The sequence below is a fragment of the Thamnophis sirtalis genome, unplaced genomic scaffold, assembly GCF_051295495.1.
Source record: "Thamnophis sirtalis isolate CommonGarterSnake01/CBP01778 unplaced genomic scaffold, rThaSir2_p1.2 scaffold_4, whole genome shotgun sequence".
In the NCBI taxonomy this organism is placed as follows: Eukaryota; Metazoa; Chordata; class Lepidosauria; order Squamata; family Natricidae; genus Thamnophis; species Thamnophis sirtalis.
This window is the reverse complement of record NW_028261384.1, coordinates 128,650,517-128,711,464: the sequence shown is the minus strand read 5'-3', so window position 1 is coordinate 128,711,464 and position 60,948 is coordinate 128,650,517. Positions and strand designations below refer to the sequence as shown.

General features: G+C 39.1%; 2 protein-coding genes across 2 annotated transcripts; one reads left to right on the top strand and one right to left on the bottom strand.

Annotated features, from left to right (window-relative positions):
• Window positions 1–24,086: 24,086 nt before the first annotated feature.
• LOC148046518 (vomeronasal type-2 receptor 26-like) lies at window positions 24,087–42,449 on the bottom strand. The gene is made up of 6 exons (XM_087714804.1): window positions 42,184–42,449; window positions 32,191–32,482; window positions 31,025–31,885; window positions 30,385–30,612; window positions 25,844–25,970; window positions 24,087–24,982 (listed from the first exon to the last, which is right to left on the bottom strand). Exons 1-6 carry the CDS (start codon window positions 42,447–42,449, stop codon window positions 24,087–24,089), a joined length of 2,670 nt encoding a protein of 889 aa, XP_087570930.1.
• Window positions 42,450–55,605: 13,156 nt separating this feature from the next.
• On the top strand, window positions 55,606–59,662 carry LOC148046517 (vomeronasal type-2 receptor 26-like). Its single transcript, XM_087714157.1, has 2 exons — window positions 55,606–55,720; window positions 58,761–59,662. The coding sequence occupies exon 2, from the start codon at window positions 58,763–58,765 to the stop codon at window positions 59,660–59,662; it is 900 nt and encodes a 299-aa protein (XP_087570283.1). The 5' UTR covers window positions 55,606–55,720; window positions 58,761–58,762.
• The last annotated feature ends 1,286 nt before the right edge of the window (window positions 59,663–60,948 follow it).

Sequence of the window (60,948 nt, the reverse complement as noted above, 5' to 3'; positions counted from 1 at the left end):
TGCATTGTTGGTGAGCCTGTTCCAATACTTCATAAATACTATCAATCAGGAGATGTCATTGTTGCTGGTATTTTGTCTCAAATCTATATATTTTCAAACACAATGCACTTTCACAAAAAGCCTTCTACTGACCTTTTCTATGATACTGAGTAAGATGCTCATGTATCTAAAACTAATTGTTGAGAAGACGGGTTTCATTTGTGCTGGTTCTATATTGTACTAAACCTGTTCTGTGAAGACGGAAATTGTTTAAAAATATGTTGGATGTAAAAGTCAATTCAGCAATACATTGAGAATAAATAGTTCCATTCAATCTCATTCATGTAGTTGAATTCATAATTCTGGTATATCAGGATTCCCGTATTCATTAAAATAATGGAAGTATTCATGACTAAATATTTTTTTAACTTAATGAAATGTCTGTATATGTGTGAAGATACCAATCTTCCCAAATATTTTAAAATATCTTTCCTCTGATCATTTACTGTATACTCAGATATAAAGTTGCTCTGATTTCACTGTTTCCAAAATGAACACCAACAGATTGAATTTACCATCAATAATTTCCTGGAAATTTAATTATTCATACTAATATACTGCCTATCTATCTATCTATCTATCTATCTATCTATCTATCTATCTATCTATCTATCTATCTATCTATCTATCTATTATCTATCTATCTATCATCTATCATCTGTCTGTGTCTGTCTGTTTGTCTGTCTGTTTTTCTCTCACTCTCTCATCTATATATATCTATCTATCTATCTATCTATCTATCTATCTATCTATCTATCTATCTATCTATCTATCTATCTATCTATCATATAATAACTGTGATCCCACAGTGGTTAAAATCCTTCCAAGTTTACCATCCTTCCAAGGTTAGTAAAATAAGGGCCCGGATTTTATTTCAGTGCTATCTCTTAATTTCAAGAGAATTTTTGTACTCAATCAGATAGGTGCAACTATCACCATGTTCTTAGAAAATAAAAACGTCCAATGGAGTTTTGGGAAATAACCAATGGACTTTTCTATTCATGATTTTGTTTTATCTATAGATTCTCAGCTAGGGATGCCTTCCCTACAATTATTTATTTAAAACCAACAACTTCTGAATTCCCTATAGCTCTCAAATGTGTTGCAAGAACTGCAACCTTAGAAAAGCAATACAACAAAATAAAAAGATATGAGAAGACACTAGGTGATGTTCTAAACTTGAGTTAGAATTCTGAATTTTGACATTTGTGTTTACATAGGGACCTATTTCTGAATTAATGAAATACAGTCCTGAGTGGGATGAATTGGCTTAACGAAAGAGCTGCTTCATTCATGATTGTGGTATTTGGAGCATTAATTATAGTGCTTTTACCCAATGTGTTGTGCATGATTCCTAACATGAAATGCAGCAAGAGTGAGCCTCTGCCTTTTCTTCACCAGCACTATGAACCTGGAGACTTCGTTATTGTTGGCATTTTGTCTACGATCTTCATATTCTATTCAGTGATGGACTTCAGTGAAGCACCGTCGAGTAATCTTTTTGATGAAATCCTGTAATTTTATTTGAAACGCAGAGATATTTGTTCATTTGTAGTGTTATTTCACTTTTCTCATAGGCAATGAATATTTTACATAATGAGATTAAAAAATTATGTATAATGTGTCTTTATTGAGCTGTAATTTTCAACACATTAACATTTTGTGGATCCAAGGAAGAATTTGGGTGAATAATATAGTTAATAAATTGCCATATATTTTATGCAACGCCAACTAAAGTTCAACACATTTTGGGCTAATTTTCATAGGGCTTTTAAAAAGACTGGCACCTTTATCAAATATCTTATTTCCATATTTTTACTGTAATAATGGTAAGGATTAAATAAAAAAAGGAAAGGGATTAAATTTTAAAAAAATGTATTCATGGTAGTGAGCAGAAAAATGAAGAGGAAAAATATATATTTTTTTAAAATTGCAAAAAACACTGTGCAGGTATTTGCTTCAGCATAATAGATTTCAAGTATTTCAGACTCCAAAGTCATTTTATCTTGAAAATTGTATTACAAAATAATATATTGGAGAGGGACAGAAATCATTCTTTTAACCAATGTATTTATAATATATTTAGAGAACCGGGCTTGTAAAAGCTGGTGAGAAATATCCAACTGAAGTACATATTTTATGTACTTTAAAATATGTTGTCATAAACTCTACTAAATGTCATACTTTGAACAATGTGAAAGAATATATAATCTTCCTTTCAGAGTGATGACACCAATCTATCAGCAATTCCTAGCTTTGCAATTTGCAGTCAAGGAGATCAATGAAAATCCCCACATTTTGCCCAATGATACCCTGGGCTTCCATATTTATAACAGTTATTTCACTGCAACATGGACTTACTGTGCTTCATTAGAAATGTTCTCTACCAAGGAGAGATTCATCCCTAACTACTGGTGTGATATGAAGAAACGACCAATAGCTGTCATTGGAGGACCCTCATCTTCAGTTGGAGCCCACATGAACACCCTCCTGTCTCTTTACAAGATGCCACAGGTACAGTGCCTACATGGAAAAGAGGCACTTTTGAAGCTTCTTATGTCTTCCTTCTAGTGGTGGGTGCTTCTCATGGAATGAAGGTAGGGTGAGAGATTTAGGGAGTAAATGGACCCACTGGATCTCACAAAGTCTTTAGCTGTTTATTTCACTTGACTTAATTAGCTATATATTATTTAGAAATAGCACTTAGACTTATATACTGCTTCATAGTGCTTTACAGCCCTCTCTAAGCGGTTTACAGAGTCAGCATATTGCACCCAACAATCTGGGTCCTTATTTTATCAACCTCAGAAGGATGGAAGGCTGAGTCAACCTTGAGCCTGGTGAGATTTGATCTGCCAAACTGCTGGAAGCCGGTGATCAGCAGAAATAGCATGCAGTACTGCACTCTAACTACTGCGCCACTGCAGCTCATTTTAGTGGATATATTTAGTATGTGTCCAGCTTAATGTCAAGGCTGCTTCACTTAATAACCAAGAAAGAAACCACTCAATTCCATTTTGCAGAATTAAGAGTACTTTTACTGATTATAAGTAATTAGAAGCTAAGCAAAGCTGGATCTGAGCAAAAGTGCGTGAAGCAGTTGATATCAATACATGACCCATTCCCCTCCCCTCGGTAACCCCAGTCCATAGTCCAATCCCATATCTCCACAGCTGTCAGGTGGGAGACATCTTCAAAAATCATCATCAGGTTGGTATGCCGGACAGTTGGCCTTGGCGGTAAACTCCCCTCCTTGTGAGAACAACTCCCAATTAACAATCCTCCTGTACAGATTATTCTCCCCCCACCAAATACCATGCCCTCCCTCCCCGTTTCAATGGCAGCCAAAAAGCAAGCAGCAAAACAGAGGCTGACAGTAGGTTTCTTTGATATGCAACCTTTTTTTTAGGGTTAGAGCTGCTTTAGCTTCTGATAGTCTGCCTTAATTGATGTTCCTTTATTTTCACCTCTGATTAAATTTCAATGTTTTTTATTGTTGTTATTGTTGCTATTTTAATTTAAAAGAGAACACTTGCTATTTAAGAAGGAAGGAAAAGAAAAGGAAAGATGAAAGGAGAAGAAGAATGTGCTTTTTAAATTGAATTGTAGAGAAAGAAACCAGATAAAATTCAGAAGATATTCATTATGCCCACTAGATAGCATCATCTTAGACCATAAATATGTTAGTGGTGAATAGAACAGAACAAGCTGTGAGTAGAACCAATTGGGCCAGTTTATTACTTCTGAAGGTAATTTTATTTTCCAGAGTATATCACATTTGATACTACAGGGTGCACTGAAGGTTCTGCTTTATGCATAGAATACAGATATAGCTGTTCTATGAAATGCAAGGATGGAAAGATTATCATTTGATCAATTGCACCAAAACAATCCTATTTATGCAGGAACTGACCGATTATTATTTCAACAAATAATGAAATTTTAGATACCTTCTGCTCATTTCTTACACTGAAAAATAGATAATTCATAGCATCTAGGCTACTTTCTTTAATATATAATAATAACAATAACAGTACAATAACAAGAATAATAATATATAATAATAACACAATAGAATGTTCTTTCTGTGCCAACTCAGAAAGCTCAAATTGCCCAAAGAGCTGCTGATACAGTTCTACAGAGGAATTATTGAGCCTGTCATCTGCATCTCTATAGCTGTCTGGTTTGGCTCTGCAACCAAACAAGTCAGACACAGAATTTAGAGAATAATTAGAACTGCAGAAAAAACAATTGCTACCAACCTGCCTTCCATTGAGGACCTGTATATTGCACGAGTCAAAAAGAGGGCTGTGAAAATAACTACCGACCCCTCACATAAATTGTTTCAACTTCTACTCTCAAAATGATGCTATAGGGCACTGCGCACCAGAACAACTAGACACAAGGACAATTTTTTTTTCCTGAATTTCATCACTCTGCTAAACAACTAAATTCCACAACACTGTTAAATGATTTACTAAGACTGTATTACTATTATTCTTCTCATCCTTCCTAGTACCTATCTCTTCCCACCTATGATATGACCATGTTGCTTGTATCTTTACAATTTATATAGTTTTATTTGTTTCCTAGTATGATTTGATTGCTTATTAGTAACCTATGACTATCACTAAGTGTTGTATCTTATGATTCTAGAGGAATGTATTCTACTTTATCTTTCTTTATATACACTGAGAGCATATGCACCCCCCAAAAAAATCCTTGTTTGTCCAATTACACTTGGCCAATAAAGAATTCTATTCTATTCTAAATATTTTCTAAATCCACATGAAAACTATGGCTAGAAGGCATTTTGAAATCACAATTAATTCTTCATTTTTGATTCCTGGGCTTTTGTTTTCTGTAATTTTTTTTATATACAATTGAAAACTGTCCCCTTCCCATCCCACTTTTCCATCTATTTCTTCAGTTCATCTATGGATCAACTCCAGAGATAAATGAAAAAACACAGATTGTTTCATACCAACAGATGTTCCCAAATGTGCACCACCAATACAATGGAATTCTCCAATTGATGCTCCACTTCCAGTGGACTTGGATAGGGATGGTCTGTACAAATTGTGAGAATGGAGAAAAGTTTGTACAAAATATGGTTCCCATGTTTTCCATGAGTGGCATTTGTTTTGCTTTTATTGAAACTTTGCCAGCAATTACTTATTCTAATAATATTCTCTCTTCTGTGGAAGCTGGGATGGAAACTTTCAACGTTATTATAAGAAGCTCTGCTAATGTAGTGTTAATCCATGGCGAAGCTGAAGATATGATTATTTTGAGGATAATCCCCACCATATCCCAAGTAGAAGATGTACCATTATTGGAAAAAGTTAAAGTGTGGGTGCTGACAGCTCAGATGCATTTCACATCACTTCCCTTCCAAAGGAATGATGGCATAGATTTCCTCCACGGTGCTCTCTCCTTTGCAGTTCACTCAGGGGAGGTTTTGGGATTCCAGGAATTTCTTCAGATGAGAAAGCCTAACATGAAAAAGGAAGATGCCATTATCAAGCTCTTCTGGGAAAATGCATTTGAATGTTCCTTCTCCAATTCCATGAATGGGGAGGAAGTTGTAGGCATCTGTACTGGTGAAGAAAAACTGGGAAATCTTCCTTCAACTGTATTTGAGATGGACATGACTAGCCACAGCTACAGTGTCTACAATGCAGTCTTTGCAGTGGCACATGCTCTGCATGATATTCAAACATCCATATTCAGATACCAAGCAGGAGATCATGAAGCAAAACTAAACCTTCTGAAACAACATCTATGGAAGGTAAATTTCTAACCAATAAACTGTAAATGACAGAGGGTTGACCATATTTGCAGGTAAACTATTAAAACCTAGATTGGGGAGGGTCACAATTTTCCTAAATTTTTAAATTAAAATAATAAAAATTAAATTACAGTATTTTTAGAGTATAAGATGCACTGAAATATAAGATGCACCAAGATTTTGAAGAGGTAAATTTTTGCACTCTGCAAAAATGGGGCATGCAAAGAGTTTGAGAGGCCTGCACAGTGTTCCTGGGGGCTGGGGGGACAAAAATGAGGAAAAAAAACAGCCCATTTCTCATGAAAATGGGCCCTTTTTGCCAAAAAAGAGACATGCATAGGCTTTAGGAGGCTTGTAGAGTGCTCCTGGGGCTGGGGGGCAAGAACAAGTAAAAAATGGCCTGTTTTTTTGCTTGGTTTTGCTCTCCCCATCCCCCAGGACCACTTTGCAGGCCTCTGCACATCCATTTTTGTGAAGGTAGCAGGGTTTCGGGAGGCCAAAAATGCTGTATTCAGTGTATAAGACACATCCAGATTTTCACCCTCTTTTGGGAGGAAAAAAGATGCACCTTGTATTCCAAAAAATACAATAGATAAACACACCACACTGCCATCATGTGAGATGTGTTGTACTTCCCATTAATAATATGCCAAAGTTCCAAATTTTTGAAATTAAATCCTTTTTAAAAAAAGAGTGAAGAAAATGAGTACCACTTAATGGTAGAATGAAATCGAAATCTGTATTTATCCATAGCTTGACTCAAAAAAGGGATTGGGCAGGAATTCCTAGGAAAAGCCAGTTTGGTCTAGTGATTAAAGGACAAGGCTAGAAAGCAGGAGACAGTGAATTCTAGTCTTAGAAATGAAAGACAGATGGGTGACTTTAGGTCAGTCACACACTCTCAGTCCAACTCATCTCACTGGGCTGTTGTTGGTAAAAGAGGAGGAGGAAGGAGTATGTCCTTCTACCTTGACTTATTTATAAAAATGATGAAGATGGGATTAAAAAAAAACATAGGTGTTGTATACTGATTGGGAACTTGAAAAATCTCTCTATAAAACTAAAATACCACTTATGCATCATCATGAAATCTCCAGAACCGTAAAGCCTACAAACTTGAAATTTGGCACGTACATTCCTCTTGGTCTCTAGGTCCTTGCTAAGAAAGGATTTTCTGAAATGACCATCAGATCATTAGTATTTCTTACATTATTATTAACACATTCTGATGCTAAGGAGTTAGACGTTCTAGTACTCCTCCTCACCTGAAAAGAACTCTGTTCCAACTGCCACTTTGGCATGAGCGTGGCCAGCATGTGACTCATCTGACCTGTGAGCTGGGAGTGTAGACATTCTACTACCCCTCCCCACCTGAAAAATGCTCAGATGCTAAAAAGTTAGACTGAGGGAGAGAAGGAGATAGGAGAGGATCAATGGGTCCAGCTGAGGGAGAGAAGGGGCATAGGAGAGGAGAGGTTTCTATGGGGCAAGCCTGAGGGAGAGAAGGGGAGAGGAAAGGCCTCTGTGTGGTAAGCCTGAGGGAGAGAAGGAGATAGGAGATGATCAATGGGGCCATCCTGGAGGAGAGAAGGGGGAGAGGAGAGAATTCTGTGGGGCAAGCCTGAGGGAGAGAAGGGGACAGGAGAGGCCAATCATAACTACTCATTAATTTTCAAGCTGTAAGTGTCAGTTTAGCAAGACCAATCACATAGTTTAGTAGCAGAGCACAGGTACCCAGCTAGTAGCTTATAGATTAATAGCAATAGCATTTGGGCATATATACTGCCACATAGCACTTGACAACACTGTCTGGTTTACAATGTAGAGACATTATTTGCATATTGCCCCAATGATCTGGGTCCTCATTTTACTGACCTTGGAAGGATGGAAGGTTGAGTCAACCTTGGGCTCTGTCAGGATCAAATTCAAGACTATGGGCAGAGTTTGCCTGCAATACTGCACTCTAACCATTGCACCTCCAGGGCTCTTGTAATTTATTTATTTGATTGATCATTTACCATTGTTGCCTTTATCATTACTGTAACTGATAACTCATAAACCTTGCTGCTGGTCTTCTTTTTCTTTCCACTTTATCTAACATTAAAAACTCGTCTATGGAACTATGTCTTCAAGTAATGTATAATAATTTGTATATTATCCTCCACAAAAAGAAACAGCAATATTTTCATGAATTGAAGCTGAACTTATCTTCAAGGAATTGCCAACTTTATTTTTTTAAAGTTAAGATATTTAAAGCTTCAGTGTTAAATGTAATTGCTAATTCTTCTTCTTACCAACATATGGTTTTGAAACTAATCATTTTAATATTTTCCTGAAATAAAATGGAAATCAGGAGCTTCTTATTCAGTGTTCACTCAATCATTCTTCATGGATGCAGATCTTTTATTAATTTGTGCTGCTTGTTATATATTTTATTCTGTTTGGAACAGTGGTGGGATTCACTTATCTTCCCTACCGGTTTGCAAATGGGAGTGCACGCACCACATCTGTGCATGCACACCGCATTTGCACATGAGCATGTGCAGTGCTTGGGCATGCATGGTGCTCACACATTACATCAGGGTGGGTGGGCAGAGCTTCCCATAGCCGCCGCTACCGCTTTGCTCAAACCGGAGCGAACCGGCTGAATACAACCTCTGCTTTAGAAATGATAATTGTCCTAAAGAAGACAAAGAGGATGTAACACTATTCTTAATGTACTGGAATGTTTACTGTACTCTTTTCAATTTTTCTTCTTTTTAAAAAAATAGTTCAATCAGTTTGTAAGGAAGGTATCTTTCAATAACAGTGCTGGGGAAAAGGTTTCCTTCAACCCAAATGGAGAGTTAGAGGCTGGATTTGATCTTATGAACTGGATCATATTTCCAAACCAATCTTTTCTGAGAGTCAAAATTGGAGGGATCAATGGTTATCAAAAAATAATGTTTTCTTCTCTTGAAGAATCTGTTGTGTGGCCTAGGAGATTTAATCAGGTATGTATGGTGCAATTACATTTTAGGTTACTTTCCATAGTTATTCCATTGTTAGAAATACTTACAAATCCAACATCCCACCCTCCCATTACATTCAGAAATAATGTAGAAATAAAAATAAATAAATAGAAATAAATAGCCCTCCATGGCTTTTTTTCTACTCCCATACATTGTCCAGGCCATGAGTTATTGTGTGTATGGAGACACATGAATATATAAAAAAAACATGGTGGTATCAGGTATAGAATTTAGGGACTTGCTGCCAGAGTTCCGACGGATGCCCTAATGAACTCATGAGCCTAAAGCCAAGTTTCAAAAGAAATCCAGGAGCAACTTGTCAGCATGTACCCGAGGGAAGTCAGCTCTGCCCCACATAATTTACAGCCCAACTATGACCATTCGCCCCCTCCTCCCAAGGTATGTCATAAATCACATTCTGAGATGGAACACTTTCTCAGGCTGTAGAAAACATGCCTTTCTGGCAGGCTCTAGTAACTTGGCATACAGCTTTGGGAAAGGTATGCATGGAATGTGCTTCAGGTCATGGCTGCTGAGCTGCTCTGTAGTTCTCCCCTCTTCTGCTTATGGCAGCTTGAGAGCAGGCCAGGAATGCTTTACAAGTTGGCAGGTGGCATATGTGAACTTGATAAAAATATAGTTTGGGATTCCATAAGTCACATACATAATTTGTATGTGTTATCCAAAAGACCATAGAATAAAGATCATTAAAAGGTTTAGAATTAATTTTTATTCTGAATAGACAGTTTAACAGATAAAATAATTTCATTAATATTACACAAAGCCTTAAGAGATAATAAAAAACTCACTAGGAATTCAACAATATCCATTTATATCTGCTTTCCTCGTTCATTTTATATATGGACACTCTGACCTATTCAAATAACTTACTGAACTGGAATATCATAGTCAACCTTCTAAAGATGATCCTGCCACTTCTACAAAAGGTTGTGTTCTGTTCCAAAGAAAAGGAAAATTGGATAAAAAGACACACAAAAATATCTTCCCAATTTATTATGATATGTCAGGGGAACTTGTGTTTTCCGTAGTGGTTCCCAATGTATAGAACATCATACCCCATGATGTTTTGGGACATTTGAAATGAGATCTTTCACAATGATTTATACTTCCTGCCTAGTGATTTTAATCTTACTTTACTTCAGTTTTTAGTTTATTATCCATGCTTTGTGGTATCACATGATTTCATACTTAGCAGATATTTTCATTGCAAACCACCAGGAGCTACTCTTGGCAGTATGAAATGTTATAGATTCAAAAGATGGAGTGCAACACTAAAGATCACTCTTTATTAGAAGTCATGATCGTTGGGTTCCAGTTCATAGGAGAGCAAAAGAACGGGAAAGACTTTGATGAGAGTTGTGACTTGGGGAGCAGGAAGCTTTGGGTTCTGTTTTGCTGGAAGTTATTTAGGGTCACAGAGGGTGGGTCAAATTATTTTTACTTTATTGGAGTAGGAATGTTTTTTTTTTACTAAGGAGAAACAGCACTTAGACTTATATACTAGACTTATATACCGCTTTATAGTGCTTTAAAGTCAGTGGTGGGTTTCAAATTTTTTAAGAACCTCTTCTGTAGGTGTGGCCTGCTTTGTGGAAGTGGCTTGCTGGCCATGTGACCGGGTGGGAGTGGCTTGCCAGCCATGTGTGTGGCCAACTTGTAAAATGTGGTGAAACTCACTTAACAACGCTCTTGCTTAGCAACCAAAATGTTGGCTCAGGAACTCTGGCATTTGAAACACGCAAGTCTTAAAGCTGTCAAGTTACAAGACCCTTGCACCCCTAACCCTTTAGAAAAAACCCAGAGGTGTTCAAACTTGACAGCTTTAAGACTTGTGGACTTCAACTCCCAGAATTCCTCCTCTTGCTCTTCATCTTGATGATGTGCAGATGGGCAGGGGAGGGAGCTGGAACCGGTTCTAAATGGCACTGTAAATTTGTGGAACCTCTTCTATAGAAGAGGTTAGAACTGGCAGGAATCCACCCGTTTACAGCCCTCTCTAAGCAGTTTACAGAGTCAGCATATTGCCGCCAACAATCTCCTCATTTTACCCACCTCGGAAGAATGGAAGGCTGAGTCAACCTTGAGCCTCATGATATTTGAACTGCCAAATTACAGGCAGCTGGCAGTCAGCAGAAGTAGCCTGAAGTACTGCACTCTAACCACTGGGCCACCGTGGCTAATAAATCAGTGTTTGGGAATGGTCTCTCCATGCTAAAGAGTGATGGGAGATTTAGTGCATGCTCTTAATCTAAAACTGGAAGGTCTGTGAATTTTCCCCCAAATACACTGTTGCAATTTCCTTAGTGAGTCTGCTGCCAAGGGCTTGCAAAGCCCGAGTGCTCATTATCTTTTGTTGGTTTAGTTCTAATGAGTGATAATTTATTTTCTCCTGGCCTGACCAGATTAAGGGAACTTAGTTTTAGCACATAAATATCTGATTGAATTATGTAAATAAGGAAGGGTGGTTAGGCCTGAACCTGATCTTGTTGCTGAGGCCCTGGAAGAGACCCTCGATTTCTGGTTTGCCACAAGAAAGTGTCACAAGCAATATGCAAAAAAATAATAGAGGTACAGTCTTGTCCAATGAGCAGCATTATCTCCTTTCTTAATGAACAGGTCCAGCCACTTTCTCTATGTAATAACAAGTGCCGCTCAGGTTACAGTAAGAAAAGGATAGAATCAAAGCCATTTTGCTGCTATGATTGTCTTCAATGTCCTGATGGAAAGATTGCCAGCCAGGAAGGTAAGGGAGGTTGCATGGAGAGCAGAAAGATTTACTGACATCAATACTGCAAGGCGTGCCTTTTTTATTATCCTATTAACTATTATTAAAATAGTTGATGATCATGATGCTGTAATTCATCACAGAATATTGCAGTATTATTTTTTATTTAAAAAAAAAAACAGAAATAGAATCCCTGTTGGATTTTCTGAGTTTCCTTTGCTTGCTGCAGATGTTTCATTACCAATCTAGATAGCATCATCAATGCATGGGGAAGTTGTAAACCAAACACTTTAGTCTAGAAACAATCAGCAAACTTCACCTCCCATGGAGTGATAATGTTAGTCAGCCTGGTATGTTAGTCAGCCTGTGTGCAGGAACAGAACAAAGCTCAAAGAACCACAAGTACCCAACCACGTAAACAGTTGGAATAGTGAACTGGACTTAAACATAATTAAAAGCTCTGGATAGGAAGACCAGAAAAATAGTAGCAATGAATTAGGCTCTTTACCCATGGATGTTAACTGACTCTACTTACCAGGAAAGTTACATAGGTGACTATGTAATATATGTATGTACCAGTAATAATAGGAGTCTTGGGTGCACCACTTAAACACCATTGACAAAATCTTTGGTCAATTGCCAAAGCAATTTTACCCAAAATAGCTTATATCGTGTGACAATACCTCTAACATCAACAAGTTCATAGGAAATACCAATAGAGGGACAAAAATCCCAAATGCAATCAAAATATGTGGCTATTTTATTGTTAGTAATGACATTATCTGTAGTTATTTTATTTATGGTATAACTGGATATAACAATTTTGTTTTCTCAACTGTTTTAGAAATATATAAAATTGGGTATGCAAATTAAAATGAAAGCAGAGATCACATTGGACTTCTTGATCGCTTTCCAAATTCCTAAATGGTAAAATCACGCTTAATGTTGTGATTATTACTTTATGAGTTTAGACCAATTAATTGAGATAACGTTTGGAGTTCATTTACTGTCAAACATACTGCATCTGGTAGCACCATTAGAAAGGGACTATATGCATATGGTCTCAATGTGTCGTAACAGTTTTTAATCTGCCTTTGAAAATAAAAAAAAACAGTTCTGTAAAATAGTGCATATTTAACTGAAGTAGTAATAACTTTAGATTCTTTCTCCATGATCCCCAGCTGTCAATTAGTATTTTTGTACATGTGATTTTCAGAAATACAAGTGAGACGTCAAGCTAGAAAGTCATGTAAAAACAGAATATTTACGGATTACAAAATAAAATTCCAGTTACAAATTCCAATTGCAAATACTGCACAGGTACAGTATAGGTGGTATCTTGCCAAATAGTAGTAACTGTGAGAGGGATCTTGGAGTCCTAGTGGACAACCATTTAAATATGAGCCAGCCATGTGCAGCAACAGCCAAAAAAAGACAACACAGTTCTAGGCTGCACAAAGAGAAGGATAGAATCAAGATCACGTGAAGTTTTAATACCACTTTATAATGCCTTGGTAAGGCCACACTTGGAATACTGCATTCAGTTTTGGTCGCCACAATGTAGAAAAGATGTGGAGACTCTAGAAAGAGTGCAGAGAAGAGCAACAAAGATGATTAGGGGACTGGAGGCAAAAACATATGAAGAACGGTTGCAGGAACTGGGTATGTCTAGTTTAATAGAAAGAAGGACTAGGGGAGACATGATAGCAGTGTTCCAATATTTCAGGGGTTGTCACAAAGAAGAGGGAGTCAAACTATTCTCCAAAGCACCTGAGGGCAGAACAAGAAGCAATGAGTGGAAACTAATCAAGAGAGAAGCAACTTAGAACTAAGGAGAAATTTCCTGACAATTAATCAGTGGAACAACTTGCCTCCAGAAGTTGTGAATGCTCCAACACTGGATGTTTTTAAGAAGATGTTGAATAACCATTTGTCTGAAGCGGTGTAGGGTTTCTTGCCTAAGCAGGGGGTTGAACTAGAAGACCCCTTTCAACTCTGTTATTCTATTCAATTCTAATGTACACAAGCCACAGGTACATACTGACTGCTTTTTAATATACAAGAAGTAAATTGAATAATTTTGTTTGTTTTGCTTTGTTTTTCAAAGAAAATTTTGAGAGTTTCCTAGGAATTGCATTTATTTGAAGTGCAATGTATGTCCTGACTTATTAGTCATTTCTGGTGATGGACCTTTATGCGAACGATAGAAAGTTATTTGGTTCCCAAATTCTAACCAATTATCAGATGACAGTTACGGTATGTTCACATCTGATTAGTGAAAAGAATTTCAGAACTACTCTATATTTAAACAAATCATTTCTTTTCTAGATACGGATGTCTGTTTTCATTGCTCAGAAGATCAGTACCCAAACAATAACCAAGATTTGTGTCTCCCAAAAGCGTTAACATTCTTGATGTATGAAGAACTTTTGGGGACCACTTTAGCCAGCTCTGCTATTTTCTGTTTTTTCATTACAGCTGTAATCTTCTGGATTTTTATTAAACACCAGGATACTCCTCTTGTTAAAGCCAATAACCGGAACTTGACCTATGTTCTCCTGATAGCTCTCTTGTTATCTTTTCTTTGTGCTTTGTTATTTATTGGCCAACCATCCACGGTAACATGTGTCCTTCATCAAACTGCTTTTGGAGTTGTCTTCTCAGTGGTCATCTCTTGTGTTTTAGCCAAAACTGTCATTGTGGTTCTGGCTTTTATGGCCACCAAGCCTGGGACCAAGATCACCAAGTGGGTAGGGAAAAAACTTGCCATGTATGTAGCATTTGGTTGCTCCTCCGTTCAAGAAATTATATGCACTGTGTGGCTGATAACATCCCCTCCATTCCCTGATGCTAACATGGGTTCAATGGCAGAAGAAATAGTCCTGGAATGCAATGAAGGATCCAACTACATGTTCTACTGTGTCTTGGGCTACATGGGCTTCTTTGCGTTTATTAGCTTCCTAGTGGCTTTCCTAGCAAGGAAATTGCCTGATGCTTTCAATGAAGCCAAGATGATCACTTTCAGCATGTTGGTCTTCTGCAGTGTCTGGTTGTCCTTTGTTCCAACATACCTGAGCACAAAAGGGAAATATATGGTTGTTGTGGAGATTTTCTCTATCATAGCTTCCAGTGTTGGAATACTGATTTGCATCTTTTTCCCCAAATGCTTTATCATTATCTGGAGATCTGATCTAAACAAGAAACAAAAGCTAAGCATAAAAAAATCCACATAAGAATGTAAAGCTGGATGATCCAAAATCCCTCTGCATTAGTAAACAGAGTCTTAGCCATGCATTTGATATGTTTGTGTGTGTCAGTGTGTCTATATCTGTTATGAAAGTATAGGAGTCACAGCTCTTGGTGCTCCTACCACCACTGGGACCATTTTGCCTTTGCCTTTTCACATGCTCTCTCATTCCTCTTTCAGGCTCTGATACTTCTCCAGCTTCTCATATTCCTTCTTCCTGATGTTATGTCTTTGTGCCATCACATCTATCACTTCCTCTGTCTTCTCCTCTTTATCTTTTCCCATGATATCCAGTTGATTAATCAACTAAAACCTGCCTTTCTATTTGTTTCTGGAAGTCCAAAAGATCTTAGCCCTATTATTCTCTACAACCTTCTCTGGAATCTCCTTTATGAGGTTATGAGGTCCTTGGGAGGGAATAGTTCATACATTGTATAGATGTTTCTTTAAGGTTATTAAGGTTATTCTATCATTAAGGTTATGTTGCTCCCCTCTGCATATTATATATGCTACTGTATTTTGGACTGTCTCTGAAGTGTTTGCAGTCTGTACCTTGAGTCCTATCTAGTGCAAAGGATCCTGCTTCTATTGAGCTGGTGTTCAGGGCCTACTCTTGTGCTGCTATGATGAATGCCTCATTGATGTCTTTTAGTCCAGATCTTTCCAGCCAATGGTAGGATTTCCTAGTGTCAATTATCTGTATAAGTTGGAAATCTATGTTTTATATAGGCTCTTCTCCAGGGAGTCTTTCCTTCTCTTTAGGTGGCCAAAGTATTTAAGATTCATCTTTAGGATCTGGCCTTCTAAAGAGCAGCCAGGGTTTATCTCCTCTAGACAGTTTGATCATTTTGTAGTCCAAGGGACTCTCAGGGTTCTTCTCCTGCACCTTAGTTCAAAGGCTTCAATTCTTTGGCGCTCAGATTTTCTTATGGTCCAACTTTCACTGCCATACATTGCAACTGGAAAAACCATAGCCTACAGAAGTGATTTATTGGCTTACAAAATTAAAGTAATAAGTTCACAAAAGAACCTTCAGTGACCAGAAAACATTGGTTCAACTCAGCTACAAAAACAACAGTACCCATCTGTTGTTGCCCAGCAGGAGCTGTTGGACCTGCCACCAGACTCCGACAGCGAGGGGCCCTATGAGTCGGTTCTGGAGAATGTGGAGGACCCTGGACAGGGTTCTGACTCCGAGCAGGGTACAGAGAGGCTGATTGGCCACTAGGAGGCGCCTGAGCCTTGGACCAGTGGGGAGGAGACAAGGGAGTGTGATTGTGACATCATGCATTGGAGCAGTGGGGAGGAGACAAGGGAGTTGTTCCTGGATGCCCAGCAATGGAGAGCTAATAGGCATAAGGAACAGTTACGCAGGTACAGGAGATAATTGCCCTCGGCTGGTGGTAATTAGGCTCCTCTCAAGACTATAAAAGGAATGATTGTGCACACACCCTTTACAGGAGCCAACGTATTCACTAGAGCTGGAGAACTCTCGTGTCTAGCTTGGCAGGCTGGATTGCTGCCAAGATTAGTCTGTGCTGGATTGCTGCCAACGTCTTGCCTGTGCTGGATTGCTGCCAACGCCTGGACTGTGCTGGATTGCTGCCAAGGTCCTGTCTGTGTGTTAATAAATCCTTGAAGCATCTTTGTCTCCCCAATCTTAGAATCTACCCTAAAGCATATCATCATCAGGATGAAATGTCAGAGTATGCACAGCTTTAATACGTGAGACAACCCAGGAGACAAACCAGAAGTTTGGGAACAGACTTCCGCTTTGCTCAGAGGGTCTTTTGACTGCTCTGAAGGCTTCAGGGAAGCCGCCTGAAGGTCCCTAAAGCCTTTGGAGCGCTTAAAGTGGAAGTGACTTCTGCTTTGCTCGGAGGGTCATTTTGACTGCTCCAGAGGCTTCAAGGAAGCCTCCTGAAAGTCCCTGAAGTTGAAGGTTCCTGTAGCTAAAGGTTCCTGAAGCCTTCGGAGCACTTAACATGACCCTCTGAGCAAACTGGAAGTGACTTCCGCTTTGCTCGGAGAGTAATTTTGACTGCTCTAGAGGCTTCAGGGAAGCCTTCTGAACATCCTCGAAGCCTCCAGAGGGCTTCCAAGGGGGCGGGGAGGCTGTTTTCACTTTCCCCAGGCTCCTATAAAGCCTCTGGAGCCTGGGGAAGGTGAAAAAAGCATGCAAAAAATGGGGGGAGCGCCTGTAGTGTGCGCATGCACACTGGAGAGGGGGATCATGTATTGCATTATGGGTGCAGCATGCCTGCACATGACCCCCCCCCTGTGCTCCCTCCACTTATGGCATGTCACCTCAAGGCTCGACTACTGTAACGCGCTCTACATGGGGCTGCCCCTGAAGAGTGTTCGGAGACTACAATTGGTCCAGAATGCAGCCGCATGAGTGATACTGGGTGTACCTAGGTACACCCATGTTACACCTATCCTCTGTGAGCTGCACTGGCTTCCCATCAGTCTCCGGACACGCTTCAAGGTGTTGGTTATTACCTATAAAGCCCTACATGGCCTAGGACCTGGATATCTCCGTGACCGCCTCCTGAACATACCTCCCAGCATCCAATAAGATCGCACAGGGCGGGCCTTCTCCGGGTACGGTCAGCCACACAATGCCCTCTGGTGGCTCCTCCGGGGAGAGCCTTCTCTGTTGCTGCCCCGGCCCTTTGGAACGATCTACCCCCTGAAATCCGGACCCTCCCCACTCTCCTGGCCTTCCGTAAGTCCGTTAAGATCTGACTGTTCCAGCAGGCCTGGGGCTGTTGAGCTTGATTGAACTTCAGCCTCATTATAACTGAGTGCATGTTGCGTTTTCTGTTTTTAAGTTGTACTGTTCTGTGTTTTAAACTTTTTAAATATTTTTTAAATTGCTTTTATGTAAGCCACCCGGAGTCCTCCGGGATTGGGCAGCATACAAATCTATTAAAATTACAAATTAAAATTACAAATTACAAAATTACATGTGAGCCAAAAAAGGTTCGCCATTGCTGCTATAGGCTCAGTCACTCCAGATCTTCCAATCCTCTTTCTTTGAAAGTAACATTCATTTTCAAATATTACATTTTGCATTTTTCATATCTTGATAAACATACTAATAAACTAATTATAGAAGGCTATAAGATTTACAGATCTGATTTTTTATTTTAGTTGTATAGATTATTGTCTGTACAATTTTCAGCTCAAACACAATTATTTCTACAACTCTCTAAAGAATATTATTGATATTGGCACATTGAACCAAGACTAATATCTCCTTCTCAATATTCATTCTGACCTAAGACCAAGGCAGAGAATATTTTATCTGTTTGATTACATTTATTATTAAGACCAGACATACAATAAGTGTTTCTTCAAACCAATATATCTTATTCAACAAGAAGGAATGTGTGACAGGAAATCTTGAAGAAATGTCTTCATTCAAAATGGAGATGTTTCTGGCATCAATTCTGGTGATACTGGTATATGAAGCAGCCTCTAGCAGTCCACCTGTGAAATGCCCTATAAGCCTTCCTCTTTCTATTCTTCACAAGTATTACCATCCTGGTGACTTTATCATTGGAGCCATTCTCTCTCAGATCTATATGCTTTCCATTCCAGCAACCTTTGAAAGAAATCCCTCTTTCAATGTGTCTGATAATATCATGTTAAGACCTTTCATATTTTCCTCTGATTTGTCACCACGTTACATTTCCTGCAAGATCTTTTCTAATGTTCAAGTGATGTTAGTTTCATTGAACTTGAGGCCACCATTACATCATTGTTTGAATTGTATGGCTATTATAAAGATTAGATTAGATTAGAACAGAACAGAATAGAATTATTTATTGGCCAAGTGTGATTGGACACACAAGGTATTTGCTCTCAGTGTATATAAAATAAAAGATACATTTGTCAATATAAATTGTAAGGATAGAAGCAACAAAGTTACAGTCATACAGTCATAAGTGAGAGGAGATGGGTGATAGGAATGATGAGAAGATTAGTAGTAGTGCAGATTTAGTATATAGTTTGACAGTGTTGAGGGAATTATTTGTTTAGCAGAGTGATAGTGTTCGGGGAAAATTTTTCCAACAGTAGGCTAGAGTAAAAATATTTGAAGCTTTTTTTCAGCCCTAATGAGTTGTTAATGAGTGAAGCTGATCTTCGATTTTCTGGGCTTTGCTTGAAATGGAGCTTCACTTGTTAGCATCTCATTGGGGCTAAATAAAACTTCCAAAAAAACTACATTCGGAGTATAAGAAAAATCCAAATTTCCACCCTCTTTTAGGGAGAGGGAAATGTGTGTTTTATACTCTAAAAATATGGTAAGTAAGGTACTAAATATCTGGAATGAATAAAGAAAAATAATTATTTGTGCCCTTTTCTATTATTATTATTATTATTATTAAATCTTCATTTTTAGGAACAGAAAATAAATTTGTTGAATGAAGACACGGACATTAGTTTAGATTGCAAGATCTAATTATTAATAAGTTATTACTTATTACTTATCACTTATAAAGCCCTTCATGGTATTGGACCTGGGTACTTGAGAGACCGCCTGCTGCCAATTACCTCCACCAGACCGATTAGATCCCACAGACTAGGCCTCCTCCGAATTCCATCCGCTGGCCAGTGTCGACTGCCGACTACCCGGAGGAGAGCCTTCTCTGTGGCTGCTCCGACCCTCTGGAACGAACTCCCCGTGGAGATTCGCACCCTCACCACTCTCCAGGCCTTCCGCAAAGCCCTTAAAACCTGGCTGTTCTGACAGGCCTGGGGCTAAAGAACCGTGCCCCTATCTCGAATGGTATGATTGTTGCGCTTTTAAATTATGTATTGTTTTGTGTTGTTGTCAAATTGTTTGTATCCCCCCTTCCCTTGTTTTGAGTTGTGAGCCGCCCTGAGTCCCCCCTCGGGGGAAAAGGGCGGCATACAAATGAAATAAACAGAAACAGAAACAATCTTCTTGCAGTGTAATAACTCAGAACTTCCAGCAGATGTTAGCTTTGCAATTTGCTATAAAGACAATTAATGAAAATTTAAGGATCTTACCAAATGCCACATTGGATTTCCATGTGTTGAACAGCAATTTCCGAGCCAAGTGGACTTACCATGCCTCACTGGAACTTCTTTCCACACAGGGAAAGTTTATTCCAAACTACAAACGAGATGTGCAGGCTAATATAGTAGTGGTTATTGGGGGACCTAATGATGATGTGTGTCTCTTCATGGCAAGCATTTTGAGCATCTACAAGATTTCACAGGTGAGCCATCCTCATATAAAACAGTTAAGCAAGGAACACATATGCAATATGGCTTTGATCCCATGAGGAATGTATAAAAAGGACAGGCTTTCTTTGAACAGCAAACTTCATTAAAGGGATGGCTATTACTCTTTAGCGATGATACTGGTTTATGTGCCAAAAAAATGAACACATCATTCATGTATCTCCTTAGATTTAGAAATATGAGACAGAGTTGGGTGAACTATATTGGGGTGTGTGTGTGTGTGTGTGTGTGTGTGTGTGTGTGTGTGTGTGTGTGTGTACTAGCTGATGACCCAGCATTACCTGGGTATTTATAGACATTGAATTGTTTTCCTGACAGGGGTCTTTCTTCCCACTACTCCCATGCCCATCATCCCTGCCCTCTCCCTGCCCCCTCCCATGCACTTCTCTTTCCTGCCCTGTGTATGATCCTGGCACTTTGCCCTGAAGCTTTTGTCTGACAGGGAGCCATTGAGAGAGGCCTTTCTTTCCCGTCCTATCATGCCCATCATCCCTGCCTTTCCCTTCCCCCCTCCCATGCACTCACCTTTCCTGCTCTGGCACCTTGCCCCAAATCCACCAGGCACTTCGCCATTGGTTCACTGGATGGAAAATGTCATGGCTAGCTTTCCAGAGGAAGTTGCAAAGGAACTGATAATCACAAATAATTGCCTGTTTGATTTAGGATGCCGCACTTGTTCTCCTTAACAATCCAGGCTCTTCCTTCTCCCTCCCATGATATCACAAACAATTGCTACTCTAGAATGTCACCATCACTCTCCTTAATGGGCCAGGTGTTCCAGAGTTATGATGGAACACACAAACACAAGGGTTGTGTGTTCCAGCACTCCCCACCCCCTAGTATTTGTTTTCAATAGGTAAGTCATCTGTGTACCAAGTTTTGGTTGAAATTGCTCAAGGAGTTCCATAGTTATGCTGGAACATATAGTGTGTGTGTGTGTGTGTGTGTGTGTGTGTGTGTGTGTGTGTGTGTGTGTGTGTGTGTGTGTGTGTGTGTTGTATTTGAGCTGCTTAGTGGTGAACACAACTGTTTAATATGTAATACAGCACAGGTTCAAATCCCAGTAAGGGTATGGCTGGCTGATGAGAGCTAAATAGCTTGAAATAGATCTATAGTAGTCTCCCTTTATTTATTTATCAGCTCAAATAGAACACAAATGTAACAAAGGCAACAGCAAAAATATTGGCTTTCTGTCTGGATGGTCTCTTGTGACGAGCCGATAGACAGAGAAAGGAAGCAGTATGCCTCCTCCCATATTTGGGCATACCAGGGGTTGTGACACTAAATACATACATACATACATACATACATACATACATACATACATACATACAACAAAAATAAATAAAGAAGATAGATGTATGTATATGTATAACAGTTAAAGTAATCTACACATTTCTGAGTGAGTATAGAGTAGAACATTTTGACTATGCTTCCAGTATCCTGTAGTTATCAGAGGTGATTCAGAATCTGTCCAAGAACTGGGGTCTTCTAGTATTCTAGGCAATAAGTCAAGATTGTTGTGGTATTTTATTTTTTTAAAAAAACAATGGTAACTTCACTGCTGAGTTACATTACAAAGAGCCTAAACTGGATAGTATGATCTTCAGAATGTATGGGAGTATTAACATAGAGATCATTCAAAGTTTTAAAATAGCTTCAAGGTCAGTGGTAGGTTGCCAATATTTTTACTTCCAGTTCAGGCACGCTTGCGCTCGCATACAACACTTCTGCGCATGAGCAGAAGCATCCGGGCAGGTGGGCAGAGCCTCCTGCTACTGCTACTACTGGTTTGCCTGATCCAGACCGAACCAGGAGCAACCCACCTCTGATCAAAATACTATATACCCCAGGCACATTTGTAGATAATTTGAGACTTTCCATTCCTTGTGAATGAATATGAGATTACATGAGGGTTTTTTAGAGCCAAGGTGGCGCAGTGGTTAGAGTGCAGTACTGCAGCCACTTCAGCTGACTGTTAGCTGCAGTTCAGCAGTTCAAATCTCACTGGCTCAGGGTTGACTCAGCCTTCCATCCTTCTGAGGTGGGTAAAATGAGGACCCAGACTGTGGGGGCAATATGCTGACTCTGTTAACCGCTTAGAGAGGGCTGAAAGCCCTATGAAGCGGTATATAAGTCTAACTGCTATTGCTATTTTAAAATGATTATCTTTTAAGAAAAGTTTCTTTTGTTTATTTCTCAGTAAGCAAATACAAGCCTCAAAAATCCCAAATTTTCACTTAATTTGATAGAAATCTGAACTGAAAAACAATCCTTGGGAGATATTCCTAACAATTTAGACATGGTAAAACTACTCCAATTAATTTTATTCAGAAAATCACTCAAACACGTAACCTTCTTTATTCATTGCTGCATTAGATGGCCTATGACTCACCAACAATGAGTGACTTAAACCAAAGCGTTTTCCTTCATCAGATATTTCCAGACATCAACCAACAATATAGGGGGTTCTCCAGCTACTGCTCTATTTTCAGTGGGTGTGGATTGGAGTGATTTTCATCAATGATGACAGCGGGGAGAGATTTGTAGAAAATCAGCTCCCCTTGTTTATCCACAGAGGTATCTGCTTTGATTTTATAGAGACATTGCCACAAGTAAATTTTTCAACTGAAATCCTTGAAATGATTGCAGGAGAGAAAATGACTAGGATCATTATGGAAGCCACTGCTAATGTAGTAGTACATGGAGAAATTCAATCCATGATAGTTTTATGGGCAATGCTTCACATGTCTGAATTTGAGGGCGTCCCAATGAAAACCAAAGTATGGATTTTCGTAGCTCAGATGGGTTTCACATCAATGTCTTTTCAACAAAGCTGGCCCATTGACTTCATTCATGGTGCACTCTGTTTCACAGTCCACACTGAGGAAGTGCTGGGATTCCATGAGTCCCTTCAGCACAGGAAACTCCCATCTAAACAGGAAGATGGTTTTTCTAGGGATTTCTGGAAAGAGGCATTTCAGTGTTCTTTCTCCAATGCTCCTGGAGACATCTACACTAAAGAAGAGGACCTGAGTAAAATTCCTGGGTCAATTTTTGAAATGAGCTTGACCAGCCACAGCTACAGCATCTATAATGCCGTCCATGTAGTGGCAGAAGCTTTACACAATAAACACTCAACTGCAGTGAAAAAGGTATCAAGACGAAATGAGCAGAGGAAGCAGCTTCTCAAACAACAACTTTGGCAGGTAGTTTCCCTGTTAGGTAAGCTCCCTGTTGGAAGAGCGAGAGGGTTAAGAGAAGCGTTGTGAGACTGGTGTTGAAGAACACACAAACCAGCATACAGAGACACTGCAGTTTAAATAAGCTTTTACTTTTGTGGAAATAGAAGTATCAGAGTCCCTCAAACAGTCCAAGTCATACACGGTTAAGACAGTCAGTCATCAACGTCTTTCAGTTAAGGGATTATCCAAATAACACAGTCCATAAACATACAAACAGTCCAGTACTCAAAGTTTGCTAGTAGTTGCAAATTTTACAATAACTCACGCAGATCACTTTACGGCACCTATAACAGCCAGCTTCCAAACATTCAGATCAGCATCTAACATTGATTCTGGCTCCATCTTATGGCAGATTGAGGAAACAGCAACCAATCACATTCACAGCATGATTTAAAGAAACAGGTATAGCATTGTTACATGATTTATATATTGCCAACCCAACCGTTAGATTATATTCCTAAGAACATTAACATTAAAATCAGAATAATTTAACAATAAAACTTTTAAAAAACATGCTGCATTATCTCGCATGCTCTCATAGACTTACTGCAACTTAAATATCTTTGTCTCTATATGTATATCAAGCTATTGCCTTGTATGTCACATTGGTGTGGTGATATGAGGGAAGAATACATACACCCAAACTGCAAAAACAAAATAAAAAAGGCCTATTTGGTGGAAGTAAACAATTAGGATTCATTCAAGCAGACTGGCATGAATATCAGTTTCACTTCTTTTTTAGTTGCTCCTTCGTATTCAGATCAGGTCTCAGAATAATGATATAGCACTTGGGGGAAAAGATGCAGCCCAGTAATCCAGCCGCTGAAGCCAAAATGGAGAAGATCTCCACAGCAACCACATATTTCCCCTTGGTGCTCAAGTAAGTGGGAACAAATGACACCCAGACACTGCAAAAGACCAACATGCTGAAGGTGATGAATTTGGCTTCATTGAAGCTGTCAGGTAAATTCCTAGCCAAGAAGGCCACCGTGAAGGTGACAGCTGTCAAGAATCCCATAAAGCCAAGCATGGTATAAAACATTGTGGTTGAACCTTCATTACATTCCAAGACAATTTCTTCAACTATGGAATGCATGTCTGAATCTGGAAATGGGGGAGAAATTGCCAACCACACTACACAGATGGTGAACTGAGCCATGAAGACAGATAAGACAATCGTGTTGGCCATCTTTCTCCCTACCCATTTTCTCATTTTGGAGCCTGGCTTGGTGGCCATGAAAGCAAGGACTACTATAGTTGTTTTACCCAAAATACAAGAAAGAGCTATAGAGAAAGTGATGCCAAAAGTACTTTGTCGTAAGAGACATTTCACTTGATCAGGTTGCCCAATGAAGAGCAGAGTGCAAAGGAAGGAGAGAAGGAGAGCAAGGAGAAGCGTATAGGTGAGGTTCCTGTTGTTGGCTTTGACAATGGGAGTGTCCTGGTGTTTAATGAAGATCCCCAACACTACAGCTGAGATGACAGAAAAGGAAACTGCAATCATTACCAAAGACAAACCCAACGGCTCTTGGAAAGTCAAATAAGTCACAGTTTTTGGAAGACAATTATCTCGACCTTTGTTTGGATGTTGATCCTCTTGACATGGAAAACAAACATCTAAATCTGGGGGGAAAGAACAAATAAAATTGTTTCACAGAACCATTACAGCTTTTAAGCATGAAAAAGTAATAACTAGATTTTATACGATCCTATGAGTTCATATTATTTTCACAAAATATTCTAAAATGAAATTCATTGTATAAAGCATTGTTCATTTTTAAGTTACACAGTTATCTCAAAACATTTATATGACACTTTTACTGTCCAGATGGATTTGGAATGAAAAAGAATTGAAATAACAGGAAAAAATGTTACACAAATTTACTTTGATGGAAAATGACCTTACATTCAAAATATATATAATAAAAAAACTTCTGGATTGTTTACTGACATGCAATGGTTACATGCCAAATGTCTACAAGCCATAATAATAAGAGTCAAAATCTGAATATTCTATTGATCCTTAAGAGAGTTTATGCTATTTAAAGTGAACTGATAGACTGTAGCATTAAATATTTCCCAAATGTGCTGTTTCAAAAATCACCTGGACTTTCTTTGTTTTTTCCTTGAAAACATTTTGCTTCTCATCCAAGAAGATTCTTCAGTTCTGAGTGAAGCAAGTCAGTCAGAATTGAAGAAGCTTCTTGGATGAGAAGACATCTTGGATGTCTTCAAGGAAAAAAGGAACTTCACTTGTCTTTTGAAAAAGCAACCTTGGGACAGAAAGCACTTTGGATGACTGAGAATCTTCATAGAAATTAAATATAACTTTGAATTAGAAACAAGTAGTTCACATTTTTCATCGCTCATCTATACAACCTATTAGACAGCTCAAAATTTTCAGTCACCATCATACTGATTAAAAATCCAACCCCAATTATATGTATTAAATTATTGATATATTTAATATATTCCTTTGCTCACCCATTTGGTCAGCTATCTTCCCTTCTGGGCACTGTCTACAGTCGTAGCAGCAGGATAATTTCCCTTCTATTTTTACCTTGCTGTAGCCCAAAGGACATTTCCCATTACAGATGGAAAGAGGCAAAGTCTGTTCATAAATAAAATCAGAATTCTTTCACATAAAGAATGTATAGGTTGAGAGTGTTCATTTCATCAGGTATGTATACCAAAACTTTTCACATCCTCATCAAAACTTAGTGTCCCATTTCCCCATTTTCCTTTGTTTAAATTCACAAAAACAATCCTTCAATTCATTTCTTTCTTAAACCTGAGTAAATAAAAGAGGTATGAATGTAAACTCCCAGAATGTTGCAGCTGCCAAAAAAGCCAGCAGAGAAGATGTGGGTTGCTCCCAGTTCGACCTGGTTCAGCCAAACTGGTAGTGGAATTCTGGTCTTGGTCGCAAAACCAACAGTGACCTAGGCCTGCCACTCCCCCGAACCAGTTCCTCACCACTGCTGGCCACCACCATTTAGGTTTTTAGTGACTGCACATGTGCAGTTCACTCTAAATTGTTCTATGCATGCGCGTAGAACAATTTAAATTGAAGAGTGCAAGTGTGCGCAGCATGCAGCGCACAACTGGCACACATCTAGCATGCATGTGGGTTGTGAACCAGTAGTAAAATGTGCAGCAACCCACCCGTGCAGTACAATCCTAGGCTATATTAACAAATGGATAGAAAAAAGATTTGGATTCGTAACTGGCTGATCAACCGCATTCAATGTATAGTCCTCAATGGAACTGTATCTACAGTTCCATTGCAGTGGAGTACCCCAAGGCTCTGTTTTATGCCAAGTACTCTTCAACAACTTCATCAATGATTTGGATAATGGGATAGATGGGGAACTCATCAAATTTGCAGATGACACCATTTGCAATAGCCAACACTCCAGAAGATAGATGTCAACTTTTAAAAAATTACTATTATTAAATTGACATAGAAAAGGAAGAAGAATTCCATGCATACCTTTGACTAGAGTGAGATCTGATATTTCTACAGCAAAGGTCAAAGCCTGCTGTAGCACCTCATTGGTGGATGTGATTTGTGACACAGACTGTGGGGAGGGGAGACACAGGGGTAAAGTACAGAGACCATTAACTGGAAATTAGTTTCAGCTCCGCAAAAGAACAAGCCAAAATGTTGATCCTAATAAATGACTGGATTTCACAGAGAGCCGAAACTGACTTTTAAAATCTATCAAGATTTCCAGGTTTCCTGAATCCTGGGATCTCCAATCATTTCCCCACATTTGGGGTGCTTGGAGGGAAAATCAGGCAACCATGGCAGAGTATCAGAAGAAAGCCTGATTTCAGCTGGAGGAGTTCAGTGAGCCCCAGACATCAAAGCTGCAGACATCCAAGCTGCAATGCCTTTTCCAGCAGCAGAAGCAAGAAAGGATGAGTACTGGTGGAAATTAGCCCCTAAGGAAGCTGAAGTTGAGTTCAGTTACTCCAATTCCCAGATAAAGGGAAGGTTCTCGAGAGAGCTGGCAAGGATTGACTAGATGTAGGACTGGTCACAAGCCAGGCTCCCAAAGTCCCAGATGGAATCCCTGGGGTGTGGAATTGAGCAACTGAAAGAGGATTTTGACTGGACCACACTCCATGATAAGGGTCCATCCTGTCACCCAAAAGAGAGGGGAGGGACATCTGATCATGTTGAAGGGAGGAGATACAGAGTGGAGTGCAGTCCCCCTCCTCCACCCAATAGAAGGAGAAGGGGTCCAAAACAGCAACCAGTGCCTCTCCCACATAGCAGGCAGGCTACCCAGAGCAGGCAACCCCCTCCCTCTCTCCAAATTAGAGGTGAGGAAGATGGCCAGCCATGTCAGGCGCAAGCATACAGAGGCCGACGGAGGTTGGAGGAGTAGGGCTGAATGACCCACTCCAATTCTGGAGAAAGTTTGACAGGGACTCAGACTAGCTAGCTCTATTCCTTGATTCAGCTGATATCCACCTAGTATGCTATGAGCACCTGTATCCATTCCCCAGAGCCATGGTGAACACCATCACAGAGAGGCTAGAGGGAGAAGCAAGGGAATGATTAGCAGCCCTCCACAAGAGGAGAGCCCCCCAATTGCAAGACATAGATGACTTCCTGCAACTGCTAGAGGCCAGATTTGAGGTGGAGGGGGAGGACCCATATGTGGAATAGGAACTCAGCAACCTAAAGCTGAGGGGCCACCCCATCTAAGAGCTCATCCATGAATTTAGGAGGGTCATTAGAATGGCTACCCCTTATCAGAGGCATCTTGGGTAAAAAGTAGAATTATCCAGGCTGAACGACTTATAGCAAAATTCCATGCAGAAAATCTAGGCAAGAGTGTGGGAGGGACGCATCCCTAAATTATATACCTGTACACAAATCATTTTTGTTTCACACAGGTCACTTTCGGGAAGTGAGGGGAGCTGAATGTCAACTTGTAAAACATTTCCATGACTATTATCAAGTTGACATAGAAAAGGGAGGAGAATTCAATGCATACCTTCGGCCAGAGTCGGATCTCATATTTCTACAGCCGACGTGTGGCGTGCAAAGTTCACAGTCTGCTGCAGCACCCAGTTGGTGGATATTATTTATGACACAGACTGAGGGGAGGGGAGACACGGGGTAAAGTGCAGAGACCATTAACCAGGAATCAGTTTCAGCTCTGCAGAAGAACATGTCAAAATGTTGATCCTAATAAATGACTGCATTTCTTTTGAACTTTTCTCAAGGCTCATAAATTAATTAAGTCATCTTTGGAAACTTCACAATAGGCTTAAGACTTGAATTTTGGGCGCTATGTAACAAAATGAAATTTAATGGTGAAAAAAGTTAGGTTCTACATTTAGAAAAGAAAAAGAAAATGCACAGGTACAGTATATATGGTACCTTACTCAATAGTAGGTACCATGAAAAGGATCTTGTAGTCCTAGTGGACAACCATTTAAATAATAGCAAGCAGTGTGCAGCAGCTGCCAAAAAAGGCAACACAGTTCTAGGCTACATAAACAGAAGGATAGAATCAAGATCACATGAAGTGCTAATTCCACTTTATAAGGTCTTGATAAGGCCACACTTGGAATACAGCATTCAGTTTTGGTCACCGCAATGTACAAAATATGGGCAGAGTCTAGAAAGAGTGTAAATGATTAGTGGTCTGGAGGCTAAAACATATGAAGAATGGTTGCTGGAACTGGGTATGTCTAATTTCATGAAAAGAAGGGGAGACATGTTAGCAGTCTTCCAATATTTCAGGGTCGGCCACAAAGAAGAGGGAGTCAAACTATTCTCCAAAGCACCTTAGGGTAGAACAAGAAGCAATCGGTCGAAACTAACCAAGGAGAGAAGCAATTTAGAACTAAGAGAAATTTCCTGACAGTTAGAACAATTAATCATTGGAATAACTTGCCTCCAGAAGTTGTGAATGCAACATGGGAGATTTTAAAGAAAAGATTGATTCATCCAGCCCCATCCTAAGTTATGAATGTTGTGGAATTTTTAATGTTTTTTTTTATTTTTTTGTATGTCCCCCTTCCTTTTTTTTTACCTGTAAGCCTCCCTGAGTCTCTCGAGAGTGGGCGGCATACAAACCAATTAATTAAATAAATAAATAAATAAATAAATAAATAAATAAATAAATAAATAAATAAAATTGGACAACCATTTGTCTGAAATGATGTAGGGTTTCCTGAGTAGTGTGTGTGTTTGTGTGTGTGTGTGGGGGGGGGGGAATTGGACTAGAATATCTCCAAAGTTATGCTGTTATTTCCCAAACAAGCATGCTGAAGTTGTGAGTTGAAATCCACCCCTCATAAACTTGCTGGGTTAGAGAAACATTTGCTTAACTGTTCCTTTTTTTTCTAATGTAGTTAAAGATAGCTGACTACTTCAGATGTCCTACTCAATTTTCCATTATATGGCTCAGTAAGGGCTTAATACGTAAAAATATTGCTTCATGAAAATGACATATTAGGATTCAAACAAACAAAATAATTCTATTTCCTTCAGGGCCCAAATATATATGTAATCACTTGGACTGTTAGATTTATAGTCAGGCTTCACCAAAAAGGACATCTTATCTACCACACTTTGAGGTTGCATGAAAAGTAATTAATTCACTTAAGTCCCTACTGTTGTCCATCTCTAGGATTCATTTCGTTATTTATTTTAGCATTCTGTTTTGCCGTAATCCCTTTTTATTTTACTGTTTTATCCTGTCTAATTTTATTTTATTTTACTGTGTCTGGTGCTCATTTTAATAATATAACCCAGTATGAGTAATTTATACATATATCACTACTATGCTATGTACTGGGATGATGTTGCACTGAAACTAAATAAGTGATGTAGGCATTTAGACTTTAAATTATACTTTAGTAGTTTATGTTAATATACATGAAACCAAAAATGAGGTTGTTACATCCAAGCTTGATTATGATTGTGATTTAATTATTTACTTCTGTGGATCAATGAATACATGATTTCCTAAAAAGTAAAAAAAAATGAGACACACCTGGTTAAATATGAGGGGCCAAACAGCATCCTTGGCAGAAATGGTAAGGAGCTTTTCTGGGAGAGCCATGGGATCGATTTTTCCAATTTGAACTTTTAGAAAGGACATGTTTGGAAATGTGACCCAATTGAAAACATCAAACCCAGTTTCCAATTCTCCATTGGAGTCAAAAGAAACCTGTTCTCCAGCACTGTTGTTAAAGGAGACTTGCTGCAAAAAATGATGGAGCTAAATGAAAAACAAACAAACAAAGAAATATAAATATTAACTAGATTCTTTGAAAGGAATCATAAAGGTACTTTACATAAGTGATTCATACATAAAATAAAGTCCATATGTTAGTGGGGGTTTATTCAAAATTTTTCAATACCTTCAGTTTATTTTCAAATTGCATCTAATTTTGCCTAAATGGACTTCATGGTTTTGATTATTCAGATAATATTTGAAAATCATAATAATAATTTTTTTTTAGCTTTTGCATGAGAAAACCATGAATATTCAAAACTATCTGTAAAGGGAGGGAGGTCTACTGTTAAGTGTTATGAACTATAAATAAAGATACTTTCAAAAGGAAAGGAGGAAAAAAATCTATAAGCCAACATTTTCTACATGATTCCTGAATTGGATTAGTAAACACTACCTGCCATGGTGATTGAAAGAAGTACTTTGAGCTCCTCTTATTCATTTTTCGACTCCACTTGAGTTTGGAAGAGAGCATGGCCTTCAGAGCATGTGCCACAGAGTAGACTGCATTGTAGATGCTGTAACTATGTCCACCCATGGTGGTCTCAAAGACAGAATTAGGTAGAGTCTCCAACTTCTCTTCTCCAGTGCAGATCCTTTCAGCATTCTCATCTGTAACATCACTGGAGAATGAGCATTCAAATGCATCTTTCCAGAAATCCCTAATAAAACCATCGTCTTTCTCAAAATTTGGGTTTTTCTTCTGCGTAAAATGTTGGAATCCTCTTAACTCCTTTGAGTGAAGTGCAAAGGAAATTGCACCATGGAGAAAATCAATGGGCAATGGTCTTTGCATCAGAATGGCGGTGAATTCCATTTGAGCTGTCATGATCCAAACTTTGGCTTTTCTCTCCTTTGGAATATCATCCGAATCTAAAACAGAGAGCATCATCCTCAATGTCACTATGCTTGTAATTTCAGCATTGAAGATGACTGCAATGACTGTACTCTCCATGATCACACTATATATTTTATCTGCTTTCTCCACCATTTCAGCAGCTGCACTGCCATACATCATTTGGGGTAAACATTCTATAAAGTCAAAGCAGATTCCTTTCTCTGAAAACATGGAAAGACTCTTCTGAACAAATCGCTCCCTATCTTCCTCAAACAGAGAAATCAACCCTACCCAGGTCCATCCAAAATGCAAGAGTAAATGTAGCACTCCTTTAAGTTGGTGGATCTCATCAGGGAACATCCATTTGACAAAAATGCCTTCTTGGTCATTATTCATCAAAGGAGCTGATCCATAAGTAATCTAATTGGGGAAATAGGAAGAAGGGAACAGACTTTTAAATAATTGAAGGAAGAATGCATTTTTTAACTTTATACAATAATTGGGTTTGAGTAGGATAAAGAAATAGGCTTCATCAAATACACTGTGAGGGTTATGGATGTTTAATACTGCTCATGAATCAAAGAAGAGACTGGCCTTTGTGATATTCTTGTCATTATATGACAAATAGTTCTTGCTTGTGGAATCTTTCTCAAAGGATTTATCATAAGGACTTAACATCTGAAAATAACAACTAGCTCATGAACTTGTTCCACATTTCTTCTCACCTGGGGAAATTTGTAGTTGCATAGACTGGTTGCCATGTTGAGACAGGTTTTAGTCTGGGGTCCTCCAATGACAGCTACCGTATTGGTCTGGTCATTACATTTGTAGTTGGGGATAAATTTATCTTTTGTAGATAGAAATTCCATTGCTAAAAGAGAAGTTGTGTATTCCTCAAGATAATTGGTAGCGATGTGGAAACCGAGGCTAACATTGGGTAAAATATCAAAATGTTCATTGATCTCCTTTACAGCAAATGCCAAAGCCAAAGCATGTTGATAATTATGAGTGAGGAACCTTCAGTGAAAGGTACAAATGACATGAAATATTGCTGCTTCAGATTCATACAGTTGACATTTTTAATAATATGTATCTAGTGCTTATGCATTTTTATATAAGGAATCAAAGATGAGGAGGGGGAGATAAGCCAACATTGTACTGAGAAAGCATTTGTGGCCTGCTTTCTTCTCTATTTTAGATTATACTTCTGGTGAACTGTCAAATTCATTGTAAAATATCTCTTCCAGGATCAACCTAAGTGTCAAAGAAACATTTAATTTCAGTTCTATCTATATTTCGTGATTTTTAATGGTGGGAAGTGTTTTTTAACATTAAACAAGTCTGAAATGAATTCTCAAATGCACTTGGTGATGTTTCACTTCTGGGTGAGATTAAATGTGGGGGGGGGGGAGATGAGTAAATCAGGATTATCCTGAGGGTAGGTAGTAGAATTTTACTTTCAAAGAAGGACTTTATTGAAGGAAGGCAGTCTCCTGAAGAAAAATCCATATAATTTATGAGTCACATCACTTTGTCTCAATTTGACCTTCTGTTTTAAAACAGGAGGCATTTCTGTGAGGCATTTCTCTAATTTAAAATGGCTATATATGGACATTGGAAGTTGATTATTGATTAATAGCAAATGATACGGTTCAGCAGAAAAATACTACAGGAAAATGAAGCTGGAGGAGAAGCAGTTACAGGAGGATACTTACAGATACTGATCAAGCACTTCACGAGAGGGGAAGCTTTCAAAAGTGATCTCATTTGAAAGAAAGAAGACCTGATAAATAATGGCAGCAATGATCAAGTCTCCTGGCTGATAATATTTGTGAACAATTGGAAGAGGACTACTCAGTTTGCAGTTGTAAACAGGAGAAATTAATACTATGTTAGGAAAAAAGAATAAAATCAATGTTCTGAATATAACCAACTCACTATAACATATAGCCATAGTAGATATTAAACTGTAGCTCCTATTTTATCATTCAGATGAGGGGTTGTTTAGCCACCCATTAATGCTACAGTTAAGAGAATGAGCATTCACTGGAATTAACAATAGGAAATATCAGGTCAAACAAAAATCCTTTTCCCCCTCTGCCTGCATGTAGTTCTGTATGTCTGAACAGAGATTAATGCAATGTAATGTCTTAATCTACGATCACAGTTTTTTCAGTGTCTGCTGGAATGCCCTTGTGACATGGAGAAGAAGTGACAATGACTATACTTAATGAGTAATCAATAATATTACTTTCAACAGTACTTCCTTCGAAAAATATCAGAGAGAAACATGTTTATTATGTCTCAGTAGACACTACTGCATTGTTATGAACTTTTGGAACTAAGACATTAACTGGAAATTGGGAGAGTGAAAGGTCATATGTGCAGAAGACAAAAATAGAGAAAACAATATTGGAAATGAATTTATTGAGCTCATTTTCCTTACTCTTTGCTTAATATAACATCTATTATGATACTATTGATACTATATGTTCCACCATGATACTACTACTATTACCCATAACTTGCCCCATCTCCTGCCCACCTAGCATGTTCCAAAGCATGCCAATCAGAATTCAATGGGATTCAGCTGATTCTCTCTGGTTCAGGTGAATCAGTAGCGGTAGCTGCAGGAGGCTCTGCCCAACCTCCAAACAAAATGTACAAGCACTCCGCATGCATCATTTTTGGCCTCTAAGCACCCCATTTTTGGCCCATTCCAGGCGATGTGGATCACCGCCATCTATCACTGCCAAATGGGGTGCATGTAAAACAGGACATGTGGAGGCCAAAAATGGGATGCACAAATGCCTAAAATGGGGTATGTGGAGGCTGAAAAAGGGACGTGTGGCAGCAGTGATTGCAACGGTGATCCTCGCAGTCAGGAACAACTGATAATCAGTTTTCCGGGAGGCTGATCCAATTCCAATCAGCTGCTCATGCTAAATCAGACTGTGTTGACCATTCTGCTTGCTTTTTGCTGCAAGGAGGCAACTTGCTGGGAGCAGAAGCTGAAGGTTGGGGGATGGTGGGTGGGTGGGACTTCAGCAATATTTGTTCTATAAGATGACAGACATTTCCACTTTTTGGGGTGGAGGGATTGCATCTTATGGTCTGAAAAATGTGGTATTATTCCATGTGGCTTTCTTGGTGAAAAATATAGGAGTGTTTCATTAATGCTTTTTCCCTTGCTGTATTCATTGAGCCCTTTGCCACTGTCCATATATTGGTATATGGATAAACCATGCTCTGTATGTAAGAGCATGATGGCTCACATGGTTAGGATGCTAAGTAGGAGGTTAGCAAGCCCACCTTTGAGACCTAAGTGCTGCCATGGGATTGGATTAAGCTTCCATCCTTTACTCCAGCCCCTGCCAGGGACATGAAAGGAGTCCCCAACTGGGCATCCTCTGGGCAATGGTGATATCTCAGGAGATTCCTTTCAATCCGGAAGCATCACAGTGCTTCTAACATAAGAACAGTGCTACAGAGTGCCCCTGGGATAGGATAAATCCATAGGAACATTGTGCCCCACTATTGCAAGCCTTTAGATTTCATTGAGGGCTGCATTAGAGTTGTGTTGACCTTGGGGTGGGAAGTGGCCAGTGTGGGCATGGCCAGAATGCTGGTCACTCATGTCTTGGGAGGGGAAATGGCACAAATAAATGGATATAAATAAGCAAAACATACCCATAAGCACATAAAAAAGAGTACATATAAATGGGTCAGTAGGACAAGGACAGTAGGCAGGCTGGTGCGCTTATGCATGCCCCCTTAGGGACCTCTTAAGACATGTGTAAGGTCCATGGTAGGCAGCTTAAAATAAAAGGTATGTGGGGGGGGGGTTAAAGTAAACAACAACAAGATTGGGTGGTTCCACACATTTACTATTCTATTGCTGAAATATTTTTTCCTGCAAAACACCACAAAAACTCATGGTGGCCCAAGTGCTGTGCCAGTGAAAACAGGCTCCCAAGCTCCAATTTCAGCTGTGATGACCTCCAACAAGTCTCTGCCAGTGAAAACACAGTGTGGGGGATGTGCATGGCCCTCATGAGTTCTGTTTTCACTGGCAGAGGCACTACAGGCTGGTCCTTCGCTGTTTCCAGTAGCCCTGTGTGCCAGATCTAACCACTCTGTGGGCTGTATCTGACCCCTGGGCCTTGAGTTTGACACCTCTGCTTTAGATGATCTCTAAAAACATGTTTCACCTTCAAGCTGCACGATAGGACAATGATATGCCCTTGTGTTTACTACACTTTGGTTTGGTTAAAGATGGTTTCCTTCTGTCACATGAGTTGCCGTCTAGTTTCTTGTGGTTTAAATATTACACTGGGTTTAATGGTATGCTGCCAAAATTAAGTTTTAGATTAGGTTAATTAATCCAAGGTAGGTAGGTAGGTAGGTAGGTAGGTAGGTAGGTAGGTAGGTAGGTAGGTAGGAAGGAAGGAAGGAAGGAAGGAAGGAAGGAAGGAAGGAAGGAAGGAAGGAAGGAACAAACGAAGGAAGGAAGGGTCTCCAGCTCAAGAAGCCTCTTCCACCATTTCAGCAGCTTCACTACCAGACATCACTTGAGGTAGACATTCTTTAAAGTCAAAGCAGATCCCTCTCTCTGAAAACATGGAAATGCTCTTTTGAACAAATCTCTCCATATCTTCTTCATACAGATAAATCATTGCAACCCAGATCCATCAAAATGCAACACTAAGTATAGAATTCCTTTAAGCTGGTGGATCTCATCAGGAAACATCCATTTTACAAAAATTGCTGAGTTATCATTATACATCCAAATGTGATCTAAGTGGAGGAAAGACAGAAGAACCTAGTTAAATTGGAGATTTCTAGAAAAAATAAAAGTAAAGGACTAATGCATATATCTATATGTACTAAATAACTGGGCTTGTCTGGGTATGCAAGGCAAGTGCCTAAAAACTATTTTTCCCAATTAATATATGCAAATTTATTACTTCTCATCAAGCAACAGGGAGAGCCCTTTGTTGATAATCTTCATATCTAATAAATTTCTCATTAAATGACAAATATTTTTTTTCCATCTGGAATCCTTTTCATAAGAATGATTATGAGGACTCAACATCTGAAAATAATAAACGCATGAACTCCATCTTGCTCTATATTTGTAGTTGTACAGAGTAGTTGCCATATGGAGACAGATTTTTGTATGGGGTCATCCAATGATGGCTACCCTATTGGTCTGGTCATTAAATTTGTAGTTTGAGATAAATTTATCCTTTGTAAATAGAAATTCCATTGCTAAAAGGTAAATTGTATATTCCTCAAGATTGCTGGTAGCGATGTGGAAACCGAGGCTATCATTGGACAAAATCGAAGAATTTTTATTGATTTTTTAGTGCTCCCTCTGATATCTCTTGTTTTCTGGACACTGCAGCAACTGGAGTACATTTGTTGTACCCAACCTGCCATACCAACTGTGACATTTCCTGTGGTTGACAGATGAGGCCATGCTTATAAATTCTGTAGCTTTCTCTCATTCATTAGCTTACAGATGTTCTTGACACTTTGAAAACATAGTGATGCTTAATTGTTTGTGAACATAGAATTTAGACATCACTAATGTCCACTGCAATCAGCAATAATGTAATCATATTACATTGGAGGCTAAAATAGAAAAAAGATGGAAGGAAGGAAGGAAGGAAGGAAGGAAGGAAGGAAGGAAGGAAAGAAAGAAAGAAAGAAAAAAAGAAAGAAAGAAAAATGTATCAATAATAAATATATTATTGTTAGTTCTATTGCATGATAAAAGGGATGCAAATCATTAAAGAAATAGTGACAACACAAGAATGGAAAAGGTAACACCATGTCTTCAGAACAGGATTTTAACCAAATTCAAGAGAGGATGATTTCTTAGTATGTTTGATGGTTGGATTAAAAACAAGGGTTATCTCTTGTTTTTTCCTACCTATTTATTTACTGTTGCATCTATAATGTATTAGAGAGAGGTCAGGCAGAAGAGGTATGCTACTGATCCTGTATCCCATAAGCCTGGGCATTTTGTTAGGTGGGACCTAGCATGAAAGCACTTTCTTCCCTGGCCTTATCTTGGGGATCATTCTCGTGCTCAAGGTGTAGCTGGCCCCAACCATGTTGTCCTTCTGGAAAGCCCTTAAAAGATTGGAACATCAAATGTCCAGGGAAATATGAGATAGGGCAGTCCCTGTGCATCATATGACATGATATAACATGATCTGACCTGACATGATATAATATGATATTTAATTGAAATGCACTGTCTGTTATTTAGTCATTTTGTTTCTATCTTTGTAATTTAATTTGGTTTCATTTTAATGTATTTTTTTTTTAAAATGTATCTGAACTCTTTTATTACGTACACCATCCAGGGTACTATATGAAGTGTTTGTTTATAAAAATAATAAATAAATCAACAAATGGAAGTTAAAATCAAATTTTGATCTATATTTACAAGCAAGTGCTTTTCTTTCTTTCTTTCTTTCTTTCTTTCTTTCTTTCTTTCTTTCTTTATTTATTTATTTTCTTTTGCTTTCTTTTTTGTTCTTTTTTATTTATTTTTCTTCTGCCATTTATAAACAACAATAAATAACAATCTAATGGAGATTTTGGTATTATGTATTAAGCTCAAGAAAGAAACATTTATTACACCACAAAACAATTACATCCATGTTGCAGTGGTCTATCAAGGATTTTAAATGTACAATTTAAACAATCTTTTGGACATTTTCAGGAACCATGGTTAATATTTTTTATTTATTTATTTCATTTTCATTTTCATTTTATACAATCACTTATATACTGTGCGTAACAAAAAAACAAAAAAAAGGAAAAAATCCACCATAAAAAAAACCCAACATAACACTTCAATCCCCCATACACCCTTTCTTCTCCCCCTCCAACTTTCATTTCTCCCCTCCAGCATTCCCCTCTTCTACTTCCCTTCCCCCTCAGACATCTCCCCCTCCCTCCATCTCACCCTCCTTACATTCCCCTCTCACTCCCTCTTTACTTCTCCCTCTTCTTTCCCTCTTCTCCTCACTTTGGTGTATCCCTACAATTAATCTATTCAGTTTATTTTTTTGAAAATGAAAGAGAAAAAGAAAAAAAAAGAAAAACGAGCAGCAGTATACAAGTGAATTCTTATTGTTCTAAGAATTGAAACTGTATTTCCACCCTCCACCCTCCCCCCTATAATCCCCCCTCCCTAACCCCCTTACGGCTTCCCAGGTCCCATACCCGGCATAGTTCTTTAACAAGCACTGGAGTATAATAAAACCAACTAACTTTAAAGTTAAAAGATAAAAAAGAAAAGAAAAACAAAAAAAAGGGAATAGTAAAAAATAGAAAAGAAAAAGACACACAAAAAAAAAGAAAAACAAGAAAGATCGATAAACCCACTACATTAACACAGCTTCCCATCATCTGTAAATCTTAAACAATGTGGCTCATTCCAAATTTCGGTTATTTTACTACTTGCAGGGTTTCAAACTATATTAGAACCAGGTAAGTTAATCAATTGGGGTTCCCCAACTAAAAGTCTCATTGCTTTATCTATCTATTCAGACCTTTAATTTATCTCTTTTTTATCCAAATATCCAAACCTTTCTATAAAACCATTAAACTCAAGTACTTCTTTCATTTTTCATTTCCAACACCTCCCATTCTGTCCTTACCCACATCCACGTGTAAATTTTTTACCTTCCACCCTGCCTTTACCCATGTCCACATATATATTTTATCCGCGTCCATTGCTCCTCACATATTTACTCCACCTTCCTGGAGACTCTCTGACTAATCTTTCTTAACCTTATATTGAAATAGCAATTCATACAAACATCAGCTTGCATTCTAGCCCCAAGTAGTCTAGTTAAGCTTTTGCTACCCTTCCATCTTCCACGCACCTCCCAACTCCGTTCGTCCCAGACCACAACTCAAGAAGATCACGATCTCCGCTCTCCTCGCCTAGGAAAATAATTCATGCGCAATTTGAGTTAGAGTTCAAACAAGTCTTATATACAATATGTGTCCACAATCAGCAGCGCTTCTTTCAGCCTCCATGTCTCATCATCGATATACAACTTTTCCATTTTATACCAGGCAGAAATCATGAAGTTTTAAAAGCATCGCTAAGTCTTTATTCTTTACTCTTCTGCCCTTCCGGAAGAGGAAAGCAACACCCTCCGCCTTGTAGCCACGTATCCCGCTGCTTGTCTTCTCCTTCTCCTTGTCTCTCTCCAGGTCCGGATGAATCAGGAAGTCCCGCCTTCAGAGTCTTGTAATAAAATTCTCGGGCTTCACAGACAGAATTAAAGCGATGTTTTTGATTCTCAAATGTAACTGTAATGCCAGCTGGGACTTCCCATTTGTATGGAATCTGAGAATTTCTGAGTTCTTCAGTTAAGAAAATGTAGTCTCTCCTTGCTCTTAATATTTGAGATGGTATTTCTTTAAAAACAATCAAGTCCTGTCCATCAATTCTCAGCCTCTTGTTGTAAAGCCTCTGTATTATCACATTTCTGGATTCCCTTGTGGTAAAGTATATAATTATGTCCCTCAGAAGCTGTCGCTGTTTTGCTACCCACGAATTCTGGCAGTAAATTTTTTGAATCTGCCAATCAAAGTTAAGTCCTGGACTTCCCACCGAGCGGCTAAGAGCCTCAAAGAAGATCTGTTTCAAATTCTCCTGTTCGTTTTCGCGCAGTCCTCTAACTCTTATTGCGAAGGCAGTCTTATTATAATTTATCATGACAAGTTGTTTTTGAGCATTTTCAATTTCCTGTTGTAACGTTTGGATTTTGGATGTCAAATTAGAGTTGGTTTCTTCCAAAAGTTCCAATTTATCCTCCGTTTCAGCAATATAATCTGTCATGACTGTCATTACTCCGATCATATCCTCCTTTGCTTGAGCAATTTTAGCATCAAATTGGTCATATAAATCCGATATCAGTTGATTAATTTCCTGTCTGAAATTATTAAGTGTTTTGAGAAGAAATTCTTGTGTTAACAAATCTCCAGTGGAGGGCGTAGGAGGCAAGGGCAGCGACTTCATAGCAATTTTTTGAGATATGTTATTAAGGAAGCGCTTCTGCTTAGATTTGGGAGCCATTCCAAAAAAAATAAAAATAAAAAACAAGCAATCAAGCAAGCCAACAATCAAAGTCTCTGCTCCCCTCAGTTAATCTTTTAACAGTTAATACGGAGAAGCTTTCAGGAGAGTAGAGCTGACTAAGTACGTCACATCAAACACAAAAGCTATAAGATCGCCATCTTGTGATGCAGCTAGAAAAGGGAGCCTTTTACAAAGTTGAAGCTGGTATTTTGGATAATAATAGAAGAAATTCCTCAGGAATGGTCCCCGCCCGGATTAATTTTTAAATAGCTTAGCTTTGTCCTGGGGGGGGGGGGCAATCTGCCTAGGGCTGCAAAAAAGCAGCTGCGAAGAACTGGCTGGAGTAAAAGCTCAGCTAATGTTGAACCTCTTCTCCATTCACAGCGGGGAAAAAAAGCTGTGAATTACAAAGAGATCCTAACGACTGACCTTCTCCCTGCCCCTTTCTGCCAGAAAGGGGAGATATCTATAGATCTTATAAGATATACAGACCAGAACTCTGAGAGGAGCTCCGTTGAGCTCCCGACGGCGGCAGGCTCCTCCCCCAGAAGCGAACCATGGTTAATATTGAAGTGAATATTTTTTCTCATTTAAAAAAAGCTTGTTTTCCAAATAAATATAGGGCACAAAATAATGATCTAATATTTCAAAGAAAAGATTCAGAGAAACTGTATTCTGAAGTCATTTTTGAAGAGATTTTAACAACTATTGCTTTGTATGCCACCTTCTTGTGTGGCTTTCAATATCTCTACCTGCATACATGACCTGATAATAGAGAAGAGTTTCTTTAGAAGAACACATCTGGTGCATTGCAGACATATGAATTTCTGTATGTTTATTTTCCTGTAACTTTCTAATTTTTTTGCTCTTCTCCATTTCATGGGTATCTTCACATGGGAATCAACATTTATTTAGTTATTTCGATTTCATATTTCTTATCCTCCCATTTGCCTCAGAATCTTTGAGTGGTGTATAATGTAAACAATAAAATAAACCTTAATTTCAGACTAATTTAACAATAAAACTTTAAAAAGCTTGCTGCATTGTATGTGAAGATGGGTTTCCCCTCCCCCCCTTTTTTCCATCCTCTCCCTTTCCCATTGTTGTCTGTGTAACAAAAAATAAAAATAATTAAAAAAAGCTTCCTGCATTATCTCTCATGCTGTCATAGATTGACTGCTACTTACATCTCTCTCTCTCTCTCTCTCTCTCTCTCTCTCTCTCTCTCTCTCTCTCTCTCTCCATATCCATATCCATATCCATATCCATATCCATATCCATATCCATACACACACACACAAACACACAAACACACACACACACACACACACACACACACACACACACACACACACAGGTACAGTATTATATGTCACCTTGATGTGAGGAAAGAAAGAATACACCCCAAACTGCAAAGACAGAACAAAAAAGCCCTAAATAATGAAATTAACCAATTAGACTTCATTCAAGGGATCTGATAATCCAGAGTAATCCAGCCACTGAAGCCAAAATGGAGAAGATCTCCACAGCAACTACATATTTCCCCTTGGTGCTCAAATAGGTGGGAACAAATGACACCCAGACACTGCAAAAGACCAACATGCTGAAGGTGATGAACTTAGCTTCATTGAAACTGTCAGGTAAATTCCTTGCCAAGTTGGCCACCGCAAATGTGACAGTGGTCAAGAGTCCCATAAAGCCAAAGGCAGTATAAAACATTGTGGTTGATCCTTCATTACATTCAAAGACAATTTCTTCAACTATGGAATGCATGTCTGAATCTGGAAATGGGGGAGAAATTGCCAACCACACTACGCAGATAGTGACATGAGCCGTGAAGACAGATAGGATGATCGTGTTGGTCATCCTTCTCCCCATCCATTTTCTCATTTTGGAAACTGGTGTGGTGGCCATGAAAGCAAGCACTACTATGGTTGTTTTACCCAAAATACAAGAAAGACCTATGGAGAAAATGATGCCAAAAGTAGTTTGTCACAAGAGAAATTTCATTTGATTAGGTTGCCCAATGAAGAGCAGAGTGCAAAGGAAGGAAAGCAGGAGAGCAAGGAGAAGCGTATAGGTGAGGTTTCTGTTGTTGGCTTTGACAATGGGAGTGTCCTGGTGTTTAATGAAGATTCCCAACACCACAGCTGAGAGGACAGAAAAAGAGACCACAATCATTACCAGAGAAATACCCAATAGCACTTGGAAAGTCAAATAAGTTACAGTTTTGGGAAGACAATTATCTTGACCTTTGTTTGGATGTTGGTCCTCTTTACATGGAAAACAATCATCTAAATCTGGGGGGAAAGAACAAATAAAACTGTTTCACGGAACCATTACAGCTTTTAAGCATAAAAAAGTAATAACTAGATTTCATACGATCCTATGAGTTTATATTATTTTCACAAAATATTCTAAAATGAAATTCATTACCTAAAGCATTGTTCATTTTTAAGTTACACAGTTATCTCAAAACATTTATATGACACTTTTACTGTCCATATGGAATTGGAATGAAAAAGTTTTGAAATGGCAGGGAAAAATGTTGCACAGATTAAATTTGATGGAAAATGACCTTACAGTCCAAAATATATACTAACAATCCTTCTGGATTATTTATTTACCAACAAACATTGGTTACCTGCCAAAAGCATACAAGCAATAAAAGAATAATCCAAATCTGAGAAATGTATTGATGCTTAAGAGAGAGTATGCAATTTAAAGTGAACTGACAGACTGTAGCATTAAATATTTCCCAAATGTGCTGTTTCAAAAAGCAACATGACTTTCTTTGTTTTTCCTTGAAGACATTTTGCTTATCATCCAAGAAGCTTCTTCAGTTCTGAGGGATGCAAGTCAGTCAAAACTGAAGAGGCTTCTTGGATGAGAAGTAATACGTCTTGAAGGAAAAACAAAGAAAGTAAGTCTACTTGTCTTTTGAAAAAGCAACCTTGGGACAAAAATCACTTTGGGTGATTGAGATTCTTCATAGCCATTAAATATCTCTTTGAATTATAAACAAGTAGTTCACATTTTTCATTGCTCATCTATACAACCTATCAGACAGCTTAAGATTTTCAGACACCATAATACTGATTAAAAATCCAACCCCAATTATATGTATTAAATTATTGATGTATTTAATATATTCATTTGCTTACCCATTTGGTCAGCTATCTTGCCTTCTGGTCACTGTTTACAGTCGTAGCAGTAGGATAATTTCTCTTTAATTTTTACCTTGCTGTAGCCAAAAGGACATTTCCCATTACAGATGGAAAGAGGCAAAGTCTGTTCATAAATAAAATCAGAATTCTTTCACATAAACAAAGTATAGGTCGAGAGTGTTCATTTCATCAGGTATATATACCCAAACTTTCCACTTCCACATCAAATTCACCAAAACAATCCTTTAATTTATTTCTTTCTCAAACCTCAGCAAGTGAAAGCGGTATGAGGGTCAACTCCCTGAGTTCTGCAGCTGCCAAAAAAAGCCAATGTTGTCCTAGTCTGCATTAACAAAGGGTTAGAATCAAGATCAGGTGAAGTGTTAGTGCCACTTTATAATATCCCAATAAGGCCACACTTGGAATGTTGTGTCCATTATAAAAAGATGTGGAGAGTATAGAAAGAGTGCAACAAAGAGCAAGAAAGATGTTTAGGGATTGGAGGCTAAAACATGAAGAACAGTTGTAGAAATTGGGTGTGTCTAGTTCAATGAAAAGAAGGACATTGGGTGACATGACAGCAGTCTTCTAATATCTTAGGGCCTGCCACAAAGATGAAGGTTGGCTGTTCTCCTCCGTGAAACATTTGTACCATTTCTTTATTTTCCATGCTCTGGCTGGTGTCAGCTTTGGTAGTGTCCATTAATCATTTTCTTTAATGGCCTGGATTCCTTTTATCACTAACTCTTCCAAACACAATTGCTTTGCACAGTGACCAGTCAAATTATTGATCCGAACTGTGGTCACTAAATGAGGACTACCTATAGTGATATATTCACTGAAGACCACTCAATGATTGGAACTGGCTCAGAATAAAGCAATGAAGACATTGATGGGTCTGCTACATTATGCTCACATGTCTCAGGGCTTTAAAAAACTTTGTTTCCAATTGGTTTCTAAATGCAATTCAACATGTTGATTTTGCCTATAAAGTCATCAGGTTTATAGAGTCTGGCTATTTGAGGAAGTGGCCACCTGTAGTAGTTTCTCCTTATCTAGTAAGCTCAATCAGAAAGAGTTTGATTGTGGTTTCTTTGGTTTAAACTATTTTTGGAATGTATATAAGGATTCCATCCTGATGCTACTCCCAAATCTTTAAAAACACAGTTTTCCAAGGCCTTTTGTTAGGTTGGCATTGAACAATTATTGCCTCTTCTTTACTGATACGCATATCCTTTGATATGGGTGTACTTTATTTCTTCTATTTGTTTTAGTGTCCTATTTTCATTAGTTATATTACCATTTTTATAACATTATTGAAAAAAATTTCAAACAGAAAAATAAAGTAACATAGAAAATGGAATTAAAAAAAGGAAAAAAAAGAGGTCTTAGAATAAAGAGTTGTAAGGGACCTTGCAGTTCTTCTAGTCCAACCCCCAGGAAACCCTACACCACTATGACCTGACATCCTCTGAACACTGCTAGCCAGCTGGTCTACATCTAATTAACCCCTTTGCATTTATAAAACTTACTCTAATTCTTTATAAACCCCTTTATTGCTTGGTATCAATGAGAGACAACTGCTTCTGAGAGATGACAAACAACATTTTCCTATCTGTGAATAGTACAGGATAGGACAGGATAGAGAACAGAGTAGAGTAAAGTAGAGTAGAGTAAAGTAGAGTACAGGGTAGGGTAGGGTAGGGTAGGGTAGGGTAGGGTAGGGTAGAGTAGAGTAGAGTAGAGTAGAGTAGAGTAGAGTAGAGTAGAGTAGAGTAGAGTACAACAGAACAGAGCTGGAAGGCACTTTGGAGGTCTTAGAATAAAGAGTTGCAAGGGACCTTGCAGTTCTTCTAGTCCAACCCCCAGGAAACCCTACACCACTATAGACAAATGGTTATCTAAGCTCTTCTTAAAAACTTCCAGTGTTGGAGCATTTACAACTTCTGGAGGCAAGTTGTTCCACTGATTAATTGTCTTCTAGTACAGCTCCCTGCTCAAGCAGAAGAACCTATACCATTTCAGATAAGTGACTGTCTGGTCTCTTCATAAAAACTTGCAGTGATGGAGCACCCATGATTTCTGAAGGCAAGCTGTTCCACTGGTTAATTGTCATCACTGTTGGGAAGTTTCTCCTTAATTCCAGGTTGCTTCTCTGTTTGATTAGTTTCCCAACATGGGACTTGCTAGTCTAAATTGGTGATTATCTCAAATGTAATAATAACAAATATAATGACAATAATAACATGACCATGATTGTCAAGAGACACACTTCAAGTGGATTGAGGACCGTCAATTGCCTTTGTAAGGTTCCCATTTGCAATTCAAGTTAACCTGTAGTTTTTATCTTAAAGTCTGAACTTTGCATCCTTTTCACACAAACCTACAATGATGAACTCCAAATAGGTCTTTGGAGTTTAGGTCTTTAGCTAAGAATTTAGAAGGACAAGAAAATGTAGAGATAAGTGATACAAGTCCCAGAATGAATTGGTTCCTTCTATATGGTGTTCCCATAGCATTCCTATCAATGCTTTGGTTGCAAGTAATGTGTAACATTGCTCATAGTAAATGCAGCACCGCTGATCCTCTGCCTATCCTTCACAAGCAATATCAGTCGGGGAACATGAACATTGCTGGCATCATTTCTCAGCTCTCCATGTTTCAAATGATGATGGACTTCAAGACACCTCCTTCTAGTGATCTCTTTGAAGATAGTATGTAAGTATTCAGAGAGAGAGAGAGAGAGAGAGAGAGAGAGAGAGAGAGAGAGAGAGAAAGAGACAGAGACAGAGACAGAGAGACAGATGGAGACAGAGATGGGCAGAGAGATATACGTAAAATAGACTGAATTTGAATGAGTATTAAGAGCATCATTTGAATGTTTATAGATGCCAAGATAGAGTGTGTCATTTGGTCTTGAGGCAACTGTAGAGCAAAAATGATGGATGGTTATTTGTGCAATATATTCATATGTGTACTGCCTTTACATATGCATAAAGATTTTATGATATTTACACTTTCTATTTTCTATTTACACTTTCTACATATTTTTTGCATTTACCTGTTTCATTAATCTGGTGTCAACCAAATGCCAACGAAAGAATTTTAGTGAATGGATATTTACTTTTGTCCAACTGTCTCCCTGCTTTCCCGAAATGTCAGCACTTTTAGATTCAGCCTGTAGAAACAATGTCTTTCCTTTGTAGATATTGTACCATATAGTTAATTTAATTATATTATTGTACAACCATACCTATTCAAATGGTACTCCCTCTGTACAACACAAAATCTGTATGAAGGGAGCTGAGAATCAAGCTTCCCTCCCTAGCATTGTTCAGTTTTAGTCACCACATTACAAAAAAGATGTTGAGACTTTGAAAAAAATACAAAGGGTAACTAAGGTGAGGAGGAGGTCAATTTATTTTCTGAAGCTCCAGAAACAATGTATGGAAACTAACCCAAGGAGAGAATCAATTTGGGATTAAGGAGAAACTTTCTAACTGTTTTCTAGTGAAAACAATTAACCAATGGAACAGCTTGCCTTCAGAAGTTTTAAGTGCTTCATCTCTGGAGGTTTTTAAGAAAAGATTGGACTGTCACCTATCTGAAGAGGTATAGGGTCTCCTGTTTGAGCATGTGGGTTGGGCTAGAAGACCTCTAAGGTTTCTTCCAGCTCTATTGATACTAATATTTTTTGATGAACATCATAATGTAATCTAGCTTGGAGCAGTATCTTAATCTTGCCATAAACCTTTCCAGGGAAAAGATGGAATTGTAGAAAGATGGCATGACAAAGAATTTCACTACTGATCTCATTAGCAAAAACCATAAAACATATGCTTCACAGCTTGCTACTTATTGTAAACTCCCATGTCAATAGCCAAGGCACCACTGACATACTAAGCCCTTCCTAATATAGTCATAGAAAAAAAGGTACAATACCAAGCAGGGGTGGGGAGGAAAACCTGATTCATATGACTTTTACCAATTCTAGATGGATGGATGGATGGATGGATGGATGGATGGATGGATGGATGGATGGATGGATGGATGGATGGATAGATAGATAGATAGATAGATAGATAGATAGATAGATAGATAGATAGATAGATAGATAGATAGATAGATAGATAGATAGATAGATAAATAGATATACTGTAGAGATTGGGTGGACCAACTCCACACATTATAGTTGAAAGAAAGGCTGAAATAATTACCATATTCTGTGTTAAATGTGTTGTAGCAGTTCATGTACCTCTCTCTTCAGAATCATGACTCAGATTTACCAACATATCCTGGCTTTAGTATTTGCTGTTAAGGAGATCAATACTAATCCACAGATTTTACCCAATGTTACACTGGGCTTCAAAATCTATAATAGCCAGTTCACTTCAAAATGGATATACCATGCCTCAATGGAGCTCCTTTCATCTAAAGACAGATTAATCCCTAATTACAATTGTGACATCCAGAACTATCCAGTAGCAATAATTGGAGGACCTGACACTGATGCATGTCTTCACGTGGCCATCATTCTGCACATTTACAAGTTTCCTCAGGTAACCATGTATTTGAGTACATATAAAATCTGGTTAAATATAACATTCCTTTGAGATAAAACATCCCATCCCTGGGATGAAGCAAATAACTGAGTGAGACCATGGAACACATTTTTTCTTTCAACCTTGTTTGAAATCTATGAAATGCACGTATTAATATCTGTTCCTTCTTCAATTGAGTGGGTAATAATAGCAACAGCAATAGCACTTAGACTTATATGCTTCTTTACAGTGTTTCACAGCCCTCTCTAAGAGGTTTACAGAGTCAGCATATTAACCCCAACAATTTAGGTGGTCATTTTACCTAACTCGGATGGATGGAAGGCTGAGTCAATCTTGATCCTGGTGAGATTTGAACTGCCAATTTGCAGGCAGTCAGCAGTCAGCAGAAGTAGCATGCAGTAAACCACTGTGCCACCATGGCTCAATAATAATAATGTATGGTTTGAGAATCTCATGCTCCTTAACAGGACCTCAAAAGCTCCTGCAACACCAATTGTTACTTGTCCCACTCACAGAGCTTATTTATGAACTAAAATAGCCCCTTCTTTGAGTTCAAAACTGTCTGGAATTATAAAGCATTAAAAATGTAAAGGTTCCCCTTGGACATATGTGCTATTTGTTCCCGACTCTAGGAGGTGGTGCTCATCTCCATTTCAAAGCCGAAGTGGTCCCTATGTTTCTACTTGCATTTTTACGTGCTTTTGAACTTCTAGGTTGGCAGAAGCAGGGACAAGTAACGGGAGCTCACTCCATTACACAGCGTTAGGGATTCAAACAGCCGAACTGCTGACCTTTCTGATCGACAAGCTCAGCATCTTACCCACTGAGCCACCACATCCCTTATAAAGCATAGGAAGAGACAAACTAATGTAAGCAATTTTAATACTAACACAGCTTGATACATTGTGTAAAAATATCATTAAACTCTTATGATAGAGGACTTTGAAGGAATACTGCTGTCAAATCTAAAACTGATACTACGACATGGATCTAAACTTTTACTTGTGCACTACCAGTTTGAAAAGTATATCAGTACACCTTATTAAAAAAATATCAAAGCTTATTGTCTCCTTTCTGAATCCTTCTGCATTTTCTATAGTTGACATATGGCTCTACTCCGTTGACAGATGAAGACAAACAGGCTGGTTTCTATCACCAAATGTTTCCAAATATGAACCATCAATATAAGGGAATTCTTCTGTTACTACAGCATTTTATGTGGACATGGATTGGTGTCTTAACTGTGAATAATGAGAATGGGGAGAAGTTTGTACAAAATGTGGTTCCCATATTTGCCCAGAGTGGAATCTGCTTTGACTTCATTGAAAGATTTCCTATTTTTTCTTACTCCACCGACATTTTCAATACGGTGAAAGATGGGATAAAAATGTACAGTGTGGTCATGAACAGCACAGTCAATTCAGTGTTAGTTCAAGGTGAAATTTTTATAATGATAGTTTTGAGAATGTTTCCTAGTATGTCAACATTTGAGGAGATACCATTACAAGAAAATGCTAAAATCTGGATTATGATAGCCCAGATGGATTTCACATCTCTTCCCTTTCAGAGGTGGGAAGATCTAGATTTTCTCCATGGTGCTCTTTCCTTTGCAGTTCATTCAAGGGAAGTCCGAGGGTTTCGGGAATTTCTTCAGATGATCAAACCAAATTTCAACCAAGAAGATGGGTTTATTAGAGTTTTCTGGAAGGAGGCATTTGGGTGTGTGTTCTCAGGCTCCATGATGGATGAGAAACACAACTCTGTGATGGACAGTCAACCAATCTGCACTGGTGAGGAGAAGCTAGAGACCCTCCCAGCATCTGTTTTTGAAATGGACATGACTGGCCACAGTTACAGCATTTACAATGCAATCTATATTTTGGCCCAGGCAATCCACGTTGCTCGTTTAACTTCCTTCAGACACAGAGCAAATATAGGCCAAGTAAGACTTATTGAATTTCTCAAACTTCACCCATGGAAGGTAATGTCTCAAGGACTCTGAAAAATGTCAAGTATGTAGATTTTTCCCATGTCATCCAACAGCTAAATTAAATGTTTACTTCAATATCATTTTGCTTTTTTTAAATTATTTTTTTAATATGAACTTTCCATCTTCCCTTAAACAGTGTGTACAAATATCACTGTGCAATAACTATCAGAATTTACATCATTTACATTGATATTAATTCTCTCATCCTAAAATTATAGTATATTAAATAGTTGAACATAGTGAACCTGTTCATTTTTTCCTCTTAACATATATTCTAATTAAAATGTAATAATAACATTAAGCATGATAACCCCCATCATCATAATACTAACAATTATCATATTGTTTATATCTCTATCTTAGCATAGTTTGTACTCTTCTTTAACATCCTTCTTTTATTTCCAACTTCCATTTTTATTTTGTTTTTGGACATGGTGTATATCTTATCCTCTAAAAACCTTATTTAAGTTTTTATAAAGGGAGAGAGACAAGGAAAAAAACCCAGATTTTCTTTCCAGAAATTATCTCTATTTATGTTAATATATCTCAGACACACTGGAAACACTATTCCAGTACTGAGCCTGATGTTTTCTAATATTTCCTTTTCCTTTTTTTAAATGGGTTTTGTAATATTTTTTTTAAAACTGACTTTAATTATTCAATAGTATATTTCCTAATTTGCGATTGCATTATCATCATTGTTACCTTCATCACAATCAATTATATGCCTTGAGCCATATAGAAAAATTAGGTAAGTGACATTTGTGAACCGGTGGGGAAGGTAAGTGAATCCCATTTCTGATCCTCTCTTTGTCCAAACAGGGTCATACAAACTGATCTACTGTTGGATTCCTTATTTGTGGTTGCACATATCAGCTCAAGTAAGTCTGTAGCATGGGTGGGTTTCAGCTGGTTCTAACCAGTACGGTAAAAACAGTTTGTGAAATTTAGCATATATTTTGGAACCCATTCTTCCGTTGGCACAGTACCGGAAAGCTCTTTCTATCCCCCTCACTCGCTCCCAATGCCCGTCCGGTTGCCGTTCACTCACTCGCTCCCCCTGCCCATCTGGTCACCGCGCTCTTGCTCGCTCCCCCCACCTGTCCGCACCATGGTTTCCCCACCCCCTCGCAGTTCTCGTCTTCCTGGATGGCCTCCAGAGTCATTGCTGGTTGCACAGAGTCTCACTGCTGCTCCACGCCATGGAAAACATAGGCACACGTGCAAAGCTCGTACAATTGCAGTCTCTGAGATTTTGTAATAGCGAGAACCTGTTCTCACTCACCCAAGCTTCTGCAGAAGCTTCCCTCCAAAGCCCTCTGAGGGAGGAAGGGTCAGTTGGGAGAGGGCCTTTGGTCCTACTCCAGGCTGTAAGCTTCCCTCCAAAGTCTTGGGATGTTCTGTGGAGCCCCCCAGGGAAAAATGCCATTGCCAGGTACTTTTAACGATTTATTTTGGTCCTTTGACTGCAGAATGCTGCAAACAAAAGATAAATGCAGGCCAGTTGTTGAGTATTTCAAATGTGATTGGAACACTCAACAAGGTGACCACAGTATTGTGTGTGTGTGTATGTGTGTGTGTGTTTGTGAGTGAGACAGACAGACAGAGACAGACATACAGACAGAGAGAGACACAAAGAGAGAGAGAGAGAGGTGGAGGGAGGGAGGGAGGAAGAGAGAGACAGACAGAGACACAGAGAGAGAGAGACGCACAGAGTGAGTGATTAAGTGAATGAGTGACAGACAGACACACACAGAAACACATACACACACAGAGTGACAGAGAGAGGAAGGGAGGGGGAGAGAGAGGGGGGACACACACAGACACACAGAGAGTCAGTGATAGACAGACAAACACACAGAGTGACAGACATGTGGGAGAGAGGAGAGAAGATAGAGAGATACAGACACAGAGAGAGAGACAGACAGACACACAGAGAGAATGACAGAGAGAGACAGAGAGGAAGGGAGGGAGAGAGAGAGACAAAGAGCCACAAAAAGAGAGAGAGAGAGAGAGAGAGAGAGAGAGAGAGAGAAGGAAAGAAAGAAAGAGAAAATGGGAGAGAGAGATGAAAGAAAGAAAGAAAGAAAGAAAGAAAGAAAGAAAGAAAGAAAGAAAGAAAGAAAAAGAAAGAGAACTTGTGACCACAATTGAGCCCAAAATTTTGGTTGCTAAGCAAGAATGTTGTTAAGTGAGTTTCACCACATTTTCCAAGTTGGCCATGCTCACCCTGTCACATGACCGCCAAGCTACTTCCACCCTGTCACATGACCACCAAGCCACTCACACAAAACAGGCCACACCTACAGAAGAGGTTATAAACAAATTTGAAACCCACCACTGGTCTGTAGGTCTTTAAAATTTTGGTAAACAGTGTTTTAAGAGATTGAGCTACAAATGAAAAAGTCTTTTCCTCATATTTCCTGAAGTGGAGAGAAGTCTTCACCATTTTGTAGAACCTGAGGGAATGTTTAGTTCTTCTCTTCATTTTCTATTTTGGTTTTCTTGTATGTATGTATTATTTTGTTTTTTGTAGCTTAATGAAATTGTTAGAAGGATCTCATTCAATAATACTGCAGGAGAAACAATATCTTTCAACCAAAATGGAGAACTAGAGACTGGATTTGATGTCATCAATTGGGTGACATTCCCAAACAAGTCCTTTGTGAAAGTCAAAATTGGTGGAATAGGATCTGTGACTTCTCAAGAGGACATATTAGTGATCCGCGAGGAAGACATCATTTGGCCAAGCAGGTTTAACCAGGTAGGACCAAAATTTGTGTTTGGATCATGTTTTTTTTGCCACTGGGGTGTGGCCGGGTGGGGTGGGGATCATGTGACTGGGTGGGCATAGCCAACATTTTTTTTTTATTTTTGAAAGCATTTGTTCAAGCGAATAGGCAGGAAAAAGATTCTTTAAAAAGCAGGTGGGGGGAGCTTCCGATGATTGTGTGGCTCACAGCTGAGCTGTACAATCCTCGGAAGCTTTTTTTTTACTACCAGTTCACAGAACCAGAGACAATCATCCCTACCAATTCAGCTGAACCGGGAGGATTTCACCCCTGCTTAGTTGGCAATATTCCTTTTAAGTTAAATAAAATCAGAAGTGACATAATAACATGACCATGTGAACAAAGTCACATTGAAAAATGGGTTTCTTTTTCTTTTTCTTCCTTCCTTCCTTCCTTCCTTTCTTTCATTCTTTCTTTCTTTCTTTCTTTCTTTCTTTCATTCATTCATTCATTCATTCATTCATTCATTCATTATGCCCATCTCAATACTATTGAGATGGGCAGAATGAAAAGGTAAACCAGCAATAAAAAGGTAAACATAGAAAAAAATACAATTAAGAAAACTTATATAATACTAAAACCAAGATGATAATGAGGTGAGGTCTCCTCCTCCTCCTTCCCCTCCTCTTCCTGTCAATTACTTCCATTGGAGAGTTCCCACTTCAGGGTGGGAGCCAACTGAAAAAAAATCTTTTAATGCCCTCCCAGAAGGTCAAGAAAGTAAGCATGCATCTCACCTCTGCAGAGAGTGTTCCATGGTTTATGGGTCACAGTGGAAAAGGCTTTTCTGCTTGACCCCAACCAACTGGAATTCATTCACAGAAGAAAGATCCAGAGCAGGCCTTTTCTGCTGGAGCAAATTGGATGAGGAGTTCCCATTGTGGCAAGAGGACACCTCAGATACTCTTCATGAATACCATACATTATAACAAATATAGATCCAAAAATCAGGATAAATAACTACTTTTACACCAACCTACTTTTCTCCGATAATGTTTAAAGCAGGGATGGAATGCTACCAGTTTGGACTGGTTCACCTGAACCAGTAGTAAAAAAAAATACTTAACAAATAGAAAAAAAATTCAGACGATCAGTTGCATTGGGGGTCCATTTTTCTTCCCAGGAGGCTTCCTTGAGGTCTGCTAGGCCAAAAATGCTTGGGGGGGGGGTGTGCTGTGAAAGAAAGAAAGAAAGAAAGAAAGAAAGAAAGAAAGAAGAAAGAAAGAAAGAAAGAAAGAAAGAAAGAAAGAAAGAAAGAAAGAAAGAAAGAAAGAAAGAAAGAAAGAGGGATAGGAGAAAAAAGGGAGGGAAGGGAGAAAGAAGGAAGGAAGGAAGGAAGGAAGGAAGGAAGGAAGGAAGGAAGGGAGGGAGGGAGGGAGGGAGGGAGGGAGGAAGGGAGGGAGGAAGGGAGGAAGAAGGAGAGCACGAGGGAGGGAGGGACCACAAACCTAGCACTACCACAGCTTCAGAGGATACCTTGAAAGAGCACAGCAATCCAGGGCTGGAAGGGACCTGGGGTCATCTAGTCCAACCCCGTGCTCCAGCAAAATATTGTTAAAGTAAGTTTCTGTTTTTTGACACACACCCCAGTCACATGACTACATAGCCATGCCCACCAAGTCACATGACCCCCATCAACCCACGCTCACAGAACCAATAGTAATTTTTATTTAGATTCCATCACTGGTTTAAAGTACATAATCCATACTATTAATGCAATCATATATTGCCTTAAATCACAGAAAAGGTCAGCATCTAACAGACATTGGTTCATGGAGAGACAAGGCAGGTTTCATTTAGTATTTAGTTACCATAATTCTAGAAAATCTAAAGACTCCAAGAAGTTAAATAAACTGTTGAGGTTAGGTACTTTGATCATGAAACATCTGTAAGAAAACCACAAAGCTCAGAGAGTACCAAGGACAACACAGAAGCTTAAAGAGCCAAGGTGGCGCAGTGGTTAAATGCAGCACTGCAGGCTACTGCTAGATCAGCAGTTCAGCGGTTCAAATCTCACCGGCTCAGGGTTGACTCAGCCTTCCATCCTTCCGAGGTGGGTAAAATGAGGACCCAGATTGTTGGGGGCAATATGCTGACTCTCTGTAAACCGCTTAGAGAGGGCTGAAAGCCCTATGAAGCGGTATATAAGTCTACTGCTATTGCTAAAAAATAACTTCTACCAAGACAACAGAGGAAAGCAACCTTTATCTGGGTGCCAAAAAGCCTATATGGGCATATTCTTGCATAAGCAGAAGATGAGTTTAACTCAAGGTTTTTTTTAAAACTTAGTTTCATTTAAAATACACAGCGAGTGGTCTGAGTGGTTGCACTCTAAATCCCATACTATTTTCCTCCACTTGTCTCTTTTCATTGACATCACTCACAACACTTCTCACCTAACATAATACATTGTGAAGCTTATTAGAGAATAATTATTCCTCTGCAATCAATGAAAAAAAAAAGCATTTTTTTATTTTTTTTCATTTTCTTTATTTATAGGTCAGGCCACTTTCTCTGTGTAATAACTATTGCTCTTTGAGTTATGCTAAGAGCAAAATAGAAGGGAAACCATTTTGTTGCTATGATTGTCTTCACTGTCCTGAAGGAAAGATTTCCAATCTTATAGGTGAGTGGTGATAAATGAGTGGTGCATATGTTTATAGATATTCATTTCTATGTAGCCAAATCTTCTTGCCACAAAGGAGAGGGAGTCAAATTATTCTCCAAAGCACCTGAGGGTAGGATAAGAAGCAATGGGTGGAAACGAATCAAGGAGAGAAGCAACTTAGAACTATAACAATTTGCCTGCAATAGTGTAGGATTTCCTGCCTAAACAGGAGGTTGTACTAGAGAACCTCTAAGGTCCCTTCCAAGGCTGTTATGCTATTCTATTCTATTCTATTCTATAGTTGATAACTGCAGGATAAGCATATGGTCTGTTATGACTACAAATTTCAATACTGTTTTCTTTCATTGTGAAAACATCTCTACTTTTTTTTCTGGGTGGCTCACGTAATGGCAAACATGGGATGCTGAGATATTTGAAATTCAAGCTGCACAGAGCTGCACAGAAATAAACCTCTAACAACAGCATAATAATGTATATGAGCACCAACATGACACCCTCCTGCAAAAATTACAAGCTGTCATATCATCCCAGGAAAACACAGACCTTTAAGTCCCTCCTGGCTGGTGGCTAACAGCAGGGAGGTGACACGGGGCTGGATCCAAGCGGTTATTACCGCCTCGCTTCGGGAGGGGCACTTCCCCGCCGCACTTAAAACGGCGGTGGTGAGACCCCTCCTGAAGAAACCATCTTTGGATCCAGCCGTACTTAACAACTATCGTCCAGTCTCCAACCTCCCCTTTATTGGGAAGGTTGTTGAGAAGGTGGTGGCCTACCAGCTTCAGCGGTCCTTGGAGGAAGCCGATTACCTGGACCCCTTCCAGTCCGGCTTCAGACCTGGTTACAGCACAGAAACCGCTTTGGTCGCATTGACCGATGATCTCTGGAGAGCCAGGGATGGAGGCTATGCCTCCATCTTGGTTCTCCTCGACCTCTCAGCGGCTTTCGATACCATCGACCATGGTATCCTTCTGCGACGACTGCGGGAGGTGGGGGTGGGAGGCACTGTTTTACAGTGGTTCTCCTCCTACCTCTCGGACAGGTCGCAGTCGGTGTTGGTCGGGGGTCAGAGATCGACCACGAGGCCCCTATCATATGGAGTGCCGCAGGGGTCGGTCCTGTCCCCCGTACTATTTAACATCTACATGAAACCGCTGGGCGAGATCATTCGGAGGCACGGGATAAGATACCACCAATATGCGGACGATACGCAGCTGTATCTGTCCGCCCCGTGCCAACTCAATGAAGCGGTGGACGTGATGAGCCGGGGTCTTGAAGCCGTTAGGGACTGGATGCGGGCTAACAAGCTTGTACTCAACCCAGAAAAGACCGAGTGGCTGTTGTGTTTCCCTCCCAAAAATTTGGCTAGTGTTCCAACGATCAGGCTGGGGGGTCAAAATTTACACCCCTCAGACAGGGTTCGCAACTTGGGAGTCCTCCTGGATCCACAGCTGACTTTTGATCACCACCTGTCGGCTGTGACCAGGGGGGCATTTGCCCAGGTTCGCCTGGTGCGCCAGTTGCGACCCTACCTGAATCGGGAGGCTCTCACAACAGTCACTCGTGCCCTCGTGACCTCTAGGCTGGAATACTGCAACGTGCTCTACATGGGGCTGCCCTTGAAGAGCATTCGGCGGCTTCAGCTAGTCCAGAATGCGGCCGCGCGAGTGATCGTGGGTGCACCTCGGTTCGCCCACATAACACCTATCCTCCGCGAGCTGCACTGGCTACCTGTTGGCCTCCGTGTGCACTTCAAGGTGCTTCTTACTACCTATAAAGCCCTTCATGGTAGTGGATCTGCGTACTTGGGAGACCGCCTTCTGCCAATTACCTCCTCTCGACCCATAAGATCCCACAGATTAGGCCTCCTCCGAGTGCCATCTGCCAGCCAGTGTCGGCTGGCAACTACGCGGAGGAGAGCCTTTTCTGTAGCAGCTCCGACCCTCTGGAACGATCTCCCCATGGAGATTCGTACCCTCACCACCCTTCAGACCTTCCGCACAGCCCTTAAGATCTGGCTATCCCGCCAGGCCTGGGGGTAAAGACCATAGTTTGCCCCCGCCCGGATGTTGAATGAATGTTGTTTGATCTTAACTATATATTGTATTTTTATGTTATTGTACGTCTTCCCCTCCCATAAGTTGTTAGCCGCCCTGAGTCCCCTCAGGGAAAAGGGCGGCCTATAAATAAACGCAACTAAACTAAACTAAACTAAACTAAGATGATCCAGAGAGGAGATAGATTTGTCTTTCTGCACACCCAGAGAGACTTTGGGAGATCAAATCCTATGCTTTGCACAGATCTATTTCACATTTCAAAACTGAATTACTAATTTCAATTCAATTATTGTGGTTGACAATAAAAACAATACAATTAGCACTATATAAAACTACCATGTTCCTTTACCACAATGGAAGCATTTTAGAAAAAAAGGAATGTACTTTAAGATTTTTTTTTTCTTAACTGGAAACAGAAACAGGATAAAATGTCAGGTTCTACAAAGCAAAAAACATCTCAGTGGATCATAGCTTTCAGGTTTGAAAAATATTTGTTAAATCATTGAACAAATCTGCCCAGAGTTCTTACTCAAGATATATGACCAAACTCAAATTATCATATTTTGGATACATTCTGCAAAAGCCTAACTGCTTGAGGTACACTTTAATGATGGCAATGGGAGAAGAAGTGGCAACTAGTAACAAAGTGAATAGCCGCAGTAATAGAGCCAGTTTGGCCAGGTTTTGGCACACCAGGCTAAAAAGCAAGGGGTGGTAAGGTCTAATCCCACCCTTGCTTTGAAAGTCAGCTGGATCACTGGGTGTCATGGATGGGCTTTCCTTTTTCTCTCATCTTCCCCTGTTGTGTTTACAAGATCATTGAAATTGAAAATTTTGTTTATGTAGTTAATAAATGGGAACCACCCCTAATTGAAAAAAAAAGCTTGAAAAATATTTTTTATTTTTTCCCCAAATGTTGATAACAGTGTCACATGTTCAATTTCAGTGCAACCATCTTTCTAACCAGTGTGTTTTCCCCCTAGATATGGATGACTGTTTTTCATGTCCAGAAGATCAGTATCCAAACAAGGATCAGAATTCATGTCTTCCAAAACTTGTAACCTTCCTAACGTATGAAGAATCATTGGGGATCATCTTAGCCATTTGTTCTCTTACGTCTTCTTTTATTGTATTGTTGGTTTTGGGCATCTTCATTAAGTACCAAGACACTCCCATCGTCAAGGCCAACAACCGAAATCTCACCTACATCCTTCTCATGTCCCTTCTGCTTTCATTCCTTTGTGCTTTACTGTTTATTGGAAAACCTCATAAAGTGATATGTGTCCTCCGACAAAGTACTTTTGGTATAATATTTACTGTAGCTGTATCATGCGTGTTGGCAAAAACCACCATCGTGATTTTAGCTTTCATGGCCACCAAGCCAAACTCTACCATGAGGAAATGGGTGGGGAAAAGGCTGACCATTTCCATTGTTTTTTTCTGCTCCTTCATTCAAGTAGTTATTTGTACTGTTTGGCTGTTGACTTCACCCCCATTCCCTGATTTCAACATGCACTTAAGGGCAGAAGAAATTGTTCTGGAATGTAATGAAAACTCCTTTGTCATGTTTTACTGTGTCTTGGGCTTTATGGGCCTCCTAGCCCTTGTCAGCTTTACTGTAGCTTTCTTTGCTAGGAAATTACCAGACACTTTTAATGAAGCCAAATTTATCACCTTCAGCATGTTGATTTTCTGCAGTGTTTGGCTCTCCTTTGTTCCTAGTTATCTGACCACAGGGGGAAAACATATGGTGGCTGTGGAGATTTTCTCCATTATAACATCCAGTGGGGGGCTCTTGGTATGCATCTTTTTCCCTAAATGTTATATCATCATTCTGAGGCCTGAACTGAATAACAAACAGCAACTAAAACAAAGAAAAAAATGAAAGATGTAGAATTCCATTGCCATCTTTTAATTAGGCATGGAAAAGCATTAAGAACCCAAACTGGAGACCTATAAGCCTTTCCCATCTACCAGTTCAATTGGTGTAATTACATCTACAATTTCCATCTGATTTTAGGATTGGAAAGCTGGTTCCATTTTATGACATGCCACATCCAATATTGAATAGGTATTTGGTATAAAGTAAAGTCAAATAAAGATTGAAATAGAATGAAATCCATGATTTCCGTATTACAAATAAATTCTTTTTTTAAATATACTTTTTTATTTTCCATTTTCATAACATACAATCACATGTATACTATTACATAGTCAATATCCTATTGTATTATGTAGTAATTACATCAGTTCCTCTTGTCATCGATGCCCAGAAAGATAAAAACCCATTATTGACTCTTCTGCTCTCCATACACCTTTCTTCTACCTCTCTCCTACCTCCTTTCTTCCCTCCAACATCCTTTCCTACTCTACTTCCCCTTCCTTTCTCCTTCTCCTCTCTCTACATTCCACTCCTCCTTATCCTCCTCATCTTCTCCCCTTACCCTCTCTCCTATCCCTTTCTTCCCATCTTTCTTCTCTCCTCTGTTTCCCACTCTTCCTCTCATTGGTGTATTTCTCCTTCTGAGCAAACTCCATTCTATGTTGATGGTATTCATGTTTCCATATCAATATACTTAACATATCTCAGTTTAAAAAAATAAATAAAAGAAGACAGTATACATGTGCAATCATATTACATTAAAATCTAACACCCCCCGTCAAGCCTAATATACATCTCTCCCCCCTCCCTCCAACCCTTCCCAGCCTTCCCTCCCCCGACTTCCCAGAACCCATACATGGTATAAATCTTTAACAAAAACAGTCTAAAATATATTGGAAAAAAGAATAGAAAATTGATAACATCTTTACATTGAACTTAGCTCCTCCTTGCTAGGCTAACTTTAAACAATTTATATCATTCCTGATCTTAATCATAAGCTATCTGGAATTTCTTAGTCCCATATTTATTTTGTATATAATCAATTCATTTTTTCCAGTCTCGTTTATATCTCTCATTTGAGTGGTCCTTAAGATATGCAGATATTTTAGCCATCTCGGCTAAATTTGTGACTTTCAATGTCCATTCTTGAATTTTAGGCAAATCTTCCTTCTTCCAGTATTACACCACCAACAATCTAGCTGCAGTTATTAAGTGCAAAATCAAATTAATCTCTACAGCTGTACAATCAGTAATTATACCTAACAAAAATAACTGAGGGGTAAACTTTA

What these genes read in the sequence shown, in the direction of transcription:
- LOC148046518 (XM_087714804.1), bottom strand. Translation starts at nt 42,449, where the DNA reads ATGACCAACACGATCATCCTATCTGTCTTCACGGCTCATGTCACTATC. An exon ending in GCAACTACAAATTTCCCCAG is followed by an intron (nt 31,886 to 32,190) that starts GTGAGAAGAAAT and finishes TTCCCCAATTAG; the next exon opens with ATTACTTATGGATCAGCTCC. An exon ending in GAAGATAGCTGACCAAATGG is followed by an intron (nt 24,983 to 25,843) that starts GTGAGCAAAGGA and finishes CTTTCCCCCCAG; the next exon opens with ATTTAGATGTTTGTTTTCCA.
- LOC148046517 (XM_087714157.1), top strand. Translation starts at nt 58,763, where the DNA reads ATGGATGACTGTTTTTCATGTCCAGAAGATCAGTATCCAAACAAGGAT.